This window comes from Sinohyriopsis cumingii, chromosome 11 (genome assembly GCF_028554795.1).
Source record: "Sinohyriopsis cumingii isolate HCF-2022 chromosome 11, ASM2855479v2, whole genome shotgun sequence".
Taxonomy (NCBI): Eukaryota; Metazoa; Mollusca; class Bivalvia; order Unionida; family Unionidae; genus Sinohyriopsis; species Sinohyriopsis cumingii.
The window spans coordinates 42,692,096-42,754,714 of NC_142971.1; the positions used below are offsets into that span (position 1 = coordinate 42,692,096).

General features: G+C 33.6%; 2 long non-coding RNA genes across 2 annotated transcripts; one reads left to right on the plus strand and one right to left on the minus strand.

Annotated features, from left to right (window-relative positions):
* Positions 1-19,665: 19,665 nt before the first annotated feature.
* On the minus strand, positions 19,666-60,713 carry LOC149788015 (uncharacterized). The gene is made up of 2 exons (XR_016424134.1): positions 60,524-60,713; positions 19,666-20,547 (listed from the first exon to the last, which is right to left on the minus strand). It is a non-coding gene; the product is annotated as an uncharacterized LOC149788015 (long non-coding RNA).
* Positions 20,337-25,196, plus strand: LOC149788016 (uncharacterized). Its single transcript, XR_016424133.1, has 2 exons — positions 20,337-20,475; positions 24,649-25,196. It is a non-coding gene; the product is annotated as an uncharacterized LOC149788016 (long non-coding RNA).
* Positions 60,714-62,619: the final 1,906 nt, after the last annotated feature.

The window sequence follows — 62,619 nt, forward strand, 5'->3', positions numbered from 1 at the left end:
ATACAGATGTGACAGTAGAAATGTTGGTATAGCTTTAGTATACTGTTACAGATGTGACAGTAGAAGTTGTAGTATAGCTTTAGTGTACTGATACAGATGTGGCAGTAGAAATGTTGGTATAGCTTTAGTGTACTAAAAAAAATGTCAGTAGAAATGTTGGTATGGCTTTGGTGTACTGTTACAGATGTGACAGTAGAAGTTGTAGTATAGCTTTAGTGTACTGATACAGATGTGACAGTAGAAATGTTGGTATAGCTTTAGTATACTGTTACAGATGTGACAGTAGAAGTTGTAGTATAGCTTTAGTGTACTGATACAGATGTGGCAGTAGAAATGTTGGTATAGCTTTAGTGTACTAAAAAAGATATCAGTAGAAATGTTGGTATGGCTTTGGTGTACTGTTACAGATGTGACAGTAGAAGTTGTAGTATAGCTTTAGTATACTGTTACTGATGTGACAGTAGAAGTTGTAGTATAGCTTTAGTGTACTGATACAGATGTGGCAGTAGAAATGTTGGTATAGCTTTAGTGTACTAAAAAAGATGTCAGTAGAAATGTTGGTATGGTTTTGGTGTACTGTTACAGATGTGACAGTAGAAGTTGTAGTATAGCTTTAGTATACTGTTACAGATGTGACAGTAGAAGTTGTAGTATAGCTTTAGTGTACCGATACAGATGTGACAGTAGAAATGTTGGTATAGCTTTAGTGCACTGATACAGATGTGACAGTAGAAATGTTGGTATAGCTTTAGTGTACTGATACAGATGTGACAGTACAAATGTTGGTATAGCTTTAGTGTACTGATACAGATGTAACAGTAGAAATGTTGGTATAGCTTTAGTGTACTGTTACAGATGTGACAGTAGAAGTTGTAGTATAGCTTTAGTGTACTGTTAGAGATGTGACAGTAGAAGTTGTAGTATAGCTTTAGTGTACTGTTACAGATGTGGCAGTAGAAATGTTGGTATAACTTTAGTGTACTAAAAAAGATGTCAGTAGAAATGTTGGTATAGGTTTAGTGTACTGATACAGATGTGACAGTAGAAATGTTGGTATAGCTTTAGTGTATTGTGAGAGAGAGAGAGAGAGAGAGAGAGAGAGATTTGGATTTTTAACGTAGCTTTAAAAAAAGAAATCGGTCATATCGCTAAGATGTATGCAGTGTGGCAGTTTATTATTATGCCTAGCAATGGAGCATCATGCCGCAGACATGTAGCATTATGCCCCACCCAGTCACATTATCCTGACACCAGGCCGACTAGTTTTTTGTGACTTTGCAAAGTTTTCAAGCTAAGTATGAATGGATGGGGTGTACACAGTTTCGTGTGTCAATCTTATCTTTCCGCCGGTTTGTTTCAACAATGATAGGCGCACATGCCGGACATCCAAGCCCGTTTACATGTTACATCGTTTGCCAAAACGTACGGGCCACCTCTAGTTTCTGCCCCTTTCTTTCGCGACTGGTATACAATTCTGCAGTTATTTTCTATCGTTCTACATTGGAAGAGTTCCAATATCATGTCACGCCATGGTCTCAATTTTCAATTGTTTGTAAAAGAATGCGGTTGCAATAAGTTTACTGACCTTTTTCCCAAACGCTACAAAACGAAACCATTATTTCAGTGAAAATGTGTAGGTCTTTAACTCTGTATACTTATGTATTTGTAAGTTCTAAGGTCACATCAGCACACTCCTGGCCGTACAGTGCCAAGGAAGAGTACGTATTGAGCAAAACGGCATAAAAACAAAACATAAAGCCAATCATGATAAAATCCTTCAAATACAGAGCTTATATATAGTACATTTAGAGGGCTTGTATAACGTCCAAGACCTTCTCAACTGAAGCATCATAACGGAAAAATCCCAGTGCAAAATGGTAGCGTCATTACGTCTTCTCTTAGAACATACCGAAGGCCGTATTGAACCCTTGCTACAGCCATGAGCCCAGGACAAAGACATTTGTTTTTTATTGTAGAAAAATAGTATGTCTTTTATCTTCAAATCTTCCTTTCCCTATCTCATCTGTATCAATATGTGATGTGTTGTTCTCTTGGATTGCCACTCGATATATACAGGTTTTATTCATTATTAATAGTGCTTTGTATGACTCTAGGTCTTGAACTATGAAACAAAAAGAACTGAAACCAACAAGTTTACTAAAATTAAGAAAGAATTTATTTCCTTAGAATATAAAGTAAAAAATCCAAGACATTCACAGTACTGTGAATTAAATCTCAAATAATTTCAAATCTCATATCACAAATCCAAAATTATCAAATGTTTCGAATTAATTCCAATAGTCTTGAATGTCCTGATGTGTGTATCATTATGATACAATACAGAATGTTTTTGAGGGAGTTGTCAATATCAACAAAGTAGTGTTTAATTCCAAGAAGCAAATAAGCACTTTGTAATTCCAATGAATAATTTAAATAAATAATTTTTCTTGAATTATATCTGAACGCAACTGCAAAATCTGATCATAGATTCCCAAAGACTGACATGAAACAGGAATGAATAATTGTTTATTATGTCCCCTTTATGTACATTCCCAACTTACCTAAGTCGCACAAGAATGTTCTGGAAAAATGGTTGCTACTTAAAATCGTAACAACAGTCAGGTAGGCATTAACTCCATTCACAAACCTCAATTACGAACTTGACAGAAAGTCAGGTGCACAATATAAGGGGACAGAAAGGATATTCTTAGATTAGGTTTGATCCAGTATAATGGATTTTACATATATAAAAGATGCTGATTAATAGACCATTATCTAATTTACACAGTGGTGTGCTTTCTTATTTATAATCGGATGAAAATCGAAGATTGCATGACGTGATATATAAATTTTGCTTGCAAGTTTCGAATAAGACAGATATAATTGGCACGTTAGCTTACATTAGTGGTAAATTTTACATCAATGTTATATATTTCCATCGAGGAAATTCGTGTGATGTTTTATTGTAGGATTCAGGAATCATCCAGTGAAGTAATCGTTTCGGACTAAAACTGTTCAAAGTGGTCGGATCGTGTTTTAGAGGTTTGTATTATATTTTGTGCTAGAAAAAGTAGCTTTGGCATCATCATTAGCAGGAACATCATTACCCTACTCCCAGAGATCTGATTGTGTAGCCTTATAAATCATTTTTGTCAGTCCACAGCCATTGTAATTCTATCAACCCAGGGGTGATATGGAAATGTTCTTACTCCAGCTAGATAGATTTGCTATTGTAATTTCCATCCATGCGTCAATCCGAGTTTACTATCCACACAAAAACCTGCCTTATCTACAAGAATATAGAGAAATCATCGGTGATTAAATAGAAATATGATGCACTTTACGCGAGATAGTTCAGATACAACACTCACTAACCAGTTTATGTTTGCGAATCAAATCAAAATTCTTTCTAATTGCAGAAGTCAAAGGTGCATTGGAAACTGGCCGAGTTCCCCATGTGCCCTATCTTGATATCAGAAAATCATGGGGTTTTATGGTGGCATAACAGGGCAGACAACTACCTTTTAATGACGTATATGAATAACGAAATAAACCACGTTTATTTCAGTAGTACTGTTCACATCATTTGAATGTGTAGTCAAATATGTGTTGTGTTGCTAAACATCGATGTATTATTACGTTTTAATTAGCATGTGCAATCCTTTTTGGTAAGATAAGTCCTTCTAGTTTTCATCTATCATTCGGAACTTTTATCGGTCAAATACGAGTCTTATGGTGTAATAGTATTTTTACTGTATGAATCTTAAGGCAAAATGTTACGTTTATTGTCCGAATCCTATGGCATAATAGAACGTTTTCTGCACCAGTCTTAGGGCATAACGGTACGTTTTCAGATACGCAATAAACTAGGCAGGCAAACAGGAAGCTGGGAATTTATACATAGATCAAGAAACATGTATGTATATTTTTACAAACACATCATCACCATCATGGCCGTATAATTCCGATTAAAAATTAAATTCTAAAAATGTAACGGCAACAATTGTCAAAAGCTTAAGAAAAAGACTTTGTATCCATAATTAACAATTCTATTTGAAAACTTAAGAGAATTGAAACACAATAAAAAATCAAAATACAACAGAATATTGAGGATTCAATCAATTGTGGAGATCACATTCTGGGTTATTAAGTACTTCAATGTTTATTCATTAAATTATGTCAAACGTAATTCTTGCATCTAATGCATATTCAACCATGCTAGATCTGTCAATAATGTCTTTGTTCGCTTAAATCAGGTAGCTGTTAAAGGAAGATTATATCTTAAAATTCAGTTGTATGTATCTTTATGTTGTACTCTCTCTCTCTCTCTCTCTCTCTCTCTCTCTCTCTCTCTCTCTCTCCGCAAGATAACATAAAAATTGTGATGGCTATTCTAACATTTAATACCATTATATGAACGTTTTCTTAAATACCAGTCTGTTAATAAAATTAAAAAAACATATATATTCTTCGAGTAGCAAACTAATAAACGTTACCTCTCGAAAAATATGGCTACAGTACAATTATTGTGTAAGGATGAGGATCGCGTTGAATTGTGTAAAGATGAGGATCCCGCAAAAATGTGTACGGATGAAGATCCCGTAAAACTGTGTATGGCTGAGAATCCCGGTGTATGGATGGGGATCTCTTAAAACTGTGTATGGATGAGGATCCCGAAAAAATATGTAAGGATGAGGATCCCGAAAAACTATATATATATATATATATATATATATATATATATATATATATATATATATATATATATATATATATATATATATATATATATATATATATATATATATATATATGTGTGTGTGTGTGTGTAAGGATGTAAGGATGAGGATCCCGAAAAACTATATATATATATATATATATATATATATATATATATATATATATGGGCATGGACATGTATGAGTATCCATATACCCCAGCATAAGATTTCATTGAAATGGGCAGATATGAATATCCAAATACTCTGCATAACTATCCATTGTAATTGGCAGGTATCAGATCCATATACTCTCCGTTAAGTATCCATTGTAATGGGCAGGTTTGAGTATCCATATACTCCAGCATAAGTATCCATTGTAAAGTCAGGTATGAGTATCCACATACTCCAGCATAAGGATTTATTGCGGAATGACAGGTATATGTGTCCATATAATATGACATAAGTATCCATTGGAATCGGTAGGCAAGGGTATCCATATACTCCAGCATAAGTATCCATTGTAATGGGCAGGTTTGAGCATCCATATACTTTGCATAAGTATTCATTGTAATTGGCAGGTACTAGTATCCACATACTCTGCATACGTATGCATTGTAATGGGCAGGTATGAGCATCCATATACTTTGATTAGGATCCATTGTAATGGGCAGGTACGAGTATCAATATACTCTAGCATAAGTATCAATTGTAATGGGCAGGTATGAGTATCCATATACTTTGCAAAAGTATCCTTTGTAATGGGCAGGTATGAGTATCCATGTACTCTGCATAGTGATACATTGAAGAAGGACATACGTATCGACTAGCACTGTAATTCAATAGATAAGTCCCAAAGAAAAATTAATTAAAGTTCCACTACTTTTTTTGAAAATACACTTGTCGGACAATTTGTAACCTTAAGATCCTTAGATGGACAATGTGTTTTGTTTAGAAATTTGTATTAAGCCCCCCCCCCCCCCCCCCGCCAACACACACATAATTTAACATATTTTAGGGGGGTGTCGAAGAAAATTAGATTTATTCAGTGTATGACCCTGGTTAAATTGCATTATACTATTATCTCTATTAGTCTTCATTGTATAGGGTAGGGTTTACGGATCATAGTAAGCAGATCCAATAGAAATTATGGGTAACATTGATTACAGTATATCTCCTGTGATACACATAGGGACCTATATATTTATACATTAAAAATAGCAGGGCCTTTTAAGCGGTGGTATAAGCCAATCTGGTACACCAATCCTGTTGTTGTGCTCTACTTTCTTAATTGAAACCATCTTTCTTGTATGAATCGTAAGTACGTCTTATTTTTATTTAATCAATATAATTGGAAATCGAATGGAAATCGAAGTTCAAAACTAAAAGAAGCTACTCGTCAATTTGCAAAGGAGATTGTGATTACTTGCAGATGGTCAAATAGCTGACACACTTGACACGTTTGTGCAGAGTTCATTCATTCCTTAAATACACAATTGCTTGTCGTCAAGATTAACTTTGTTGGAAATGCAAAAAGGTGTATTTGTATGTGATATCAATAAAAAAAATAGTTGTATAGTATGTATGCTGTATCATTGTTATACCCACTCGTATAAATATTTCATTCAAAGGAAAGGAGGCTTGCCAAGTCGAGTGGCATATAAAAGAGACAGCGTGTTTATGTGTGTGTGTGTGTGTGTTAGATAAAATGTGTTTTCAAATAGATTAAGTACATATTTATTTTCCCCATAATCTCTGAAACAATGCTACAAAGTTGAAAGAAAATAAAAACTTAGTTCCACTGGCATTTACTTTATATGAAAATTTTACCCCTTGGTTCATCTGTATCCGTTCTGTTTAGGGTTTTTTTTTGGGGGGGGGGGTGAGGGAGCGGGGGGTGTTCAGCACTAATCTATTCTGATGACTGAATTATGTTGACCAACATAATTAACCTGATTGACAACGTACATGGATTGTCAGTGTACGCACTTCATTCTAGTTGCCTCAAATATGAAAGATTGATTCGGACAACATTTAATCTGTTATTAAACAATACATTGATTTGTTTATATTTTTTTTTAAATTGTTTGCTTTCAGTTCTGTTTTTAGTCAAGTTATTATCAACATTTTCTCAGTCTTTGTAATAATCAATGACAGGTTAAACTCCACAAGGAAAGCCTCTCTATTGATTACAACGTATATGATCGTAAGCAGGTTGTTTTGTCAGGAGCAATTAGCGGAGGTGAATTCAGCTTCCACAATTCATGCATACCGCAGCTGTACATTTTTCTTAGCTTGGCCTCTAGGAATATTCCATTGAAATCTACCGTACTTACTCGTATGTACGTCCAACTGCATACTGCACAAAACCAAATTTACCTTCTGCCATCATCAAAAATTATGTTAGTATTTTGTGGTGATTTATCCAAATTATCAGCAATCGTGCTTGAACAGAGGTGTATTTTCTTATACTCCACCATGACATTGGTATGGACATTTAGTGTTGTTTTTGTCCGTTCGTCTGTCGCACAGTGGTTAAATTTTTGTTTCATAAATTTCATCATATTTGATATCTTGTGAAACCTGCTATAGAAAGCACGTACAAGTCAAGGACACGTGGTTTTGCTTATTTTAAAAGCTGTATGAACCCCTTTCTAGCCTCTAAAGGAGGCAGTCGCGGTAGCTCAATTGTTATAGCGTCGGACTCGAAACCCAAGGATCGCGGGTTCGATACCGACTAAGGCCAGACCGGGTTGATTGTCTCATTGTGTCTAAAGGAGGATGGCTCAGTTGTTATTGCGCGGGTTCGATACCAACCCAGACCAGACCTGGTAGACTGCCTCAATGTGTCCTTGTTGCCGTTTCCTGGGCAGTATATAGGTAATAATGTGTTTAAAGTGTCGTTCAAAACAAGAGAACCAAAACAATAGCAAGCATGCTTGTGTTCACAAAGGATAAACTGTGTGTCCCCCGGAAGTATCCTTTACAGACAAGCTTCAGTAAGCATGCCTATTTTGTGTCACTGCCTGACGTGGATAATTCCAAACTGTATTTGTCTATTCAATATGGAAAAGTTTGTTAAACTGAATATTCGTGCACATATTACTCCATGGAAATGGTTTATGATGGACAAAATAAAATATGGGCTAAATGAAATAAAAATTTTGCCAACTGCTAAATATAGTTGCTCGCTATTACTTATAGATGCTTCCCGATAAGGTCACAAGCAGACGATATTCTGGACGATGGGCAATCTGGCAGTTTCTCTTGCGATCACCAAAACTGACCATTTTGAACAAGGCATACTGAAGCAAAATCAACTTTTAAATACAAATATAGATGTATAGAGAAAGCCTGGTTTGCGTCCTTTTTTTGTATGTATGTTTTGTAATAATATCTTGAGATTCAGTTAATTTATTTCAACTTCCAAACGACATATAAACTCAATGGTAAATCGGTCAGCATACCACAAATATGGCTGCTGGTGACGTAATTTGGGAACTATCTATTGAATGTGTTCAATATGGCTCGATAATAGCTAGTCCAGCTGACAATATTTTTACCGACCTTTGGAAAATCTGTTAGATGTGAAAAAAATGTATCGTATTAATGAGATGCAATGACCTTTTTCAATCTGTCAACAATATTTATTTTTCCTTGTATAACCCCACCTCCGATTTTCAAAGGCCCATAAACGGTGCTCCAGGAGCTATTACCAACACCAAGTCTGAAAAATTTAATTGCCTGAGTGTTGGGGACAAGTATATATTTTTCTGGGCCAGTCAAATGTCTTACCCTGCATTTAATAGTTAACAAAAAGCATAATTTAAAATTGTATGACATTTTTGGAAGATTTCTACTCCATGTAAGTATAAACATTTTTTTAAAATGTTTCCACTGCATATGTTAAAGTGTCGTTCAAAACAAGAGAACCAAAACAATAGCAAGGATGGTTGTGTTCACAAAGGACAAACGGTGTGTTCCCCGGAAGTATCCTTTATAGACAAGCTTCAATACGCATGCCTATTTTGTGTCACTGCCTGACGTGGATAATTTCAAACTGTATGTTCCATGACTACATATAAAAAGTTTGATTAATATATCTGAAAACGTTTTTCTCAAGACAATAGACTGTCTGAATCTGACCACTGACACCTTCCCAGGTTGATCTGGGGTTGGAACTCCTGAGTATGATTAACACAGTCAAGATAACAAACCATGTTGCATGAATTGTCGTCTTACGGTTTTAAGGATAAGGTGTAGTCATGGGAAGAAACGCATACAGATAGAGGGTATAACAATATTCACATTCATAAAGTGCAGAATAATAAACACACCTCTAGTCACTAAAACAAAGAATGGTTACCCCCACTCTTTAGCTCCAAGAATGCTGTGATAATAGTCATTGCGTACCCGTCTGTAAACTTTTCTTCATGTATGTATTGCAATTCACTGTATATGACATTGTTCACGTTCACACGGTAACCGTGTGACTTAAGTATGTATGTAAATAGTAGCGTTTTACAGAACATCAGCACAATAATGGTCATTTGGAGCAACTCAGGGTTAGCGTATAATGTAGTGTACCAAAGTTTAGGACCATAAACCTTTCCAAATAAAATATTAAAAATACGAAGTATAACAAGGTAAAAGATGATACGTAACGATGCTAAAATCATATAAAATAAATAGTAAAGCGGGTTCAATGTTTAGTGGATGAAAGTTTAAATTTAATAAACATTTTCTGTTATTTTTGCAATGCTTCATGTTATGAGTGTGTGCGTGTGCTCGCGAGTGTATGTATGCGCGTGTGTGTGCACGCGCATGTTTGTGTATACACCTCAGAAACTTTAAAGAGAAACTAACAGGTCTATGAGGCATCCCCCTTTGTTCCAACATTAAAAGATTTTTTTTATGTCTCTCTGAATACCCTCCCTCATCTGAATTATGGATATTTTTCATTTTTAAAAACAAAACTAAACAGAATTTAGAACAAAAGAACTGAAAGCTAGTTTTTAATCGGGTTCTTTTCTTAAAATAGCATGCTGTAATTTACTTTATACCCCGCAAATGCCTTTATAAGCGTCTTTGGTCAAAACTCACATCACATATTATTTCAAGAGCTTGAGAATCTGCAATGGTAAGACATCATAGTCACTGAAGTTGCTGTTAATAATAATAATAATAATAATAACATACATACATACAAAAATACATACATACATACATACATACATACATACATACATACATACATACATAAGTAATAACTGTTATCCTGATTGTGAAATTAAATACCCTCTACCAAAAACGAATATGTCATCCTATGAAATCAAATCTGGGTACCAAGGAAAAAAGAATGAGTAAGCGATCTAAAATCAAAAACTCACTAGATAGCCGGGGGGGGGGGGCATATGTTTGAGATATAATACACTTAAAAGGCGCTAAGACGATCACGACTGAGCAGAGCTACCACGATTTAAGTTTTTTTTTGCCCCACCCCACCCTAATTTTTAAATATATATAGTCATGTGCGTCAGCAGAAGAGGTGGGCGGGCGGGTGTGTCGCAGATTTTGGGTTATTTTTTGCATTTTTATTGTTTTTTACCCTGACGAAGCACTTTATTGCTCCAAATGGAAACCATTTTGAGTCTGCATCATTATCAATTTGTTGATTATATATTAAATACTAAAGTTAAAAGGTAGAAATGGAACGATATAAGATTAAAAGAGAACTCCATTAACGAATGGACTGTTTTTACATTCCTTTAAATCTTGCATTTAAGATTGAAACCAAAGTACATAGATTATTTTGCGCCAGTGTAAGTACATCCTGGCTTACACATATGGGGATAACAGTTGTTATTTTAATGAACAGAAGTACAAATTTACTTGTATATTGAATAATATTCCTATATTTCATAAGTACTACATGCTGCTGAACAATATTCCAAATGGAGACAAATAGACAGAACGAAATACAAACGTACAGACAGACAGTGGGATTTCTGAATCAGAGCAGGTGAAAAAATTAGGATTATTTAATTTAATTAAATATTGGTGATATAAACTTTCTACATATATTGAAAAGATATACGTCCAAGCATTCTGTACAGTAGTGTTTTACGGCACAAGTGCCTTATTTACTAATATTATCCTCAATACGATGCTTTATATTGTTTCAAGTTATTTTTGTATCTTAATGTCTGTCAGGTTACACTACGATATACACTATCAACCATTATCGGAAGAAGAACCAGTCATATATGCAAATTCTTCGCCCTCAACTAGACGACTGCCTTTTGGGTTAAGATCGTATCACGGCTCGTGCACATTACAAGGGAGTAACTTATTTCTACTTTTTGTTTCAGGCATACTCTACTGGATGTACTTATATGTAGAAATGTGAGGACGCCGCAAGCAAGGAACGCATCCGTACCAGCTGATTCTTCATTGTATCTAGCTATGATGGCTCTTCGATACAGGAGCGGTCTTTGCTATATCAAATATGTGTGGTACATTTCATTTTTCTTTTTGTCAATGAATGTAGTCGTATTAAGGATTCTTAACGCCTACGTGAAATTCTTTTGATGGGGCTGTAATGATGAAAGGTGGACTATAGTGGTTAAGATCTTTGATATAGTAATCCATCTTTAATGAGCCACCATCAATTCATTCATGTGCTGTACGAGTGGGCTCGAGTCTCGGGCTCGGCCACTGTGAGTATGCAAGAAAGCTTGCCATTAGCTTTCCCTGGGTAGGTGATTCTTGTCGGGGTTTTCCCTGGTTCTTCGTCCAACGGTTATACTGGCCGCTATGTATAGCTGCGTATCATGCGCTGAGAAATGGCGTTAAAAACCCCAAAACAACAGCACCATAGATTCAAAGTTATCAGAGGTGCAACACACTATCGAGCCACCTGTAGAAAATTAGTCGGATTATTTGGAGCTGTACATATGCGAAATCTAAACAAGGAATTTAAGCCTTTCTTGTGGAACAAATCCAAAGATAAACTGATAATTCGGAAAACCAGACGTTAGATCAGTGGTTCACAAACGTTTTTGGCGGACCATTTGAACATTGATGATGGTCTAGACGGACCATGTAATGTTCTTTCCTAATTTTCATTGTACCGCTAACTAACTGTTACAAAGCACTTTGCATAAAAGCGCTGCATATTAGAAATAAAACTTAATAATAATTAACATTAATTATTCTATAAATAAAAGCATACAACTCATATCGAAATTTCAGTGGTCTTTCTTTCTAATTCTTTGAATAAGCCTCTTTATTTTGGCAAAGTTCAGGTTTTCGATTCTTCACTAATTGTGATTGAAGCCAAGTGTATCTCAGTTTGCGAACCTCTGCCTTAGAAGATGATTGCATTGTGTAATATTTCAGCCATACCTCGAATCAAGTTTTGAATGTTGTAACACCTACATAATGAACCCATTTGTGAAAATAAAATTACATGGAACATTAGCGCATATGGCCTTCCCTAATATCGCAGCAAGAATAACGCATATATCCGTTTAAAAGGCAGACCACATTTCCATTGCATATTTACTTAATGAACGGTAAGACCAGCGTTATATCTTCTTGAGTCTGTCCTTATATCTTATCGCAGCCTTTCCTTCCGAAATCCAGATCTCCCATTAATATACCGAAATCTCTCATTAGTAAAACTTGAATCTCACAACTTCACAGAATTGCATAATATCTCTATTTGATATCAGGAAGTGCGTATCAAAAATAGGCGTACTTCGCTTATATAAAATATGTGTACACGCTTATTTAAAATATAACTATATGAGTTATTTAAAAATATAAATGTACAATTGTTTAAAATATCAGAATACGCGTTTGTTTAAAATATATGTGTACACGTTTATTGTACAGCTTTAAAGTAATTTCGGAACACGTTAAATATAAGAGAACAGAACAGAGCTTAATTGATTTGACGTTTGCAAAGAGACAATATAATACATAATGCGTATACAATACATTGCTGCAAAATGAATTAATGCATTATGGTGATAGAATATATGTATTCAAATGAGAGAGAGAGAGAGAGAGGGCAATCTAAATTTGATCACATTATACACATTTATCTAGCAACTTTAAAATTGTTAAATTTTCATTTTTGAGTAATTGTATAGTTTTACATGCTTGAGTTATACCAATAATAAGGATCAATATAAGATTTTCTAAGTGTGAACTGCATAGGAGAGATTAAGACTAATTATATTCATCTTCGACATTATCATTAACATAAAGTCCACATTTTCCTTTCATGCCGTTCGTTTCCTACATTTCTACCAGTCTCGATACTGCATGTGTGTTATGAAACACTTAAATTACTTAGAGTCATTCTGTGGCTGGCATTAGCAATTTTTCTAAGGTAGGGAGTGGTTTTGATAATATCATTCATATCTTTATACAAGTGTGCAGTTTTCGAAGGAACCGCTGAACAGCAATCAGAATAAACTATGTATTTTAGCCTTTTAATTAAAATGCGAAAAATACAATTTTATGTTTTTAGTAATGATCGCACATATATATTTACATAAAGTGGATATCAGACCAACTGTCCATACACAAACATATTGCTGGTAGGTAGTTTAGCATCTGGTAACCAGCTGCAATGTCTTCTATTTATTCGTTCTATATTTTCAGCTTTCAAAAATACAGCAAGATGACATATATAAAGATACAAAAGAATTAGATAAATTACATTATTTTCATTGGACAGTAATGTCTAATATTAGTCAAATGAACGTTCAGTCCTATGACACATTTGCCACCAAGCCAGTGTTGCTAAAAACAAGTCCTAAACACCAGTGTTGCTAAAAACAATTCCTAAATAATTAATATTCTCCAAAATGTCTAGAAACACATTTCCTTACTCAAATAAAGCGTCTAATCTTCTAACTCTATTGTTAAAAATCATAACCTTCTTTTTATAAATATTTACAAATATATTCCAAACTACAAATATATCCCACAATATCTTCGTTCAAACGGAAAGTCAGGCTATACAAAATGTCAATTATAACTGTTCAATAGAGTAATTGGTAATTACAATTGAAATGACTCCGTTTATTCATGCAAAGATATAGAATCAATGGGAAAACGTGATTTAAATCAGGCTTGACACGTGAAATCAGATTAGGAGACAGACGGAAACCGAACAAAGCATTAAAAATGTAAAACTCCTATCACAAAATAAGATATAAAAAGCAAAGAAATAGAGTCAACAAATTGCAAAAGGAAGTACGAAAATTCTCTTTTTTTTTCAAAACCTTGAACGTTCGTTTGTCTGAAAACCATGAAATAAATCCAAACTATTTTTGGAATATAATTAAATTCGTTACAAGCGAATGTAATATGCCATCAGCAATTTCTCCCATCCATATTCATGTTTCAGAACTAGCCTTTTTAAATATTCCAAAGCTAACTTACTTTAATATTTAGTTTTGCTCCATCTCTTCTGTTGGTGATCACGAAAGAGAAATGAATTTCTTGGAGACAAATTCCAGGCACATATTTAATCGAATCCAGCAAACTGAAAGCGAGATTATAGATATAATTCTCACACTAGAAAATAACAAAGCTTCTGGTCCAGATGGTATTAGCAACTTTTTATTTAAAAAAAACGACATTTTTATTTACAAACCAATATTACTATTTTTAAATAAGTCGTTACAATTTTGGAAAATCTCCAAATTAATGGAAAATGAAATGGCCAATGTGGTGCCAATATTCAAGAAAGATGACAAATCTAGTCCGTCTAATTCCAGACCCACCTCCCTTTTGAGCGACATTAGCTACATTGTTGAAAGATTGATCTTTAAATAAGTGTAAAGGTATTTATGTGACCATTACATTATTTTCATATATCAGTCTGGTTTATACATGGTCATTCAGTTATATATCAGGTCACGGATATGCATCATAATATCATAATATCCGCACTGCCATTGATCGAAGTGAACTTTCATGCAATTATGTTCTCTGACACAGCACATGCCACTGATAGAGTGAGACATATGGTATTAATTCATAAACCGAAAAGCAATGGAATTAATGAAGTCTATTTGTATGTACAGATTGTTAGATAACAGGACTCAGAGGAGTCGTGGTAAGAAGTGAATTATCAAACCTTGGACAACTCGCTACTGGAGTACCTCAAGAATCAGCATTAGGTCCCTGTCTCTTTCGTATATACAATCATGATATAGCTGAAAGATTAAAATCGCTAATTAGTATTGTTTGTAGATGACTCCTACAAGTTATACGATACGTATCGCCTGATCCACTTTCATTCAAAGTGTATTTAACTATAATGTTCTATAATTATTTGATCGGGCAAATATTTGGTTTTGCTAATAATACATCCCAACCAAAGTGGACCTTGTTCACCAAAAGGGTCCTGAAATACAGACCCGACCTTGAACATTTGGATGCAAAGGTTCGTTTTGATACATCACATTGGCATCTGGGAATTATTTTATCATCCAATGGCTCTAAACGCAACCATATTGAAATTATTATTTATTCCATATCTGTTCGAATTGGAAAACTGAGGAAGTTTAAACAATTAAATATCAAAACATAACCAGAATACGATTTATTTAGCATATGCTCGCCCAAATTCTGGAATACTCATCTGAAATACGGTCTTTCTGTACCAATTTAGATATTGAAAACCTTGAAAGATAACAGCTTGATGAAACCAGATTCAATTATGTACAACTAAAATTCACTAGCATGCATGCACTTTATTTTTGAAACTGGATGGCCTACTCATGCAGGAAAGCGAAAGGTGTGTGGAAAAAATATATTTCCATTTTTTTAAATTATCAACAATCATGTCCAGGATTTACTCTTGCCCTCATCGCGAGACACAGACCTTGTAATCTGAAAAATTCGAACAATATCATTCAGTAAGAAGGTAGTACCTCTTTGTGCAAATGTAGTTTATACCAATATTTACTGACTGATGGAATGGTCTGTTACAATCCACAAGATTTTGTTAATTTTTTTCAGTTATACTAACCTTCAAAAAAGAAATTAACGAGCGCAAAAGGTCTACTCTAACTTATCTAGCATTTGGTAATAGGCAAGCTTTTATGTTTTAAGCCGAGACACAAATGCAGTTCGCTAAATTATAATTTGTTTAGGTGTATGTGTTATCGCCAATCCTTCCTGTTCCTGTGGATTACCAATAGAGCACGACCATTATTTTCATTCGGCTTGCTGACTCTATAATAACGTAAGAAATTAACTTTATCACAATGTATCATCAATGAATATTAATATTTTTACACTTTCATCGGGCAACGTACTTTGCACATCAGAAACAAACATTCTGCGACAAAAGGAACTGCAAAAATATATTATTGACACATAACGCTTGTTTGCTCTATTTATGACTTCTGTTCAAATTGTATGTACCAAACTACACCATCCTTCTTTCATCTCTCTCATGTCATCACCTTATGTACATCACGTGTCTTGATATTTTTTCTCCAGAACTTTTGCCTATATGTGTTAATTAAGTATTTATGCATTTAATGGCGAGGAACTCGTAAGTTGAAGAACTTGTTTCCAATAATTTTTCCCATGTTTAAGCTACACAAATAATCCATCTCATAAAGTATGCGTGTAACTTACCTAAGGATGGTTATGGATTATCTATGTCACTGAAAATAACGTAAACAGCATTGAAGTTAAAGCCAGTTCAATGAATAAAAGTAGCAAGTTAAGGAAGGACACGTACCAGACGAAATATAATTTTCATTCAAGCACTATATCTATGCAAGAATACACAAGGACTATCATAAAACCCACAAGTCCCAACACACCCTCGTGTGTGCCTCTGAATTGCGACGACTTCCATCAGATGTTTTTAGCCGAGCTGGGCTGACACGTACGATAGTTATGCTTTAGCAGTTTTTCCTCCCGGATATCATAAGAATTTGACGTGTCATTATAACACATTTTCTTCAAAGAACTGAAAAATTAAATTATTGTATACTCTAACAGGCAGAACATTTTGGGGGAGGGGAGGGGAATTTTAGATCAGACTTTTTACACATGTTTCGCTCTTTAAAAAATAAATTTGCTGTTGTTCTCCCTATCTTTTTGAATACATTGTATCCAAACGATACCTCCAACGCTATTCAGCACGATATTGGTCCCTTTCCTACAGCATTTCAATAAACTTACATAATTGATTTTATCTCCAACCTCTCATGATAAAAGCTATTTCATCAAAGGGAACAGCCCCTGGAACAAATTCCATGATGTCTTATTCGAGGGGTTCCTAACGAACAAATTACTTTTCTATTTCTTTCCCCAAAGCTTATTCCTGAAACAGGTGCATGCTGATTATTTTGGTTGCTTCCCTGATAGTAATAGAAGAAAGTATTGATCGGTATCAACTTATCAAAGGGGTTCAGTCCATACAAATCTAAACAAGTTGCTAAAAGCTTGTAACACTTGGGACAACTTTATTACTAGGCGTTGCTTGTAATATTTTTAATAGAATTTTTTTATAGTCCGTTAGATTATATATGCTCCGATTCGAATTCAGTGATAACTACTTGACAGATATAAAATCTGTCTCAATATATAAGCCATAAACACTAATCATAGCATCTTATTTACAAATTCACCATATTTTCTAATGATACAAATTATTTTCGTTAGTTAATATTATCAGCTCAATCGCATATGCAAATTATAGAGAAGTCATGGTCATTTCTTTGTTTTGTTATTTTGCTTCTTTTTTCTTTTTTTTTTTTGCTTTTTTTTTTTTTTTTTTTTGCTTTTTCTTGTGGAGGGTTTGGGGCAGGTGCCTTTGGACTTAAATTGTACATGACAATTGTTCCAGTTGCAAGAATATTTTATTTCTTGAGAATTATGGTCCCTGAATAGTTAATTAGGAGATTATTTTCCACTGAGTAAAGAATCAGCATTCAACAACCTCATCATCGGAGAATAATGTATGTGACAGTCTCTGACTAAATATTTTGAGATCATCTTCATCATTGCTGTTATCACTGTTGGCTGATATTATCGATTTGTTTTGTTTGCTAAACACAAAAGTATTAAAGATAGGTTTCTTCTTCCAAAATTGGATTCAATTTTCTTGTGAAAAGTATGTATGTATGTATGTATGTATGTAAGTATGTATGTATGTATGTATGTATGTATGTATGTATGTATGTATGTATGCATGCATGCATGTTTGCATATATATGTATGTATGTATGTATGTATGTACGTACGTACGTACGTACGTACGTATGTATGTATGTATGTATGTATGTATGTATGTATGTATGTATGTATCTATGCATGTATGCATGCATGCATGCATGTATGTATGTATGTATGTATGTATGCATGCCCTTCTCCCCAGATAATCGATCTAATTATAGAAGAAACTTTTCCTAATTACATTTATTTCTGATTATGTTAGGTACTTAACTGTGGATTGGTTTGAACCATATTATAAATAATTAAAAGGAAACGTTATTATTAAATCGTTCTTTTATTCTACTCGTCTTTTGATGTATCCAATCTGTAATTACATTATACAATTTATCCACCCTACTTTCTGGCAGTTTCATATTTATTTTTAATCAAACCTATCAAAACCGATTATCAACACATATCTACTATATGTATCACAGATACTAAAGTTCAAATTTTAACCGACAGGGTACAAACACTTTACACAGATTTCCCTTCAATAGGAATACAAATTAATTTTGTCTTGAGAACCATCTCTTCTGGTCTGTTTTAGGCAATATAGTGCCTTATCCTAACATTTTCTCCAATTAAAAAAAATATCAGTATTATGCCTAAATAAAGTATTTTTTTATTTTTTATTTTAATTGTGCAGTTATAAACTTAAACTAATATACTAATATCAGATTTATCAGTACATGTAGTCTTATAGTTTTTCTATAAATCATTTGGAATCAAGGAACTCGAAAATCTGTACACCATTCCATGTTTTCTGCACAACTGTGCCTGTATTGTGTGTGTGTGTGTGTGTGTGTGTGTGTGCGTGTGTAATAAATCCGCATAGCCCGAATGATTTCAATAAAATTACTTCAAATGAGCCAGGGACTGCTTGAATACGTTATGTGCATTACAAGTGTTAGGAAATTACAGATTGATCTAATCCGTGAAGAAAAATATTCTGGTTTAAGAATCCTTTACATTAGTTATTTGTATGGTTTTCCTTTGGGTTTTTTTACATTTGATGATGATGATGATGATGATGATATAACATAATATAATATAATATAACATAATATAATATAATATAATATAATATAATATAATATAATATAATATAATATAATATAATATAATATAATATAGCTAGGTTAGCTCTTCTGCATTAAAGGAAAACAATAATATTTTAAAAATGATTAATATTTAGCCCAGAAATTATAACTCATATATTTTTTCATTAAAATTATGTTTTACACATTATTGTGAAATATATTCATTTTGCTAGGAAAATAATTACATAAATAATGACACCGAGTGTGATCTGTGATCTTGTTCGATCTTTGACATTTATATCATCGAAAGGAAATAAAAAAATGCGTGGCTTTTGTTTCTTAACCCAAATGTAAAGTGAATCAAATAAGTCATAGAAAACCATGCATTAAATTAACTGAAGCGAGGGTGATATTAAAACTGTAAACCAATAATTAGCAATGTTGTTTTCTCTGTGACACTATTAGGCATGTTTTGACGGCTAAGGCATCAAAATTACAGCCTTTCATTCTTTTTGAGATTGAAGAGTCGAAAATGTATTCACAACTGGATTAGAGTAAGTGATTTTGACGATAAGAGAATCTAGTTTGCCTTGACGATGAAGAAAGACGACAGGTAGTAAAGAAAACCGGAGACTGGCAGACGACATAGTATTTATTGCATGTTTTCTTTGCTGATACGTTGCGTATTTACTTTGTTTTCTGACTCACAAACCAAAGGAGAGAATGTTGCTATGTCTGTAATATTCCGTTGTAGGAACCATTCTTGTCATTTACCTTTATCGCGCCTGTTTCCATAACAGCTTCAAGCAGACCACCGAGTTGTAAGGGAGTGTCCATTTTTTATTACTCGTGCTTTTTCGGCTTTACTCTGTACACATACACACACACACTAAACAATCTGTCCCTGTCACGTCTTAATACACACCTACTCTTTTCAATACATCGATGATTGTAACTTAGAAGAAACATCCAATATTGTATGGAAAACAATCCAGGATCAGTTAATACAACATGAAGATATGAAAAAAATGGATGTGTATTTTGAAGTAATGGCTGATCCTTATTAGAATCGGTATCCGATGTCGTCGGAATGGATGAACTGTCATTTTCAATTTCTTTTTCGGTGAAGATTCGGGTCTACTGGTTAATGTCATTCAAAGACTCACACGTCTATCAAAATTTTAAACGATGGTTATCACAAACTGCACTTCATGTAATATGCGAAAATAAGTATCAAATTCCGATTAATACGTCGCACATGACGTACGTCGCACAATACCGACTCTGTACAATGTTGTTAAAAATTCACAACGTCTACCTTTTAATGGCTTCACGCAGACCAACCACCAGATAAATTGCTGTTTTCTTCCATAGTCTGTATCACCAGAAGAAATGGACGCATCAGTGCCACAGAAGCTCAAAAGAAAGCATCCGAAAGGTTGGGACTGGGTATGTTTTCTCTAATTTATTGACATATTTTGGAGGAGGGTGTTCCTTATTCAGCCTCATTGTGTGTTAATCCTGAAAGAAAGGACAATTTGAATCTAATATTGTCAAAGGATTAATTTTAAAATAGCTTAATTACATGTGGTTTCATGGTTTGACGCTCTATATTCGTCTCTAAAATATAATCACAATTTAATTTTCACGTATATAATGTTAAGGAAAATTGTCGATGTTTCTTTGATGTCACTTTAAGACAACATTTGAAGTTGATACTATATGGTTGCCATTACGAAAATAATTAGAAAGAGTTTACCTTATAAATGAATTGTCTGCATTTAGCCAACCAATGCGTCGTGTTTTACTAGTAATAATTAACGCAGTATATGTGTATATTTTGGAGACTTCATCGGCTATTCAATAGTGTTATTATTATTATTATTACTATTATTATTATTATTATTATTATTATTATTATTGTTGTTGTTGTTGTTGTTGTTGTTGTTGTTTCTTGTATTGTTATCAATCAGATTATTGCTAAGGTTTTAGTCTGTACATATGTTGTTCTCGAATATAAACTTGGTATATGTATGACAGAAGAGTTATATAAATTCATATTATTGACCTTTTACCAGAAATCTTTAGTAAACAATCTCGTCTCGAACAGTAAAATATTTGTTGAAGTTCGACAATGAAGGCTTTTTTCTGTTTTGCTTTATATTGAAACTTAGTACACAAAAAACAATACATTTAACAAATAAAACAAAGTTTAAACACCTTTAATTTAAAAATGTATTTTATTGATTTTGAAAGTCTGAATTTAAATTAAAGTCGACGAAGATTTAATTTGAAGGTATCAAACACATAGTCACTTTTTTAATTAAGAGTTATTTAATTCACTTTTAAATTTATTTCTTTATAAGTGAAATCGCAATAGTTTTAATAAAACTCGTCAAGGACGTAATCTTTCAATGTTGGTTATTGTATAGGTTTGATCTAAGCCGTATATGAATTGTATTCACCAACATTTAGGAACATTTACTATAATGACTTAATAATGATTTTAAATTTAATTTTCTAGCAGCTTGGAAATGTCATTGGGATATTTGAAAAGAGATCTATTGAAGCTTGCGCGTGTCTGTGTGTATGTTTGTGTGTGTGTATGTGTGTATGTGTGCATGTGTGTGTGTATGTGTGTGTGTGTGTGTGTGTGTGTGTGTGTAGAGAGAGAGAGAGAGAGGGATTACTAATGTTTCTTTGTATAAATACTGTCATGTAAAGAATATATAAGGACGATTTTAACTTTCGATTACCCGCAAGCGCTATAAAAACACTTACAGAATGAAATATTTAAACAAGTTTTTCGCGCTGTTACAATGTTTGTCGTAAATTGAAGAAGTCTAGCATGCTACGCTTTGATTTTATCGCATGGTACGTTTTATTTTTTATGCGTGTCTAAAACACTGCTTGCATGTCGTTCAAATTCCTACGAAGAACAAGAGAGATCAAACTTGTGATCGAAGTATTTTTACGTAAAATATTTATTTACTTTAATCAATATCCCATTAAAAACGAAAATAAAAGGAGAAAAATACTTCGGATTTGAGCTGTGTGTCTGCGCTTGATTTGTTAGCATGTATATGAGCTTTGAAAAGTTTGGAGCTTTTAGCATTTTAGCTTTTTTGACATTATATTACACATATTGTGTATTTCTAGGTCATGTATAGTCACAGTGACCTCAGGCAGTTGTGACTAGCTGATTGTTGATTGTTAAATATAATCAGATATCAAACCTCAAGAGGAGACCCATGATATATATTGACCCGTAGTGCATCCTAGCAGTTCATTCGGATCACTTGCCTCAGACGTATGTCGTCTTAGTAATCTACAGAAAATTTCGCAAAAAAGACCCGCAGTCCATTTCGGACTACCTCTGATAGCTTTGTTAATATTATTAGAGTAGTATTGACGGACAACCTGCGAATGGAAAATAGTTCAATGCATTTGTAATTCGCAGTCAATTCTTGTTTCCTAAGTAGCCGAGATGTACGAATATTAGGTTCTGGCATAAATTAGACGTCGAAGTTGCGAATGGCCGGCGCTTATGACCAGGTATATGATTCGGACTAAAACGCCACACAGATGATTTGGTGAATTAGGTTTAGTTGAATCTTTTTCTTTTTTTTGGGGGGGGGGGTAAAGTTAAACAAATGTTTAAAAAAAATTATATTCACATTACCAAAGCGCGCCCCTGCCCTTTTTGTAATTTTTAAAAACGACATGTAGAAAACTAGGATGGGTATATTACCGTACACTGCATAAAATGGTGTAAAAAGACAATACGTTCACAGGCTTGACTGGTATATATCTTTTTATTTTAGCTAAAAATAAGCGGATTCTAATTATTTGTTTGTTATTGGGCTAAAAATAACCTTAAAAGTAGGCCATGGTCAGTCAACTTTAGAACAGTCGGAGCATTCGTTGATAAGCCCTTCAGGTGAGAACTAATGACATATTTTTATATTTTATGATCAAGGTCTGTATTTTAAACATATTTAAATCTAATGTTTGAGCCTGAATTAAAATGTGACCACTTATAAAAATGGCATTAATTTACTTACACATTACACTTCTTAGGACTTCGTATAGAAAAGTAGTCCAGGGTCAGCCAAATATACACCATTCTAAGTTGTCATTAAAAGACACTTAAACTGAGATCCAGTTCCATATTTGAATACCGTGTGATTCATGACTTTACCTTCAAACGATTTAAAGCCATTATTTTCTCAATTAAACTGACCCCGACCCCAACCTCCACCACACAATATTAAATGGGTTTTGAATTTGTTTTTGTCTTTTAAAATCCCATTCCACATTTTATTTTCGTTTTTTTGTAGTGAGGTATTAAAAAAGCAGAATTAGTTTCTATTTTTGGAATTGGGGTGGGGACAAAGCGCATAATAACGACAACAACATAGTTACACCCATTCACAACATTATTTTTGTAAAAGTTCAAACGCTTTTCTAATAAATGATGCAAAAACTACGGATTTCAATATATGCAGAAAAAATGACAAAGCATGTGGGTCTTAAATTCACCATTTTTATCAAATATATATTTCTATGCGAGGATATAAAATACATATGCACAATAATATATTAGGATTTCACATAGCATTAATAATAATAATAATAATAATAATAATAATAATAATAATAATAATAATAATGAAAATAAATAAATAAATAGATAAATAAATAAATTTTCAGCATATTCCTCGAAAGGTAAAAATTGCATGATTGAAATTAATTTTCTACACTTTAGCAATAAGAATGGTAGGTATCAATGAATATTTTGATTGAAAGACAAATACACAGTTTGTGTATCAAAGTACTTGTGTTAACCCTCCTATCTCCTTATTAAAAATATCCACTGTGTCCATTACATGATTTTTAGCTTTAGCTATATTAATGTGACCATTGAACGCAGTGCCCATTCAATTTTAACCTGTCACGTGAAAGATATAAATATTTTCTTTGAGCATGCTTGCTTGTAGCATACAGTTAAAAATGTTTCAATATTAATATCCTAGTTAGTTAGACGGTATTTATCTTACAAACACACAGACACACGAGCACACACAGTCACATAGACACACACAGACTCATAATCGTATGTGCTAAATATGATTGTATTAAAACTCCTTAACATCCATTGATGATTTATCTTCTGCTCGTGTTTTATTAAATAACTATTTCATTGCGTAAGGTCTGGGTATGTTTCTGCCACATCAACCTTACATGCTATAATTTATGCACAAACAGAATTTGCATATAATTTTAATAACTAATGCTATAAATGGGTCAATTAGAAATAAATTTCCATATTAATTTATTAACCAATTTTAACAATGCACCCGTTAGAACTAAGTTTGTCATAATATTTGTTGTTAGAGACCAGAACATGCATTGCAAATGAAAATGGCACGATATACCATATAACTTAGTTTCAAGACTGACCGAGAAAAAAATTGTATTAAGACTTTTGTAAAAAGGTATCAAAATGAACACAGGAATTTGAATTATCATTCTGAAACTAGGGGAACTATTTTAAACTCGAATATATGAAAAATTCTCTGATAGACATATGCATTTTTTTCAATTTTGTTTTTTTTTCAGCATGTAGCAAAATCACTTCTCTAAGTGTAATAATCATCACTGGGGCAACTCTACAAATACACGTATCCTGGAGCACGTGCGTGTTATAGAAAGGCGTTTAAAAGTATCAGCAAGCTAATTCATTTTCAGGATAAGGTATCACTGCAGACCTCCATCGATGCAGGATGTGCGAAAAATACTAACTTCTAATTCAAAGTGATGGAAACAAGAAGAGGACTCGTGTAAAAATTATATATTCCTGTAGAATTCGCCGTGAGTCAAAAGGGACTGTCCACATTGGATGTTTTCCCATTGCTTCCGAAATAGCATAGCCATTTCCAAGGAATACATCTGCGAACCTCTTAAGCAAAACCATCCTACGTATGCGATCAGCTTTGGAGATTTTAGCAGTGCCTGAGAAAGAATCCTTGCCAATATGTTCTGTTCATTCTATTTGTAGATGAATTTATACCTCAACTATTAACTGTTTTCTTGCAGTATAAGTAATTAAATATAAGCTTTAATTTAGAACATTCACTCTAAATTGGAATAAAAGAAAGTCAATTATGGCATTTGTTTCATTTTTGTCATTGAATGCTATATTAAGAGAAAGTTGATGGAACAAACATACAAAGATAAAAATATATATGATATGAGATGAGCCGCAGCAACCATTTTTATTTTATTGAATCCAGTTCGCTCTTTGGTAGACAAAATACACATGTAACTGAACTATAGTGCTGGAATAAATCAAGTATCAAAATAGCCTATTTATTTCATCTTTAATTACTATAATTCTAATAACGATCAGTTAAATAATTTAATTCAATATAATAACTTTGATTATTTGTTCTTAAGAAAGCGCTTTCAATATTCTTTAAAATTACGCACTGCATTATAGATGTAGTAAGTCATGACCAATAGAAGAGAGCAGCAATTACGTCAGAACTCGATGTATGGAACCTGTACCAATCGGGACTGTTCTAAGATCTTTATGTATGGAACCTGTACCAATCGGGACTGTTCTAAGATCTTTATGTATGGAAGACGGTACCAATCTGAACTTTTCGAAGATCTTAACGTATGGAGGCCTGTACTAAACGAAACTGTTCTACGATATTGATGTATGGTGACATATACCAATCGGAACCGTTCTGAGATCTAAAGATCAATATTTTGCAACTGCAGCCCGTTTAATATGCAGAGTCTAAGGAGTTTAAACTGAGAAAACAAAATGTATTCTTGTTTAGCGATAACATTGATAGCATTTACTAAAATCGAGAGCAAAAGTAAAAGCACAATTTGTGCACCTTAAGTTCCATACTCTGTCGTTTATTTTATTGGAATGTAACGAAGTATATACCGATATTTCCACCCAGTTTACCACATCCGTAATATAAACCGGACGAACTCTTACGTGCAAGTTTAAAAAGATCATATTTACTCATACTGAGTCTCTGTGTAAAAGTGTGTTAGTATTTCTCAATTGGCACTAAGGACTGATACTAATATCCCCGGCTTGTACACATACACGCACACGCACTTGAGCCTATCTGGAAAAATTTCAAACACTGTTTTGAGAATTTTAAATTGATTGCTTAGCGAGAGTGGTAAGTGAGGTAAACAGCGCAGATGACGTACATACTGCTGAGGTTTTTACGTCAGCTGCTGCCCTGTACAGTTTAAAGGTTGATGATACAGTAACACTGATTCTTTGATAAAATTAAGATGTGTATTAACTAAAGAGAGAACAACGACGTAACAGAAATTCTAGACCTAGCTTTGAATTTAATAAGCATCAACGGTACATCATGGAAAATAGTTTATCATCGCTTGAAATATATCATATGGTAAATGAAAAATGTGCACATATCTATTTCTTTTTCAAATGTTGGAAATGCAATGCTCGTAAGTCATCCACTGCGATAAAACAACAGCATTTTAAGACGTTAAATGCATACTAATTTAGTAATCCACGCAGCTGGTACCATACAAAGGTATTTAGTGTTTGCGTTTTATTAGTCGATTTCTTCATAGGGAAATTACCGCATGGACCTAGACCCCCAAATATTTGTCTACCAATCATAGGAAGTTAAGTTCTGTGTGTCAAATGTAATTTTTTATGTCTCCATCTATGTTAAATAACTTTTTTATTCTTCGGATATAACTCTTATCACATGCCTCACATTAACGTCTGCCATTCATATCTCTGGTCATTATCAAATCTTTACGGTTCCCAAGATCCGATAATCGCGATAAACTGTGATATTCGTTTTCTTTTCGCGATGGATCTAGATAAATTACTCGCCCCCGCAATGCAGCTCAAAGACTGCGAAGTTCATTTGAAATTGATGACATAAAACATTATCTTGTATATCACTATATTCAAATGTACCACGTGCCCACGTGCTTATCTCGTGCACCAGCTGAGTTTGATTGGACAGCTGATGTGTATGTTGAGATGAAAATAGAGATAAATTCTCTAACCGTCGTACTTAGAAATTTTTCACCTCTCTCACTGCTTCTAGAACTGAATTTTTGAGAGATATGTAAAGAAAAATGAGGTTTATCATAAGAACAGAAAATAAAAAATATCGAACACAAATAAGGACGCACAAATAGTATAACTAAAAGCTAGCATTTGCATATAAAAAGTTGCTAAGAATTTACCGAAATATGATTATACTAAAACAGAATCAAATTAAAATGAGCATTTTAAAAAAAAAAAGTCAGTGAAAGAAAAAAAAATGAAAACAATGAAAAATTTTACTAAATGTTTAACGACAATAGACCGATTACAGTGTTGCGAACAGTTATGACGTGACATAAATTAAAATTATTCTCTGGTTGGCTTTATCCCGACATATATTTTCAGTTTCATAAATTAAACACTTTGTGTAAATGACTAAATGATATTTATAGAAGGTACAGTGTTCTTGTCCCTCACCCACCTCACACCAAAGTGCTCGAATTTCCACCAAAGAGAACTGGGCTCTAAAACAATATCCTTTTTAAATAGCCCTTTCTTAAGTAACACACATACTTCCAAGAATGATGCCGATGTTGGATGAAGTAATCAACCTTTTAATACCGAAACTGAAGGTTAGTCCCAAGAAGGTCGAGTAGTCTTAAATAAGTATTATTTATGTTTCTTTCAACGATGAAAATTTATTAACTCTAATATTAAGAAGTATGGGACATTTTTGTCACTCTTAAACATAGAGATAATGTTAGCAAATCGTTCTAGAATTAACCACATATCTAATATTTAGTGTATATTTGCAGTCAACTCGGTTGTTTTGTATTATCTTGGTTTCTTTCTTTGTTTACTTGTTTGTTTGTTTGGAGGGTTGTTGTTGTTGTTGTTGTTGTTTTCTTTTCTTTTTCACTGTTTTTCTGCGTTCCTTTCTTTCTTGTATACATGTTTCATTTCACGAGGAAACGAATTATACAAAAGTAAATACTATTTATACAGCTATGGTGCACTGCCAGGTCAAAAGCTACGAGGCTACATGTTGTGTTTTTTTTTTTTTTCTTCTTCCTAAAGCCGTATCTGTTACGCTTGGTGGCAACTTCTTAAGTTTAAGTACGGCTGTAATGTCAAAACGAAAACCGATATCATCTTATGGTTTGGATCGATACTTTTACTTGCCGAAAGCTTGATATAAAACATCGCCTTACAAATATCAAGAATACACATATGCATCTGTACTATAGTCATGGACGTGTCAACACAAGGATGCCCTGATGTTTATCAATAAATGGATCACTGATTGCTGGAAGACGGGAGACAGATAGGGGCATCTAAGTATCTGGAATGCGATGTGCTATGAAAATTAAACTCACTCAAGCTACAATAACACGCCCAGTTCATTATGCCCACGGTCGAGAAGTCCATCTACCATCGATTAACGTACCCTGTGGGCATTTTTACATATTATTCTTATATTTACATTAAATGTCAATCTACAATTACGACCTCCGTTGTGATGAGTGAAGAAAGAGGAAATCATCTCTAACCCAACATTCCGCTTGCAGATCTTATTTAGCGACGATATTTCATTGGTGTCGAATGGTTCAAAGAGAAATGTGCTATTAGAATGCTTTCTTATATTCTTTTATTATACCGCTTCCAAATGCAAGGCGCCATGCAAGTAATTGAGCGGCCGTCATTGGCTAAATATTTCTGACAGGAACAGAGGGAAATATAATGCGGTACCTAATGTCGCTTATTCGTAGTCAGGATCATGTTCGTGTACTGACGGCCCTACAATGACTTACCTGTCAACACGTATGTATCAAAAACGTGCCTCAAAGACATGTATTGTATAACCAGATCAGCTTCATTTATGGTATCCAGGTTCATTCACTTAACGTTTCGTATAGATGCACAATATAACTGCATGCTTCTTGAAGACATTTTAGTTCCTCGAGATACTAAGATACAACAATTACAAAAGAATGACGCTACTAATGACCTAAGGACAAACTATTTTTGTAATAGGCTCATAGGATGTGTGCCTTATTCTGGAACCTCGTCAAAATGCGCTTTGTCTCTTCTAACAAATAAAATATTTGATCTTCAAACAAACAATTAGTTTAATTGAATAAATAAATAGAGGGAAAAACTATACCAAATGAACGTCCCTATACTGACTGCTAATGTTAATAGTCCTTTAAATATATTACACTGTATACAAATAACCACATATTGTAAACTAGTTGCAATCTAAAGCTAACAAAAAGCATATAGTTACGTCTAAAGTAAAAATACTCAAATACCACAAAGTTGAAAAAATTCATGAAACATCTAGAATCCCAGACAGACTGCAAATATTCTTTTGACCATAACAATTTTTGAAAACTGGCAATTAGAATACAAAAATACTGCAAGTACATAGCTTAACTTCAGCCTTATCTATAAAATTGGTGAACATTACTTAGATTTGTTCGATTAATGATGATTAATAATGAGGACTCGTGGGTCGGTGGTTCTTCCCGGGGTTTTCCCGGGTTCTTCCTCCACTATTAATACTGGCCGCCATGCATAGCCTATCGTGTGCTGAAAAATGACGTTAAACCCAACAACAATAACAATAATGAGGAACACTGATTAATAAGAGCCTGCGCCTTTTGAAAAGTACAGCGAATGAGCTGCTTTTCACAGTAGGAAACATGGACTGCGTGCGGATCCAAACGAAGGAAAGTTAGTTTGTCTTTTTTTATGCGACATACCTGAATATCTTAATCGTAAAACGTGCTTCAAGTCTATCTGCGGATATGGTGTGCATAACAGTGTGTCTACACGCAAATTCCGCATTTGAAACTATTTGACTGAAAAACCGATGTGTCCGGACGTATATACTAAGGGGATTGTTAAATAATATCTATTAATTATCTGTAATCTTGCGGATCTAATAACGCTATAGCGTCTATAAAGAGTTCTGGCGTTGATATTCATTTGAAGATTTCTTTTTCTATTATATTTCATTTATTTTAAGCATGCTTCAACAAACTTGATAACAAATATATTTTTGAAAGGAAAGTAAAGAAACTCAATTTGAATATGTCCAGAGGAAACTAAAGTCAGATGTAGAAGAATGAAATGGAACAAGACTAAATGAAACAGAATGAAATGGAAAAAGACTAGATATAAAGCAACGAAATTGAAAAAGACTAGATATAAAACAATGAAATGGAAAAAGCCTAGATATAAAGCAAAGAAATCGAAAAGGCTAGACATAAAGCAATGAAATGGAAAAAGGCTAGATATAAAGCAATGAAATGGAAACATGCTAGATATAAAGCAATGAAATGGAAACATGCTAGATATAAAGCAATGAAATGGAAACATGCTATATATAAAGCAATGAAATGGAAAAAGACTAGCTGTAAAAGCAAGAAATTGAACAGGACTAGATTTAGAACAATGAAATGGAACAAGTTTAGATTTAGAACAATGAAATGGAACAAGTTTAGATGTAGAAGAATGAAATGGAACAACACTATATGTAGAAGAATGAAATGGAACAACACTAGATGTAGAAGAATGAAATGGAAAAACACTAGATGTACAAGAAAGAAATGGAACATCACTAGAAGTAGAGCAATGAAAGGGGAAAACATAAGATGTAGAGCAATGGAATGGAACAAGCTACATGCAGAGCAATGAAATGGAACAACACTAGATGTACAAGAATGAAATGGAAAATCACTAGAAGTAGAGCAATGAAATGGAACAAGACTACATGCAGAGCAATGAAATGGAACAACACTAGATGTAGTGCAATGAAATGGAACAACACTAGATGTAGTACAATGAAATGGAACAACATGAAATGTACAAGAATGAAATGGAACATCACTAGAAGTAGAGCAATGAAATGGAACAACACTAGATGTAGAAGAATTACATGGAACAACACTAGATGTAGTGCAATGAAATGGAACAAGACTAGATGTAGTGCAATGAAATGGAACAACACTAGATGTAGTGCAATGAAATGGAACAAGACTAGAAGTAGAAGAATGAAATGGAACAACACTAGATGTAGTGCAATGAAATGGAACAAGACTAGAAGTAGAAGAATGAAATGGAACAACACTAGATGTAGAGCAATGAAATGGAACAACACTAAATATATAGCAATGAAAGGGGAAAACAGATGTAGAGCAATGAAAGGGGACAACATTAGATGTAGAGCAATGAAATGGAACAACACTAAATGTAGAAGAATTACATGGAACAACACTAGATGTAGACGAATTAAATGGAACAACACTAGATGTAGATGAGTGAGATGGAACAACACTAGATGTAGTGCAATGAAATGGAACAAGACTAGAAGTAGAAGAATGAAATGGAACAACACTAGATGTAGTACAATGAAATGGAACAACACTAGATGTAGAGCAACGAAAGGAACAAGACTACATGTAGAGCAATGAAATGGAACAACATTAAATGTAGAAGAGTGAGATGGAACAACACTAGATGTAGCGCAATGAAATGGAACAACACTAGATGTACAACAATTAAATGGAACAACCCTAAATATAGAAGAATGAAATGAAACAACACTAGATGTAGAGCAATGAAATGGAGCAACACTAGATGTAATGCAATGAAATCGAACAACAGTAAATGTAGTGCATTGAAATGGAACAACACTAGATGTATAGCAATGAAAGGGGAAAACACTAGATGTAGAGCAATGAAAGGGGAAAACACTAGATGTATAGCAATGAAAAGGGAAAACACTAGATGTAGAGCAATGAAAGGGGAAAACACTAGATGTAGAGCAATGAAAGGGGAAAACACTAGATGTAGAGCAATGAAAGGGGAAAACACTAGATGTAGAGCAATGAAAGGGGAACACATTAGATGTAGAGCAATGACATGGAACAACACTAGATGTAGAGCAATGAAAGGAACAACACTAGATGTAGTGCAATGAAATCGAACAACACTAAATGTAGTGCAATGAAATGGAACAACACTAGATGTAGTGCAATGAAATCGAACAACACTAGATGTAGAGCAATGAAAGGGGAAAACACTAGATGTAGAGCAATGAAAGGGGAAAACACTGGATGTAAAACAATAAAATTGAACAAGACAAGATGTAGAGCAATTATATGGAACAAGACTATCGAGCATTGAAATAGAACACGACTAGATATAGAAGAATGAAGTTGAACTAAATGTAGTGCAATGAAATGGAACAACACTAAACGTAGAGCAATGAAATGGAACAACACTAGATGTAGAGCAATGAAATGGATCAACACTAGATGTAGAGCAATGATATGGAACAAGACTAGATATCGAAGAATGAAATGGAACAAGCCTAGATGTAAAAGAATGAAATCGAACAAGACTAGGGCAAAAAAAAGAAAAGTCAGCAATTCATGCCCAATAATACCTAGGTATTTGTAGACTCACATCACTAAATTATAATAACTAACTTGTCTGACTTGCGACTTTGGTGATGACTTTTCACTGTTCTTATCTGACACAGTCTATTTTCCTTATTTTGCTATACTAGTATTTAAAGTCAATAAATGGGAATGTTTTTATCCGGTTTCACACATAAGCGTGTGCTCCTGTATTTTATGGGTTTTATACCGTTCTTTCTGAACTCGCTAGCTTGTTCTAATATTTATGTATGGCTTTTGTTTGCTGTGTGGTTTGATTTTTGATATGGGTGGGGTGGAGAGGGTCTGTTTGTTTTATTTGAAAACTTTTCATTTACAATTGGGAGAGGAGTTAATTAGATGATTTACTAGTTTCTGAGCACCAAGAATGACAATATATGGAAATGTAAAGAGCATTGTCATCTTTCTTCTATAATGTAGTAATTTGTAATACATTTGTAATACTTGCCGGAATAAATACCGGAAAAGGGAAGCTTGTTTTAACTTATTAAATCGTAAATTATAACCTTTTTGTGGAACGGTAAATATTAATATATTCTTAAAATATTAGTTTCTTTATTGCAATTTTAAGATGTAATTGAAAGTGAACATTGTATATGTTATTGGACTGTATTAGGCGATTTACGCGTGAACATTGCATGCGAACATATAAAGCAGCAATTCCTCGATTTTTCTTAACATCATTTTAAAAAAATTAATAACTTTTGTATTATATAGAAAATAATGAAAATATCGATCATTTAATTAGTATTTAATGAATATTAGGTTGTTCTGTACAAAATATTAAATCAACAGCAGAATAATAACATTTTAATATTTCTAAATATAGTCAATAGGGTTTATTTTCTTTCTTTTTTTCTTTTTCTTTGTTCAGTGCTGGTTTAATGAGTACTTGAAAATCTGCCAGCGACAGAGAAATTTAAATAGTGGAATAAAATTATATAAAATTAAACTCGTTCGAGTAAATAATGCGTGTTGTGATTGTGGAAGTCAGTTAATAGTATCAAATAAAGAATACATTTAAAACCCTTGTCTACACGAGTTGTTCGTGGTTGATAGCTGGAGTTTTTAGCATTATCTCTATCAACTTTAATGCCCTTTTTGAACCCGCTATAATGGGTACCTCTTACGAAAAACTTCAGGGCAAAGGACTAAATATTTGCAACATATGCCGGTCGACCTCTACAACAAAACTTTATGATATTATCGAAGACATCTGTCAATCAGAGTTGTAACTTAACATATCGGTATATCAAACTATTGTTTTCTGTCATTTAGGAAATTCTTCAATCAAGGTTGACTCCGTTCTGTCTGGCACTATAACCAACTTAAGATGCTACATTTTTTACATTTGTCAGGATGCTTTTGTAAAACTTTTTGGACTTAAATATCAGCACGTGCTTTAAAGAAATAAATTACAGTAAGTTCAAATTGGTATATCGTAATATTTCAAAAATCTTTCATTGAATTAGCTATAATACAAGAGTCCTAACACATTGCGCCCGATGTACTCATATATAAATATATATATATATATATATATATATATAGAGAGAGAGAGAGAGAGAGAGAGAGAGAGAGAGAGAGAGAGAATGTACTGCCAGAAAAGAACGGTGAGAGATTCAGAAACCCTAGAAAGGTAGAAAATCACTCTCTCTCTCTCTCTCTCTCTCTCTCTCTCTCTCTCTCTCTCGTCACTGAACTTATATTTTAATATGCCTCCTATACAAAAATATCTCAAAAATCATACAAACAAAATAAAGCATGGAATGCTGAAAATTACCAAAGGATTTATGTACTCCAATGATGAACTACAGAGTAAAATTGCTCTGGGGAAATCAGTCAAATTGAGTCCTGGGAACAACAGTCAAATTCAATCTAGGGAAAAAGAGTCAAGTTGTATAATATTTTAGTCTCTTCTACTGCGGTGATATGAGTGATACATGAAGCTAGCAATTACCAGTATATAAAGACTGTACAGCAAACGTGTAATACAAAGAGATAAACCAAGATACGTAACCAAAACCATGAAACTATGAATAACCATGACACTGGATTAAAGGATTCAGTGACAGAAGGAATTACAGGTGGTTGTTAGATTCAATTTTACATTTTGCATGCAATTGTAAAGCACCTTGATGACTTTCTCATTTTGCATACAAATATGAAACACGTTGATGACTTTCTCATTTTGCATACAAATATAAAACACATTGATGACTTTCTCATTTTGGATACAAATATAAAACACGTTGATGACTTCTCATTTTGCATATAAATATAAAACACGTTGATGACTTCCCATTTGGCATACAAATATAAAACACCTTGATGACTTTCTCATTTGTTTGACATTCATTTGCCTACAGTTATTCATATCGTCAATTTTAATAGATTGTCAACGCAATATTCAAACAATCCATCGACATAATGCATTGGTCATTCAAATTATCTTGCATAAAGATATACAATTGAGCCTGCACTCCTTTGCAGCAGCAGGTAAAATGTTAAAGGTAGATAACTCTTATCCACCTTATTGGTCGCGCCACAGATGGAATTCATCAACGATCACGAAGTCCTTATCTGACATACATACGTTCTTTCAATATATAACAAGTAGTAATATATTAACACATCGTTGGTGATGATAATAATTATTATTATTATTATTATTATTATTATTATTATTATTATTATTATTATTATTATTGTTGTTGTTGTTGTTGTTGTTGATGGATGATGTTGTTCTGGTTCTGTTACTATGATGTTGTCATGCACGATTATTGTGTTGTGAATCGTTATGTATATGTCATGATATTTTTGGGGAAGGTTTATTTATTTCAGGAAACATAATTGTATCATTTTGAGTAAACAAAGCAAAATGAGTTGCTGTTGTTGTTGTTGTTGTTGTTGTTATTATTATTATTATTATTATTATTATTATTATTATTATTATTATTATTATTATTATTCAAATAGGTAACATGAGTCCCAAAATATCATGCTAACGTAAAGATCAGATAAAAACATGGATCTAAGATTCATTTTTTAAATGTTAGAGGGTATTATATATGTAAATAAGACATTTTTGATCAAAACAAATATGAACAACCATTCTAGATAGTACTTCGAGAAAATACCCGTTTCAAAGTAGGAAATTATGTAGCAGTATGCGCCACCAGGAAAGTTTTCCCGCTGCTCTCATTTACTGACTTTGTGAAACGTTCGAAGATAAAATTTTAGTGTATTTAATTTTTGTTTATAAAAAACATCAATTTGATACAGATTATTATTATTTGAATATTGAATGGAATGCTATCAATAGGTGCCAATAAAATTATGGACACCAGAATTGCAAAATAAGTCCTTGATTAAATGTTTCCTTCCGTTTATTGACATTAGTCAAAATCTTCTAGTTCTATGATCGTGATATTTGACTGAGATTACATTCGTATTTTTACTAATTAATTACTGCGCTTTATGATAAGCACAAGTACTTAAAATAAGTCACCACAGATACAAAGCAATTGAAAACATGTGTTAATTACTATGTAAATTTATGCGAGGGGGGAATGAAACGTAATTGTCGTCGCTTGCTATCATCTGTATCAGACCTTAAATGCGATTATTATACATATAACTGGTTTAATTGTAGTATTACCAAAATAATATCGGACGGTTGTAAATTAACAAATAATATCGGACGGTTGTAAATTACCAAATAATATCGGACGGTTGTAAATTTCCAAATAATATCGGACGGTTGTAAATTGCCAAATAATATCGGACGGTTGTAAATTGCCAAATAATATCGGACGGTTGTAAATTATCAAATAATATCAGACAATTTAATGAAAAAGACAAGTTTATTTCATTCGTTTTGAAGTATACAAACGCAGACTTCGTGCATGTTGTTACATACATGTACTCCCTGAAGTGATAGTCGATACTTTAAAATTAAAGAAGCTTGTGCATGTGTTGTTACTCATGAACTCTGGAAGAGCGGGTCATTTAGGTGGGAAAAACAGTGGGAGGAAAAATAATTACTTTCCTGAAATGTGTTATCGAGAACATGTATTGTAGCATAACACATTTGACATTTGTAAATATAAACTTTTGAATAAAATTATCAAAACAAACAATGCCATAAAAATAAGGGCAACTATAATGCCAAAGTTAAAACTTAGGGTCACCAGTAATGCCCAAAACTTAAAGCTTAGGGCAAATATTAATGTCCAAATCTTAAAGCTTAAGGCAACTAGTAATGCCCAAATGTTAAACTTAGGGTAACCATGAACGCCCAAAGATTAAAGCTTAGAGCAACCATTAATGCCCAAATATTAAAGTTTAAGGCAATTAACATCAGACCCAAATTCACTTAGCAACTGCTAAAGCATGACAGAGTCATTCAACATAAACTATGTTCTTTCAACAGACAACACTTGGTAAACAGACACATTATCGAGGACATGGGGGTTAAAATTAATGTTTTAATTTTCAATGACAATTATACTTTTTAAATCGTTTTAATAGATGTTGGTCTATATTAATTAATATTTTGTAATAATGTTTTGTTAACTCGTGGTGAAATTTTTTATATTGAAAACCTTTTAACGGGCAACGTTATGACAAGCTTTTATTTGCACGCTTTGGAAAAAAAATAACATGCTTCTCCAATTGATTTATGCTTTTCCGTTGTATCAATAAAGAAGACTTGCTTCTAAGCAAGACAAAATATGACAGAAACAAATTCATGAGGATAATGGGAGAAATTCCATCGTTTTACATAAATTGTTTTTTTTTCAAAGGAGTACTGCATCAAGGTATACATATTGTATACTTTATCAAATCAAAGAATTATATTTATTACAAGGAAAAAATGTTTGACATAATTCTGAAAGCGCGTGGAATCCTTAATACATGAACTAAAACGTTGAGATGTCAAGTAGCAAGGATTTATATGTGAAAATGCCAGATTCCTGAAATTTCTTGGAAGAATTTTGTGTTATTTATTCTTATTCGAGTGCAGCAAAGCACAGTAGGATCTCCACAGTTGATAGAACACAACACGTGATATAATTTCTCAATAACCCGCTCAGAAAGTGATTGAAATTAAGACATATTGATATGCATCTTGTAACGACATCCACGTGAATTACTGGAGTCAATTATCAATTATAAATGGATGAGTTATTAACGTGAAAGAGCCCCCCCCCCCACCTTGATGCATACTTCTGTGTATATGACACGTGAAATTCTGAATCCTGAAGAATCGAGTCAGGTGAGAGAAATAATAGGAATGCTTTGGGCTGTCAGCACAGCTATACTTTTGCGCAGTTTGGCATAAAACATATACACCAACCATACAATTGCTAAATTTCAATCGTGTGATAATTACTTTAAAGTATATAAAAATAACCTCGTACTTCCCTACTGTTGCAAACCCTCAACTGTAAGTAGGCCTGCTAATAGTAGCAGCTGTTGTTGGTGTTGGTCTTAATGTTGTTACTGCTGCTGTAATTGTTGGGGTTGTTGTTGTTGTTTTTGTAGTATAGCATCTGAAGAAGTAGCAATATCAACAATAATAGTAGCATATAGCATCATCAACACCAGCTCTGTTAGTACATAGCCACTTTGGTTCTGTAGGATTACAATCGTCTACAGATATGTGTGCCGATGAGGTTACTCTGACGAATACAGCATGGACAGAATGCAAATACAGTATCAGCAACTGATCTGTACGCTGATGATACTACTCTGACGAATACAGCATGGACAGAATGCAAATACAGTATCAGCAACTGATCTGTACGCTGATGATACTACTCTGACGAATACAGCATGGACAGAATGCAAATACAGCATCAACAACTGATCTGTACGCTTATGGTATTACTCTTTCAGATGAATACAGCAGTGAAAATAAATTATAAAATAACCTCCAAAAAATCATCAGCTGTTGTGTAAGGAGAATGGCAGGGTGTAAATGTAAGGAGTATAGCAAGAGTGTAAATGTGGATATATAAAAGGTTTCATTAATAATTACACAGGAAATAAAGGCCAAATTTAAATTCATTGGCTTCAAACCTTCCTATAATAATTCAACGCTGAAAGTGGTTTCCATGGACACTAATTTACTTTGATATTATCTTTTAAGTTTCATTACAAAGAAACGAAACCCACATATTTGGTTATTATGAAATATAAAAATATTTCATTTCGTAACAATATCGTGTCACTTTTTACATGAGCTACTACCGGTGCAGGTTTGATTCACACCTCGAACGAATTATGAATATGTGTTGCTTGAATAAAAGAATATCTTTAAATAAAAAAAGTATTTCATATAACCAAGTAGCCAGAAAATACAAACTGAGATCCAGGATAAGCTCTTCCTCTCTCTTGGTGATATAGATGTATAAATGTCAAGTTCATTATATAATTTCATGTGTTCACCTTGTACCTTGTAATAGAAATCAGGTGCGTACCTTGCAATTTGCAATAGAAATCAAGTGCGTCTATGCATTTCTCTGATAACTAAATATCTGTCGAATAGAGACTGATTTGTCGTGCACCTAGAGTCAGTCCTCACCTTCAATTTTTTTCCATCCTTTTATGGGGATGAGTGCATGTCTGCTTTGCTAGTGCGCAGGTGCATAAAAGCTGAGCGATAGCTGCAGTTAATCGCTTGCTGCACGAGTTCGATTATTGCTGGGTCTAATTATGACTTTTCTTGTTGTTGTTGTTGCTGTTGCTGCTGCTTTTAGTGAGTTTAACGCCATTTTTCATCACGATATAGTCTATATATGGCGGCTAGTATAATTAGTGGAGGAAGAAGCCGGGAAAAAACCTGAAAGAACCAGCATCCTACGAGAAACTACTGGCAAGCTTGCTCGTGTACCCACATTGTCCGAGCCGGAAACTCGAACCCACGCAGCAAGAGGTTAGAACGGTGAGGGCTTTAGACCCCTTGGCCACTCAGGGCCCCGAATTATGTCTTTGTTATATATATATATATATATATATATATATATATATATATATATATATATATATATATATATATATATATATATATATATATATATATATAATGCAGCGATTCAGATTCATTATCTGCCTTTCTGCGTCTTATTTCTTAACATGTGTGTATTTATCTGGATACTGGATACCACCACATTATACAAATGTCTTGATGCTACATCACGTCGATGCAATTTAGTTTGTATGTCATAAAAAGAGACAGTCGAGAATACAATGTCAGCTTTAAGAAGCATATCGATTACATATGGAGCAACTAATGTACATACTTTTCCAGGCTTCAACCAGAATGACGAGATGCACAGTTGTGTCAAAACTTGTAGGTTCGTGAAAGATTGCATTAATTCAAAATCTTTCTTTGCTACGTGTTTATATATATATATATATATATATATATATATATATATATATATATATATATATATATATATATATATATATATATATATATATATATATATATATTGAAACTCAATGTGCTGGATAGGCAACTAACGGTAATATATGTGTACATACATACATACATACATACATACATACATACATACATACATATGTATGTCTTCGTAGACGATTTGACAGGCATATTAAACTATTTATTTTAAAGATCTTGCACACATATGACATAAAATCGATATTACTATTAAAAATAACGAGTCGTGTCGCAGAGAGACACGCCCGGCTTATTGGCCGTCAATTGAAAGCTGAATTTAAATAGTCCAAGCTTACTATATATGTAAAACATACCTATAATAATAACGTAAACAAGAATGCTTACTTTCTGAATGTTGATTTCTCACGAAAAATGTCATGATAACAGCGTTTTGTGTTAATATAAACGTGCCTCCTGGTAAGCCTTACTCTGTATCCACATAAAAGTATTGCATATTAACAAGATAATGTACATTGACGCATTTTATAATGTAATGAAAAACGGTCCCATAATTAATCAGATAAGTATCTATCTACCTTGATTAATTAACATGTAAGCACACACCTATTTGTAAACGTATCATCATTGTTGTCATTATTGATGCTTGGAAGTTTATCATTTTGAGATTTTGATATGTCTGTAGTTGAATAATACCTATAAAGTAAAAAAAAAATGAAACCTTTGCAGAAAAATGATATATCACTCAGAAAAGGCAATTGAAATTGAAAAGTGTATTGTCAAGTCAATAAATGGATGTGAAGATTGTACAGTCTATTGTCAAGTCAATAAATGGATGTGAAGACTGTACAGTCTATTGTCACGTTAATAAATGCTTTTCAAGATTGAGTCATCAAGAATATTCAGCAGAATAGTTATCGTTGACTGTTCAGACAAACATTTGCGCACAATGTTAAGCAGTTATCGATCTTGTGTCATATCTGCATTTTTTTAAACAAATGTTTTTATTCTTCATTATAGAACAGTATCAACAATATTTCAAAGTTAACATATTTTGCTATGATATATTGGCTAGTACATAGATCAAGGTTTGATGCCATACATAATGTTTGCATTATTATCATTATTATTATTATTATTATTATTATTATTATTGTGAGTGTTTGTTGGATTTTTAAGGTAGCTTTTTAAAACATTAAGTCATATCGCTACGACGTCTGCAGTGCGGCAGTTTTTAGTTATGCCTAGCACTTAGACATCATTTCGCAGCATATATCATGATGTCCCCACCCAGTCACATTATCCTGACACCAAGCCAACCAGTCCTAACACTAACCTCTTAATGCTGAGCGCCTAGTGAGGCAGCTGTTTGCACCATTTTTATAAGTCTTTGGTATGATTCGGCCAGGGTTCTAACCCGCGACCTCCCGCATCCGAGGCGGACGCTCTAACCACCAGGTCACCGGAGCGGTATTATTATTATTATTATTATTATTATCATTGATTCCATAATCGTCATCATTAGCCGTTTTAGTAGTATTGGTGGTGGTGGTGGTTATGATTATGTTAGTCGTTGTTGTTATTGTTGTTAGCATTATAGTGTAATTAGTGGTAGTAGAACATAAATACAGTAATACTCCTCAGTTTTCATCTTGTATCTATATTATTATTATGATGAACAGTGGTGTACAAAACAAGCATTACATATATAGCACTATAAGCCAATATGTTTGGCTAGTGGCAACATATGACAAGACCTGGTGGTTGGGTGGTGCTCATTGCAGTCCAGAATATAATGTGAGGTGTTGAAATAAAATATTTTCATACAATCTTAAAATATAGCCACGCAAACCTCGAGTCATGTCTGCTTTTAAGACAATTTTTTTTTTTTTGTTATGTTATCAACGAGAACTTAAATTTGTGAAGATTTTATACCCTGTTGGCATTAACATAATAAGTCTGCAATCGCTGTAACGATCACATGAAAACCGACTTTATCGAGTACCGATTTGAGCTTTAGCATTAAAAATGTTCCACGCGTAAGTTCTGTAATCACGCCTGCATAGCATATGTAATCAATGTAAACAAACCGAATCTTGTGATATCATGGATACTGGCTAACGTATATGTGGCTGCAAATAATGACGGCGATGTTACCGTTCTTAGCAATATGTAACCCAATTTGTCCGTTCTGGCGTAGTAAAAGAAAATGCAGCATCGGCTTTCCCCTACAACATTAAAAGAAAAATATCTTGTTCAATTTACCGTATACTTAAACCAACAAAAAATGGTAAATGACACGCAACTTGAGAATAAGAAAATTTTAAAAGCAAATAAGTATTCCCAAATGTCGTATTCTAACCTTTCAACGCAGAGCTAAAATCAAGCATATGCAGGTTACGTGTGTTTGTAATATTATTGTCGTGGGTATAACGCCATTGCTCAGCACATGATATGATTGATATACCTGGCGGTCAGTATTATTGTTGGGAAAAATAACCTGAGAAAACTGGAAGAACCTCCGATTCAAGGGAAGATACTGACAAGTTTTCTCATATACCCACACTGAGCGAGCCCAAGACAGTGATCTGTAGAGCCGAACGCCTTAGATCACTCGGCCCCCGGGCTCCGGGTTAATTACATCAAATGAAAGGAAATAATAGTTATACGTGTACGTTTACCGACAAGAGATATATATTGTCTTTGGCTGACTTCCGACTCATATATAATTTTTTAAAAAAATAAAAAATTCGGTTCATAAACATGAAAGTATGTAAAGAATTACTGTAACAAATTTCAAGTATTTTTTTATAAATAGTGTGCGAAATTAATTAACATTCACACTGTACATGCAAAACAGTATGATTGATAAAAACGTTGCCACTAACTTAAGTTCTACAGTGTGGAGTACCACACGCAAAGAAATGACCTAGTCTCGACAGATGCTTTAAATAACAGGATATAGCATTTCTCGGACGTTACCACGACTTGAACAATAAGCAAACATCAGCGCTGTTTGATGTATATCAGTATCAATCGACTTTCGATTCACTCCGTTTACATAATAACAATCTCTTAAACTTTGACAAGACTAACAAACACTATCCATCACCTGGCGTGAAATAAGAAATCTGTGCTTTATTCCAGATGGTTGTTGTTTAGATGGAATCAGTCTTGTTGAACAATACTGACGTCTTTAAGAACACCGGCAGTTTAGACTTCTGTGTATTTGTTGAAGATTCGAAATCTCTTCACGTTACACATTAGGTCTTATATTATTATTATTATTATTATTATTATTATTATTATTATTATTATTATTATCAATATTAATATTAGTAGTAGTAGCATTATTATTATTATTATTGTTATTATTATCATCATCATTATTTTTATTATTATTATTATTATTATTATTATTATTATTATTATTATTATTATTATTATTATTATCAAACAGATTAAAAGAAGAAGAAAGGTATATAAAAAAAAACATTTAAGAAAAAAAATCATTGTTTTAGAATTAAGAGTTATTTAGGCTTTATTCGACTGTCCTTTTTTCCATCACAGTCGAAATATACTATTATACAAGACTGGCAATACGTTTTAAAAACAAGAGATCACTCTAATAAATATAGGGTGAGCACATAGAGTTAGCAAAAGAAATCGATACCTTTATACACAGTTAAAGAACTATGTTAGCATCTACAAGAAATCACAAAAGAAATCTATATAAACAGTTCAAAACATTTATTTCTCATTTTCATAGTATTAGTCCCTTACTCATATCTTCATGTTCCAATGGTTTTGTTGTGTTGTGTGTATACATATATATATATATATATATATATATATATATATATATATATATATATATATATATATATATATATATATATATATATATATAATTTATTTATTGTTATTTAGTATTGTATCTTGGACATATTTCTTAAAAGAAACAAGCAACTGAGGGGGAGAATTCGAACAAGTGCTGATTTAAACCATCCAAATTTCGATAATGAAAATAATGTACACTTCTGCATTAGCTATCCGTTTATCTTCCAGTATTAGCAAATAAAAATGAGTATTGTACAGCAAATAAAAAGTAATATACTACATTAAATAAAAAATAGTGTAATACAGAAAAACGTCGGTACAGCATGTGAATAACTGTATAATTGTATTTAGGAATGAAGATCGGTCTTGCTTATTTTATATCAAAATTTTGAAAAATATGTATTCCTAGAAAGACTATTACTATTGGACTTATCCTGTTATCACCTTTTAAGTGTTTATTTTAATTTATTTTTTTGTGGCTGGAAATCCAACCGCCGTATTGATTATTCAAAGTATATTTTACACGTAATGAGAAAATTGGATATGTCGTATCACAGTTACAATGCATATTTGGATATCCAGAATAATTTTAGAATTTTTGCAGCGACCTTATAAAATTCTGCAATGACTATTACTGGCTCATTATTCCTAACCTTTTCTAACTTATTATTTATGTGTATTTATAATCGATTCTTCAGCTGGAAATGGCTTGATCTTTTTATCGTTCTGAACTTTTATTTTAAATGTACAATCCGATTAGTTTATCTATGTTCATTCTTGAAATTCATACACTTTATTTTAGAATCAGGATAACATAGTAGACATCTTCTGTGATAGGATATATTCATTTTATGAGTTAAATAATTTCTAGCGTTGTACAAAAATTTCATTCCCTTTGTAATTATTTCGAATTTCCAGGCTACTTGTGTTTTAATTACTTAAACTTGTCGTTTACCTCTCCATTATCCATATAAAACTAAACATGTCACTTTAGGTAATTACTCTACCAACGAATTTACCAAAAAAATCCAGATATCACCTTTTTAAAAATGTCTTGAACCAGAAAGTTGAAGTGTGCCTCAGTATTCTCAGCTTCTTATTGCCAGAATATGATTCGACTATTCCAACTTAAATTGCTCAAAGTCGAATAAAAATGGCAATGAAAATAGAAGAAAAAAACTATGGTAAAGGATCTTTCTTGGTGCCATCTTTGTCAAACAAAAATCCTGTTTTCCTTTATTGATAAATCAGAAAGTAGTTGTTGTTGTTGTTGTGGGGTTTAACGCCATTTTTCAGCACACGATAGGCTATATATGGCGGCCAGTATTAATGGTGGAGGAAGAACCCGGGAAAACCCCGGAAAGAACCACCGACCCACGAGAAGCTACTGGCAAGCTTTCTCACATACCCATATTGGCTGAATCTTAGACTCGAACCGACGCAGGCAGAGGTGAGATGGCAGTGACGTAACGAAGAGCGCTTTAGACCACTCGGCCACTCGGGGCCCCGATAAATCAGAAAGTAAAAGTAAGTAAAATCGAGCATCTTTTATTCGGAAACTGGGCAGTATCCATTTATCTTGAATTTATATACTCGCCTACAACACTTCGCGGCATTAACAATATTTACACATTTTTCCGCGTACAATGATACAGAAAAGAAAAGCAGTGACTACAATAAACCTTTTCTGTATCTTTCATCCATCCGTGTCTACGTCGAGATTAGACTTAATTACATACTAAATACATACATTTTCTAACAAAGTTGTGTCTACTGTTGTAAATATTAACGACCTATTTTTCTGCTAGATTATTTTGTTCTGGATCCTGACAGCAAATGACAGCATTGCTTGAGAATGAGAAAAACAGTCTAAATCTATGGAGCCACAAATAATGCGGCGTGATCTGGTTTTCTCGGCTTTTGTCTCTAACGACACATAGAACTCTGCTCCCGATATAAACGTCGTGGTTCATACATTGCCTTTTTAACCTTTCGTATACCTCTTTAACTCGTCGCATGGTTGATTCCATGACAAAACTGATTGAGTTTGAAAGATAACGAGGCTACTCTCCCCAAAACACTCTGCCCTATTTTTGCCAGCTCATAAATCTACCCACTCCTGTCATTCACACCGGCTGGCTATAGTGAACGTTTTGCATACAGATTACTTCTGATAATACCTTGTGATGGGTCTGTACGGAAACGTTTTAGGTAAAGGTCGAGTTAAGCATCGGTCCTCGCAAAGACGAGTCAACATTGTTTAATTACTGACGTAAATGTTTGCTTTGATATACATGGGACAGCTGCATATTTCGAGTAACCGATACCTACGGGTTGCTATTAATGAACTTTTTGAATGATCAAATTTATGCATGAAATCTTAATTATGAATTCTTGGACATGCTAATGTAGTAAAACAATATTCGAATGTAAGAGATAAAAATGGTTTATGGCGTTTCATATGTACATGGACGTAATAACCTTAAACATGGCTGTAACAAATTCATTAATTTTTCCTTTTGTCCACATTGTCTATGATTAGTGTATAGCAAAGGTTAAAATTTTGATTAGTGTATAGTAAAGGTTCAAATTTATGAAGTACTTATTAAAGAAGCATTAAATAAATAAATTAAATATTGTTGGTTTGATTTTGGTCATTACCGCTTGCAGACATGTTGTATCAGCTCATTGCACATTTTGTTCTGTCCTTTAAAATTCAAATATTTGCTGGGAAAAAAATATAGAGATCATATTCATACTAATGTTTCTTCAGCAACCGGATCTCGGGAAAGAAAATTGCTTTGAATGAATTTTAAGTTGGGCCATCAATAGGCAATAATGCTAATGTCACTCAACAATTTTTTTTTAAATGTCGGTTAGTCAAGTAGAGTGCACAAGTACGACGCTCAATAGTTATACAGCAGCCTTAATAGAGGCGCGAATAATTTATATATGCTTGTGATACTGTCGGACGTCATGCACGGAAATTTCATGTACTAATGGAACAATTTGAACTTGATGAACATACAGCTCAAAGTAGTAGTAGTAATAACAGCAGTAATAATAATAGTTGCAGTCAACGTCCAGTAGCATTAGTACATTATTAACAGTAGTACCGTCTATATTCGTCTTTAAGTCGATCAGACTATAAACAACAAAGATCCTAATCTGCCATAGCATAGTGTGCATGTAGATCAGTCATGCTGTTTGTTCTACTGATTACTCCTAACAAATTGCACAGACAAAATGCGCCGATAGATATGGGTCTGTGTAGCTCGCAGTTAGATTCGTCTTATAAGCGAGTAAAACGGAAATACATTTTCATAATTAACATAATTATAAAAAGGTGACTAAAAATTGTTAATCTTCTTCCCTCTATGTTTATGAAAAATATTTATTTCTGCCGCGCAAACCATGGTTACATTGTCTAGGTTAGGAAGAAATGGAAGAACATTCCTCAGGTTCCTTGGTTTGATATGCTAACTGGCGTGTGTAAAAAAATAAAATAAAAAACACCAATATAACCGTTTCTTTCATTTTTCGTTTTAAATTAGATAAAACACAGAAACTAATATACAATGTTACACAAATCTTGTTTCAATATAAAAGTAATTATAATTTACAAAACAAACTTTCTGATTCAAGTTTAAGATAAACTTAGTTATTTTCCTGTTTAATACTCAGATAAATTGTTTCTCTGTAATTGTCTCGTCTTTTAATATTCAACATTTGGTTGCATTATGTGATTTTGTACAGACCTATGTCAATGACTAAAGTTTGTAAATGGTGTAACACATGCTAATAAACAAGACACCGTTTTATAGGAATTGACCTCTTTTGTATAGTCATGCTATTAATTTTCAGTTTTGTTTATTGTCTTTCTTTCTTTGTTCCATGTTCTCTTCTGATTCCGTTTGCTGTATCTCGTTGGTCATATTCAGTTTATTTAAAATGTCTTCTTCTACCTTGAAAAGCAAAAAGGATATAATTATAATCTTTGAATTTAAATTCGATAGGCAATAGATGGCTAGTATTTAACTTGTTGTAGCATAATATTCATCAGCAACATTTTTCGTCTGTACTTGGTGAATAGGGTTATTTTTATTTTTCCCTGCTCTTGTTATTCCAGGCTTTGTTTGTTTCAGAGAATTTTTGAAAAAAATCTCGCTGCTTAAAATATTGGTTCCCCTTGACGAGTATGGGCATCAATATTTAGACATCCATATCTGTGTAAGTAGCAGAACAAGTAGGTTACTTAGGTGGGTCCACACAAAAAATCCCCAGACTAATAAGGTAGGCACCAGAAATCACTTTCTAGCATGTAAGTCACAGATGCTCACGTTTTGGTAGCCAATGTCTTTAATACTAGTTAGTCACTTTAAGTTGATAGATTGCTAAATATTGAGGAATGTTCTGTTTATAAATCACTTTTTTCACGGATGGATAGTAAAGGTTGATATTTTAGTCAGATTTGAACGCATCCATATTGAAGCAAATTATAGTAAAGAAATCATTGGTTCGTTTGATAATGACAAACTTAAGTTGCGCATATACTGAAACAACTTAAAATGATATAAATCAATTCATTTTTCATAAACGTATAAAATGGTTGAAAATGTGGGCGATTTCAAAACTGACTTGTAATCAATACATTGTAAATGTCAATCACTGCATGTTTCACAGCTGAATACTAAAAGTTGAACGTTTGTAAAATCCGTAACTATAATGGTGAAATATATGATTCTATGACTTTTACTCACCGGTGACTCCAGGTTCTCTTGGTACCCATGTTGACCATATGTATATAGATACAAAATGTCAACAACGCTTATGTCGGTAGTTGCACTTGTAAATGGAGCATGTACTCGTTTCAAGCGATCCTCTGCATTCAACTTTTAAAGAACTAAACACATTAGTATTATTTAGGAGTGGTTTTAATAGGATATTTGATATACAATGAAGCAGAGCCCAAAAGCGAAAGAACGTCTCCAAACACAATCAAGCCAAGTAGAGCCAGATATCAAAGACGAGAAGGGCAGAACCTGTTTAAAGTACAACAGATTGCAAAAGATCATCGCAGCGAAGCGTGATGTCACAGCAAAGACAAGATACTTTTAATTACGACAAGTAGCAATCAAATGAGTAAAACGAACGTCATATGCTCAGAATCCAGTCATTACAGAACTTTGTAGGCAAAACCGAAAACAACAAAAATTAAGACAAAGTCTGATGACATTTAAAAGTGAAAGGATCATTTGGTAATATAAACAGCAACTTCAATTGTCTTATTCAGTGACCAAGGGCTCTGCTTGTTTTTTAGTCAGCCTGAACTGCAATGAACAAAATTATTGACAGAACATATAATTTTTTTTTGATTCAGTACCGTCTAAAAGATACGAAAGTTTAAAATCATGAAAACAAATGTTTTTTTATGCCACTGAATCTTTTTATATTCCTCCAAAGCATAATCGATTTTTGAAGGCCAACAAATGCATTTAAGACAATGCTTTCAATGATTTCGTAGATATTCTTTTAATAATGGGACATAAAGACAATGGAAGACAAATTCAGCATATGTGTTATTGTGTGCGAAGCAGTGGAAGATAATATATTAAGCCTTTGGGGGCAATACAAAATGGGAAAGATACATTAGTTGGCAAAGAATCAGAGTGTCGAATATTTTCACACACGAATGTATGATTTCAACGTATGCGACACACACACACACATACACACACATGATGCCATTGAATACTTCAAACTTATAAAACGGTGACATTCTTGACCACCGTGTGAAAAAGGACACTGTGACATGTTCGAGAAGTTCATGGATATTGGTATGGACACTTCAAACTAGACCTTACTCCTGTTTATTTTTTTCTTCAGTACTCTAGCTTTTGCTCATGATAAAGTACGAAACTTAACCGGTGCAAACCACGAAATGGTAATGTATTAAAACATATCCCTAATAATGAATACAATGTAGCTTATACTAAGGGAAAATGTAAATGATATTAACTGTACTAAGTCCAAGCCGAAGTCGTTTATAATTCTTAATACTTGTTATAAGCTTTACGTCATTGTGTCAAATCCATGCCGGTTACGAAATTTAGATGGGAAACATAAACTTTCTAAGCGAACAAAAAGATCGTCTTGAAATACCTGATAACGATAAAACTTGGCTTATGCAGATGTTTCAGTAACAGTCCTCTTGCACATGTCAAGATGGTAACACCTATCAAAGAAATCCTTGGTTTGTTTTTGGTGCTTTATGGCACAGTAAACACAATTGTCGAGACAACTGAAATAAAGTGCCCTGGCCAAAGACACACCACGGTTGCTGGCCCATACTAGTCCGATGGTAAGATTCGAATCCGTACCCTTTCGGTCGTGAGTTTGGCACGCTAACCACTGAGCCATCGTGGCTCTTCAAAGAAATGTCAGTCATGCAGAAGCATTTCATTAAGCAAAATACGTGAACAAAACAAACTGTACTTAAAGTGTGCGTTGTGTGATAAAACAAATTACTTATTTCACATTGTAAATAGCATGTTTTAACTGCAATTAATTCTAAGAGTGAAGAATAGTGCTCAAATTTTTTATTTTTTTAACAGCAACGGTGCTAAACCCCTTCATCTTGCTCAGTATGAGCTTAAGACTTAAAGCTACTAAAGATTTCTATGAGTTTTTAAGACTGACGAATAACTGTGTTTGACAACCTAATGCAGAATGTGAATGAAATGACAATTTTAAAGTATAAGCAAACGAAAAGATGTTTTTAAAAGTGGAAAAAATGTTTGGTTTTCTATGAGAACACTTACTATTAATTTTGTTTTGGTTAGTATAAAAAACAAAATCAACTCAAATCAGTTTAGGCAAATATATTTATGGTGACTTCACTCTGTAAAGTTATTGTATGAATAATGTTATAACAAGATGGAAGATTCATACTGTGTTACTTTATGCATCTGTACAAGTGAACAAAGATGTCTAGAGTTCTCAGAATTGAACTAAAAGTCACGCCGTTTAAGGACTTTTGTGTCGTTTAATGTGTAACGGTCTAAAATATATTCGTTTCAGACTAATGCACGGGAAAAGAACAATAATTGATCAAGAATAATTTCAAATGTAAAAAAACAATATACCAGGAAATAAACATGCTAGGACATTATAATACACGTTTTGTGGAAAGAAGAACGGGTTCCTTCTTATTCCATTGATTACTGAATTGGAAAAAGGGTTGGATTAAGGGGGCGCACGGCTGGCACGTGGCCCGCCCAACCCCTCTCCCATTATGCCCCCCACCCGTTTGCCGTGGATAAAATTAAATGTGTCTAAAAACATGTATAGGTCTAAACCATTTAATACTAAGTCTAATATAGTGATATTCATACACGTATAAAGTACATTTTAAGGACTACTTTCAGGGTGTATTTGTAGATAAATAAGGGCCTTCCGCCATCGAAAAGCCTATTAATCTGCGGACGAGATTTAGAGAGCGGAAAGCTTTAAATAATGTTGAGAATAAATAGCATTTGGCTCTGAATTCAACACAATACGTTTTATTCTTAGAGAGACACCCATCGCGAAATTAATATAACTAAATGATTGGATGCAGTTCATGAGTGGAGCTGTGGCGCCTGACAAGTTTTGGCCTGCCGGTTCCGAGAACCAAACTTCATGGGTTCGATTCCTACCCAAATCAGGCCGGGTCGACTACTGTGATCTCTGAGCAAGTCACTTTGCTCCCATTTCTTCCGTACAATATAACCGTTGAAGTCGTTATTTGCCACTAAAAGTAATCAAATACAAATACCTAGCATGTACAAACCTATCGTCATCTTAGCTGTTCAAGAGAGCAACATATGTCAGTGGTGTTTAGAAAGCCATGAGAGGAGTTGAAATCGTCTAATTTAAACACCAATGCCATTTCTACGTAATCAATAATAACATGATGTTTTCAGCTTAAATTTTATCTTTACAAAGACAAGGAATTTATTAATAAGCTTGCATGTTTTATTTTTTCGAAATTGTCCCTAAACTGGGTTTTATTTGTGCAAGTAATATTTTGAAACATTCTTTACTGGTAAAATATATGTGTAGTTACATGAGAAAGGTAATGTTGGCTTGTCTGAATGAAGAATCGTATTTATCTTCAGTTGAAACAACACAAGGTTCAAATTCTTCTTCCTTTTATTTTTTTTATTTTAAAACACCGTTTGACAACTGTTTTTCCATAACAGTTTTAAGCATATATAGAGGTGCAAATCGATATTAAAGGCACCATGAGCAAAACTAATAACCTTCTGGTGTCAGAGTTTACAATTAAATATGTTTCTCCCTTACGCTGACCGATTACGAAACTTTTTGACAATAAACTTATAATATTAAAAACTCATCACCCAATGAAACATGTAATCTACCCCACCCGCCTAAAAAATTGGCATGAAAACGTGTTTAGCAATTTTGTCACGTTTACCTGTGTTCATTAAGATAGCGCAACGAACAGAAATATCCTCGATATTTCATGAGAACAAATCAAGACGTCAAGTTGTCTTTAGTGCACGTAATGAAAATGACTTCGATAATATTAACGTATTTTGAGACTCGTTGTCCTTTTTGTCTACAGAACTTTAGCAGCAAAGTAAATTAAACTTAGGAGACGCTGTCTGTGGTCAAGTCTGGGCACAATTTGTGTTCACTGAGGAGGGTAACTGCAAACAAGACACAGGTAACAAGACTGTTGAGTTTCATGTTTTACAATTTAGTTTTAAAAAATCGGTTCTGTAAACATCAAAGGTTATGTAGGCATTTCTGATGTGAGCCTAATCAGTACAGTGCATCACGAATACAATTTATGTAGATGATATTTGACAGTGTTAGATATAGTTAAGCAGTTCTGTATGGGTGGGCTAGCCCTACCACAGTCGAGTTCTGTCTTAACCGTCACAGCACGTGAATGTCAATGCCGATTTACCACTAAGGGTCCATAACTCTAAGAATATCCATATTACTGGGGTGAAATCAAAGAAAGACGGTGGAAATGTGACCCAAAAGATAAACACGCTTTAAATGAGATTGTTATGAGTAGCGTGTAAATATAATCAGATAGGTATTATGTCGTTTGTTTTGACTTAACAGTTGCTGACTCAAACTCATTTATATATCTGCTTCTGCAGTCTTGTTATTTGCCAACGTAACAAGGACCATTCTGGTTGGAGGGGTGGGTGGGGATGTGGCGGTCATAACATAAGCAAAGCAGAAGTCAAAATAATCAACAAAGATCTGACATCTTCTGGAACCGCTGTATTACGAGATACCATTGGTGGAAACGGCTCTCGCTCGATGCCGAGTCGCCAAAATCCTAATTCGTTACTATGGCCGTTGACGAACCGCAATTTGTGTGCAGGTACAAGAACATAATGTTTTTGATACCTAGGAACCATATTACCGGGATTGGGCAAAATACGGCCCGCGGGTCGAAACTGGACCGTCTAACATTATATGGAGAGGCATTTTAATTAATATAGTAGAAACGTGCGCCCTTGACGACTTTTTAAAAAATCGTGGAGTGGCCCCACTGCGAAAATTTTTGCCTACCACTGGTATAAGGTTGTTCTTTGATGGCGATCGCAGAAACTGACAGACGATGATGTTGATTTTTCAACGAAAGTGGTTGCTTAAAAGTCACAAATGACTATTGTAAAAACTGATGCGACACTTGAGAGTGCGAAATGGTAAAGTTGCATGAAAACAAATAATGGGTGGCTTAAAGATCGGTTGAATGGAGTAACAATCAAAACAAAAATTCAAAAGAGAGGATTTCTTTTAAGAAACCGTCTTATTTAATACCGTATGAAAGACGGAGTATGTGAAAAATTCATCGTAAATTGCAGTCTCATTAAAAATGTGATTTTCTATTAATTTTGAACTCATAATTAGGCCCAATTTACACTTATATCACTAAAGTGTGTCCACTTATTTGGTCTTTTATTCATAAAACTTTGCAGTTCAAGTTTATAATACGCTTTGAAGAAAGATATTACTGCATCCGTTGCATAGGTCAAGGTAAATTGCTTTCTTTGTGGGGTTTTTATAATGATTTTTGTTAAACTTTTTAATACCTTTTTTGTAAATTTTGAGAAACCTTTTGTCTAATTATGATTAGACCAGAAATATATATGATTCATCCAATTCATTTCATGAACCCATCCTTTGGTACTGGACGTGCTGTAAGTGACAGAAAAAAAGGATAAGAAAGCAACAATAAAAAGGTACCATTTAGGAATTTCGAAAAAAAATACAAAGTTTAAAACAGATAAAGTTCCATGCCCCCACCCCCAAATAGAATAAAGTCATGTTATTGATTGCTAACTTACACAATTAAAAGACTTGAATGTTTTCAGTGAATTCCCAAAGTATATGTAACATCCATTATTTATGCGTATTTGCTACCATATAAAAAAATCAAAATTAAGCCTACTTCTAAGTCTGTTGTGAAACTAAATCTTACCATCCTTACAGGAAGACGTCATGCCCTTGAAATTAATTAGCCACAAAAATGGCCACATTATATATTGAATGTAGATATTTTATGTATATTAGTAAATATGCCGCTTAAGAACATTTTACTTTTCATTGAAAAAAATATTCTAAAATGCATGCGAAAATTAAATTGTTGAACCAGAATCAAGCATGTAAGAAAGAATGTTTTCTATTAATGCTGAATGGACAATAACGTTTTCTTTTTTACAAATTACTTCACATCTTTGGAATAAACATAGGTAATGAAAGATACAAAGTATGCAATTTTTTTATTTCGTTTGCTCAGATTTTTCCTCGAAAATACGCCAACTTGAAAAGTACACCACCCTTGAAATTAAACCCTTCAAAAATACTAAGCATATAGGTATTTGTCAGCTTGATGGCCGCGTCAGCTTGATGGACGGTTTGTTCTACATGCCACTTGATAATGAATGATACACGTCCGAATTTTTATCTCACTAGCTTCTTTACAAACGATTGTGGAGTCCCTAATCTTTCAAGGTTGTGCAAAATTATACAAACAGCCTGACATGGCAGAAATTACTGTTTAATATAAGCATGCATCACAAAGGTATTTCAACAATCAGAAGAAGAAAATCAAGTCAGACACTGTAAATAGTCCGTCTCATTCAACACTATGCTCATTTGTTTAAAAAGTAGAAAAAGTCTAATGCATTTCTCTTGTGGACAGCTATATTTTACTCGTTTCAAATGTAACTCTCTAACGACGTCGGCAAAGTGGCACTTTAATTCCTATAATATTTTATGCATTAGTCTCTACAACATGTATTTATCAAAATATATCCATGACAACTTTCAGATAACAATACCAACTAATTGCTTAAAAGTGCAAAATAATTTCACATTTCTTGTCCGACGAAAGTAATCTCTCTTTTTGTTTTTATTTTCTTTACATGCTGTGAAAATTTAAAACCTAATTCCATGAAAACTAGTACGCTCTTTTCTTTTTATTAATTAGTAATTTTGTAGTTCGTTTATATAAATAAACAATACTGATAATTGTTTTCAAGTTCTTTTTAGAAACAATGACAAGCAAAATGAACATGCTCTCAAACTTTTGTCTTAACAATGAACACGTGAAATGAATTCCCTCAACACGCAAACATATCTGTCGATGAGAAAACCATACTAAGAAAGCAAAATTGGACGGGTAACTTGGACTTAGTTAATTTTATCTTCTCCTACACGTATACGCTGCTGCCAAATGCCTTCAACTGTTGGTATTAAAAAAAAATGAAGTGTTTATTCATCGAGCACAAGGAGCTTTTGTATGTTAAATGCAACTGTAGACAATGAGTTGACAACTGTAGACAATGAGTTGATGAGTTGACAACTGTAGACAATGAGTTGATGAGTTGACAACTGCGAACATGGACTTTGTTTTGGTCTGTTTAAATTTAGAAAATCGACATTTCACAACTACGTTTTTATCCAATTTTGCAGAGTTGTTGAAATTCACCACAACGAGATCTGCAATCAGCGGTAAAAAAAAGAAGAAAAAAAAAGACTTCGCTACAGCCTTCCAACGTCTGTTTTGACATGTTAATTTCCAATACAAATCTTAGCTCAAGGATCGTAAAGACATAGATGAGGGGTTTTTTTTCTCACGAGCCCGGCTCAAAGCGAAGAAAGATGAAAAGCTTTGCAAATTAACGTTTACTTGAGAATCTTAGAAATAATTATCATCATTAGAAGCTCATACCATTACAGGGAACACCTTCAAAGTCAACTCCTGACAGAATCTCACCGGCGTAAATGGTACATTTCAACAAGTTCTCTTCCATTTGAGACTTACAATTGTCAATCATATTTCTTCACATTCATGTTTATGGCTCTGGTATGCCCATTGCCAGATTGTATCATGCAGGGCAAGTGATCATCACTGCAGTAGCCCTCGGAATAATAAAATTCTTCAAGCATCAAAAGTGAACATGACTGATAACCTTTAACCAAGTTCATCATAAAAATAAGACCGTCGACAATGATCTGTGAGTCGTGTGCAACTTCTAGCATGTTCCATGAAAGGCCATTGGTTAAAATAGTAATAAAGTATAGCATAGCACACAGAGAAAGGATATTTATTCCGCAACGTGAAAAGTATTCAGTATGCTGGAATCTGAAATAATACTTACTTTTGAAGTCAGTATTAAACCCTGGGGAGGGGGGGTGTTATTTTGTGGGTTTTCCGAAACATTAACATCTCTTCAGATTTGGACAAAACAATCATTTTTCAACTTCAATGCCTGCACTTGTGATAGAAATATGGGTGTACACATTCTGTATCTATGTCTCTCTGTCTCTGAAATATGGGTGGACACATTCTGTATCTATATCTCTCTGTCTCTGTCTCTCTGTCTCTCTCTGCCTCTGTCTGTCTGTTTGTCAGTCTGTCTGTCTGTCTCTCACTCACTATATATATATATATATATATATATATATATATATATATATATATATATATAGAGAGAGAGAGAGAGAGAGAGAGAGAGAGAGAGAGAGAGAGAGAGAGAGAGAGAGAATTCCTTACCAGTGAGGATACGTAATTCAACTTCCCTTGCTTCTTTTAAAATATCATTAAAGAAATTCATTCTAGACCAGCTGGAATGACATATTAAAATTTCTGAATAGAAAAGTTTATAATCATATCCATAATTGATATATATTTGTATGTTTCCCAGTATAGTCACACATAGTCATTAATGTCAGATATGTACGAATGAGTGTGCGACGATACATGGTTATGTGCATGGTCTTCTATTTTTTTTTTTTATTATTACAAAAACTGAGGACCACATGGCAGATGGGTCAGCCATGACCAAATGTGTTATCCTCGTTAAAGATAGTTTATTATTATTATTATTATTATTATTATTATTATTATTATTATTATTATTATTATTAGAGACAGACAGACAGACAGACAGAAAAGACTGAAGGGTGTAGTCAGATGGAAATAGTCATCACTAAATGTAGTATCTGAACTGATACACGTATACATAAGAAGGTCAACAAATGCATCATATATACTCGTTTATAAGTCGAGTCAAACCGGAAACAGAAAAGATCCCGATCTGATAATGCACATGCATATCCGAGTCAATGTTGTTTATTCTACTGATCACTTCTAACAAGCTGCACAGCCCCAGATCTGCCGGAGCATATCGCGCCGGCAGATCTGGGGCTGTGCAGTTTGCAGTTGGCTTATTAGCGAGTTGGGCTCGACGTATACGCGAGTATAACGGTAGATAGTGGGATTTTCATTGTTATGTTTGTCTTCATTTACATCACATTGGAGTCTACAAACTTGCAGGATAAAGACTGTTGAACAGCTGATACCAAACATCGTCTTGTAGACTGGAAAGTCGGCACCGACAAGTATTGTTTTGCAGTTGATATACGATAGAATTTATTAGCTCTGACAACAGTCTTTGGGATGTGGAATTAATCAAAGGTTAAACAGCCCCAGATAATGAAAATGAATTTGATCTATTTGGATAAAGAACCTAATTTCTTGTCGCCTTGAAAAAAGTAGTCTAAAAGTGAGCATTATCCAACAATATTGTACAATAAATGCATAGCGTAAATTACACTGCCAATGTGTGTGTTGTGCGGACTAAATTTTCCCAGCAGGAATTAAGTGTAGACTTTAGCTACAATCAACAATCAAATGACCTGATTGGCTGATATGTAAGTCTGAATTACAACTGACCAACCAAATGTCTTAAGTCAATCTTAATTTAAGACCTAAGTTGGTGAAATGGAATCCTGGTAAAAATATGGCTTCTTCTCAAAATACAACAAAACAGTAACCCAGTATATGATTCATATTATTAACTACCTCAAACCTTCATTATTATTGTTGTTGCTTTCTATCTTCTCTCAGAATCATCAAATTTGTTTTTGTCATCATATATCAGTTAATAGATACTAATTAATTTTGAATTTGTGCTTTAATTGACCATATTTTCGTTTTAAAATTGTCTTATTCCACACGTCTAAGCTTTGAAGCTAACCTTGTTGTTAAACGTTTTCCGAAATCGACTAAAATGATATTTTTCACCTGTGTAAAAATCCCCGTGTTGCTATTTTCTTTAGTTAGAATTGACTGACTCCTCTAGCACTTTTCATCATCATAAAGAAAGTTGGATTCACCAATTTTCTTGGACACCAGTTTTTTTAGATTTTATGGCTGCTACAGACCACAAATGTAAAGAAACAACAGTGAACGAATGACCTTTGACCTACTACCCCATCTTCAAATGGGAGTACCACTAAAACTTAGAAAATCATTATTCACTATAACCAATGAATCATCTGTATTTTGATTTTCGTTCGTGAAAAATCGTATGGATCGTCATCCTCATGTGTGTGTGTGTGCTAATCCATTCCATCAATTACTGACGATCAATATAATTTCCTTTTTTCATGTAGAGAAGAACAAACACGATTTTGTATGCAACTTTAACGAATAAACTAACTGAATAATAGTATATACCACAATGATGTGTCAGACCTTGAAGCCCTTATAACAATATGGCCGATTAATTTCGAACACTTGTGTCCATAATCTGGGCCGCAAGAGCCTATAGGACACACGGTTGGTACTAATTGTATCCAAAATGGGAACCAGCCTGGAAATGGGTAAACATAAAATAGAGAATATATGGGTTTGGCTGGCCAGGATTGTTTAATAATGTAAGTTATTTTTGGCAAAAAAGAATCTCTTCAGACCTTATCCTACTTGTAACTGAAAAATAGAGATATTGTTATATTGTTTCAGTCCTTTAACAGTCTTGAGTTTGGAACACTCATAATTGAAATTAGCGCCTGACTCTTTCGTGCGAAATTGAAAGCACATGTTTATATACATGTAGGTCCAGAAAATGCCGCAGCTCATATCCTTTTCTCTACACTGAAACTGACATCCAGGTTTCATCTTTACTGATAAATATAGGTTTGATTATGAGCACTCGGAAATATAAAGCTATTGAATGTTTAATATCATGGTGTTTGCATAGATTTACTAAGGGAACTGAATTAGTACCGTGAGTCTTATATGCTGGATATTGCTGCTTAGTCGCTAAGTCATATATAAAAAGGTATATCGCCAATAACTGGTATCTCGATTGGCCGATAACTGGTATCTCGATTGGCCGTTGCAGTGAGGTTTGTTTTTAAACTGCCGAAGAAACATAATCCAGAACAAAGATGTTGAACAGTATAGTAGATAATCAAGATGAATTCAGATTATCCATATATTCTAGGAAACAGTTTACAAAACTTGTCAAACTTCTGCAACCTATTTTGTGAATCTGCTGATTTCACTAATTATACTTTTACATTATATAAATTCACAAATACTCAGAATTACTGCTAAGATGTGTTTATATATATATATATATATATATATATATATATATATATATATATATATATATATATATATATATATATATATATGTATGTATATATATATATATATATATATATATATATATATATATATATATATATATATATATATATATATATATATATATATATATATATATATATATATATATACGTGTGTGCGCATTTGCAGAAAAGTTCATGAGAGAAATTCTAACTTAGCCAACTTCGCATTTACTACTCATAACAGTTTTATTTTCTTACAGATTCAATCTTTTAAAATCATTCTCCTTTTTTGAAATATAAGTTGAGGTATATTTCAGAAGAATTCTTCCCCATTAACAAATACAGTAAACAATACTCTTTTAGTATGAAGACTGGAAAAAATTCGGTCTAGTTACTGATTTTGTTCATTTTTGTTGTTGTTGATTTTCTATCCTTACTCTGCGGACTTGGGGAGATGCTGAAAAAGTGTGATGCGTTTTTTTTTTGTTATATTGTTTTTGGGGGGAGGACGGGTACGTTTTGATTTTAAGGAAGACGTGCGGACTGCTGAGTAAAAAAAATCTCGTGTACCAAGGTTACCCGCGTGATCACGCGAGGGTTCGTTTTGCCCCTTCTACCATACTTAGTTCAACCAGCCCTCTCGCGTGTAAATATGAGATCTTCGATTACGGTGGTCTGGTAAATGTATTTACAAACGATTGTAATTGTTAACACTATGCTTACCAACACATGATACAGTCGCTGATTGGTTGGCAGGTTAGTCACCGTTCTCAGCGAAGACATAGTTCTCTTAAATACACAGTTTTGGTAGTTTCCTTTATGGTTTGAACAGGCATTATAAAATATACTTGTAATACACGTGTTTGACTGGCACCATAATTTTGCAAATCTGCAGAATGAGACACTGACTGTACGAAAGGGCCACGCCCTACCCACTGGCACACAAACAGTCTGCTATTTATAAAGTACATTATAGACATGTTTACACGTTACACGTATAACTTGTGTATAAATAATACTCACTGACTTCAGGATATAGATAGATCATTGTACCCAAGAGAAAAAGAAACAAACAAGAAATGAATGAGCTACACTTGTCGGTAACAATGAATTGTACAGACCTCGACCAGACTCAGTCGGCGTAGCTTCCTGGAGTCACGCGAGATTCTGCTTGAACGAGGCTACTAGCTCTATCGTGCAATGCAAAAATGAAGATACAGCTGTCTAAAATTAGTTTAGTTAGACAATTTTGTACCTTTTTTTTTGCCAGTTAGCACCCTTGCACCAGTCTACTAGTTCACATGACTATGCATTCACTTCCTCACCCCCACCCCCACCCCGAGGATTTAACAATATTTAATTGAAGGAAAGCGCTATATGTGCATGGGAACCTAATCTCTGGAGAAGTGGAAATAACATCCAAACTAACTGTACAGTCCCAATGGAATTTTATTTATAAATGCAAGATGTACAGAATACATACATACATACATACATACATACATACATATGTGCTGGGCTGAGAAGAAATTACATATCCCTTAATTCAAATTTGTATATATGGAAAAATGATTATATGAAAGGCATTTATATAGAACGAAGAATGACACAAATAAAATCAAACACGTCAGACAGGATGTTACAATACTGTAACTTACGCTTGTGTACGCGTACTTGGAAATGTACTCCAGCCAAGCCAAACAATTCGTTTTTTAAAGGGTCGGATATTATTCATGACATAGCTAATTGTTTATTCTGCCTTCACCAAATCATGAGCAACTGTACAGTCAATATATATTTTGTCATCTTTAAAATTGATGTCGCTAATGTAGGTCTTTGAGTAACGTGAGATCTGTTAAGTCTGTTCAAGGGGTTTTAAATACGATAAGCATAAATAATTAATATGAATTCTCTAGTCAATTGAATGGCATTTATGAAAGGTGTCACACACATAAGAATTATTAGCCAAATAGTAAACACAAAACCCTAGACCACTGTACATAAATTAAACATGGTGGCAGAGCATCTCGACCAAGTGAATTATCTTTGATTTGCTCGACACCAGCGATGGTTCGTAGGAAACTTGACTAATAAATGTCCACCTTGAAAAGAATTTTGTGAATGCTATTTTGCATTTATATCCCATAATACCTACTGTAATTGATCCAAAGAATAGAACATAACGCCTTCGCAAATTCGAGGTCAATCCGAATGAATTTCTCCTGTATTACATTTCATTACATTGAAATAATGCTTAATATTAAGAATTTAATAATAGAATTTTTATGTCTAGTTATACAAAACGTGAATCTCTACGTGATTATGTCACTAAAGGAATTCATTCTAAAAGAAAGAATATATACAACGGAAACTTACGATCCACCTTTTTATTACGGTATGTTTCAATAGGAAATACATAAGCGGAGATAGAGAGAGACGGAGAGAAAGAGCATGCGTGTCAGCAACTGATAAGTCTACAGACAATACGCCACCAACGATTTGGAAAACAATGAATTGTTTTTCGTTGATAACGCACTGTATGAAAATAAATCTAAATCGTGTGTGTGTGTGTGGATTTTTAACTAACATTTAAAAAAGATCAGTCATATCGCTACGATTTCTGCAGTGTGTCAGTTTATAGTGATGTCTTGCACTGGGACATCATGCCGCAGACATGTAGCATGATGTTCCACCCAGTCGCATTATCCGGACACCAGGCCGTTCAGTCCTAACACAAACCTCTGTATGATGAGCGCCTAGCGAGGCAGCTGTTAGTACCATTTTTGTAAATATCTTAGGTATTACTCGGCCGCGGTTCG